This window comes from Aegilops tauschii, chromosome 2, assembly GCF_002575655.3.
Source record: "Aegilops tauschii subsp. strangulata cultivar AL8/78 chromosome 2, Aet v6.0, whole genome shotgun sequence".
Taxonomy (NCBI): domain Eukaryota; kingdom Viridiplantae; phylum Streptophyta; class Magnoliopsida; order Poales; family Poaceae; genus Aegilops; species Aegilops tauschii.
In genome coordinates, this window is record NC_053036.3 from 654,069,494 (window position 1) to 654,141,582 (window position 72,089).

The following is a 72,089-nucleotide window of genomic DNA, read 5'->3' on the forward strand; positions in this document are numbered from 1 at the left end:
TCCTAGATAAATAAAATCTATGTCACGTTGGTCGGTACATTTGTCATAAACAATAAATGAACCAAATAGTTATAAAAAGATAATATATACCACATCCGAATCATAGACAGGACGAGGGCCGACGGGGGCGGATACCAAAACCATCGCACTATGTAATAAGAAGGAATAATAAAAGTAACAAAATTAGACAAGTAACTATCTAAAGTAAGTATTTTTTCCTTTCAGAAAGAAGATAAGAACAAGAGGCTCACCACGGTGGTGCTGGCGACGAGATCGGCGCGGGCGATCGACGGCGGTGAAGACGGGGACGGGACGTGACGGACCGCTAAACCTAGACAAATCTCGGGGAAAATGGATCTCGGAGGTCGAGTTTCGAGAGGACAAAGATTAACTAGTGTGGCTCAGACATTTCATCGAACACCTCATGTGCATAGGAGGTGAGCTAGAGCACCCAAATGCCCTCCCCTCGCCGGCCAGAAAAAACAGAGCACTCTGGAGTGCTCTGCTGTGGCGATGGGGTATATATAGGGAACTCATTGGTCCCGGTTGGTGGCACCAACCGGGACTAAAGGCCTTTGGTCCCGGTTGGTGCCACGAACCGGGACCAATGCCCCCTTTAGTCCCGGTTGGTGGCACCAACCAGGACCAAAGGCCTTGTGCTGGAACTAGTGCGGTGCGATGGGATGTTTAGTCCCACCTCGCTAGCCGAGAGGCTTCGACAGTGGTTTATAAGCGCAGCTGCGCCGACCACTTCGAGCTCCTCTCAAATGCAGGCTTACGGGCCTATTCTGTCACTATTTTCCTATGGGCCTACTGGGCCTTCTGCGGGCCTGAATCCTGGCCCATGGATGGGTTTCTAGTCGTATTCAGGCCGTGGTGGCCCAGTAGGTGGCATAATTTTTTTCCTCTGTTTTTTTCTCTTTTGCTTTATTTGTTTTGTTTTGTTTCTACTAACAACAAAAAAACTTATTTATTTATTTTACTTTAACTATTTTATTTTTATTTATTTTACTGCTGCTATTTTTATTTATTTTACTGCTGCTATTTTTACTTAATTTATTAAGGTATATTTATTGTAGTTACTATAGTTTATTTTATTTTATTTTATTAAGGTTTACGAGCTGTGGGAGGGACGAGGGGTGGCGACGTGCTGTGGGACACGATGCAGGGGCCGAGGAGGGAATTTAGGGTTAAGTTTTTATACGGGAACGGTTAGACGGGCTTTAGCGGGCTTTCACCGGGGTTGTGGGGTTTTACCAGGTCATCGATGAGAGTTTCCAAAAATGTCATTAGAAATCCGTCATGGATTAACAGGTTTCTTGTAGTGATATGTCGAGCACAATGAGTGGTGATCCTCCGGCCTCCCACTCGCACGCAGCCGCCGCCACCCTCCCGCTCGCTCGCCGCCGCCGTCGTCACCGGTCCCGGCCATGGCGCCGCCGCTGCCGTCGTGCCCCTGAAGACCTATTCATCTTGCCTGAAGGTGATCCTGTGTTAGATCCTCCACTTAACCCGCGTGGACCGGCTCGTGGGTCACTGACAGTGGGTCCCTTGGGCCCAGTGGTCAGGTTTGACCAGTCGCCCCCGCCTCCTTCCTCCTCTGGCCGAACAGAGGCGGGGCTCCGGCGATCAACGCCGGCGAACGGCGGCTCCTCGCGGGGTCCTGAGGGCGGGGATGGATCCGCCAGGCCGGGGCGGTCCTCCCGGTGGTCGAGGAGGGGGCGGGGATGGAGGGAGTCACTGGCGGCGAGCTCCACGGCGGACGGCAGCTTCGGGAGGTTTGGGGCTTTGGCCTACGGTGGTTCCCCGACGCAGCTGAGGGTTTGGGCGGCTCCGCACGGTCGAGGGGAGGAGGATGGTGGTGTTATACGGACGGGGGGCTCTGGTTGCGACTGAATGGACCAGAGGGCGGCGGCGGCTGTACTGGCCGGAGATGGGGAAGAAGACCCTCCCTAGTCGATTACCTGCTATGGGGGTGCTAGGTGGGCTGGCTTGAGGTCGCCTGAGGGACTGGACGGACTCGGGGGCTCCTTATATAGGCGGCCAGAGTCGGTTCCAACGGCGGCCGTGGATAAGAACGGCGAACCGCGGTTCTCTAGCCTGCAGGACGTCGTGACGGCGACGGGCACTAGTGGACGAGCTCGCGGATAAGCTTGGACTGCTCCAGAGGCGAGCTGGTGAGCGGCTGTGGCTCGAGCGGCGCCGTCCATGGCAGGGGCCTGCTGTGGCCGGCCGTCGTGCCCCTGAAGACCTATTCATCTTGCCTGAAGGTGATCATGTGTCAGATCCTGCACGATACCTCATCACTACAACACGTCGGCGGCGGTGTATGAGGCGTCAATGGCCCTGGTGGCGCCTTCAAGGGAGGACGCATGATCTTCAAGGGAGGACAGGCCATCAGATTCATCCACTTGGTAGCGTCTTTGTTCATCCAGGTTTGACAATTCATCTTTTCATTATCTAGTCTCTCAGGGATGTCAAACGTACCATCAACAACTAACGTCAGCATTTATTTTGTTCTGTAGTGAACCCCCTCGATGAATGCATGTCTGTTGCCGTGGCTAGAGAAAATTCTACATATCCACATCCTGATAACCAACAAGATAAGTAGCAGCTTTGATATGGAGGTATTTTCCTTCACTGCGTGCTTTTTCTTTGTGCCCTTTACTATACTGTAGTAGCATTTGCTAAATTGCATTGAGAGAATAGGACGGCACAACAAGCTAGGGCTTCAAGAAAACCAACCAAATTCCTTTTTTTTGGATCAACCAACCAAATTGCTGTAATAGCACGATCCGCAAGACCTAGAAGGGATCTACACATGACATCGGTGGCTTCTCCTCTGCCTGCTATTTGCCGCTTTGACACTGTTGACAGATCCGAGTTCCACCTGCTAGGCTCGAATGGTAGATGTTACGGGCAACTGTATGTGAATCCCACTCCAAGGGATCGCCCTTCTCTATCCCAAATATGGCGGTTATGGAGTTGATGGCTCGTGTTTTTTTTCTCTTTTGCTTTATTTGTTTTGTTTTGTTTCTACTTACAACAAAAAACTTATTTATTTTATTTCTAATTACTTATGTATTTTACTTTAATTATTTTATTTTTATTTATTTTACTGCTGCTATTTTTACTTAATTTATTAAGGTTTATTTATTGTAGTTACTATAGTTTATTTTATTAAGGTTTATTTAGTTTTATTTATTTTATTAAGGTTTATTTATTTTATAAATATAAAAAAATGAACATAGATGCGCTTATAGAGAAAATTAAACCTAAATTCACAGTAAATTTCAATTTACTGTGAATTTAGGTGAAATTCCCTGTATAAGGGCATCTATTTTCACTTTAAGAGAAGCTCAACAAGGCATAGAGGGACGGGCTTATAAACTGGTGTGAGCGCCCTTCGGTTGGCGAGGTGGGACTAAACACTGGCCGCAACTAGGACCAGCCCTTTAGTCCCGGTTTGTGGTATGAACCGGGACTAAAGGGTGGTGGTCAGGAGCGTGGCCCATTGGTCCCGATTTGTCCCACCAACCGGGACCAAAGTGTCCGGACGAACCGGGACCAATGCCCCCACGAGGCCTGGCAGGCTCCTGGCCGCACGAACCGGGACCAATGCTCACATTAGTCCCGGTTCGTGACTGAACCGGGGCTAATGTGAAAACTACCCTGTGACCTAAGCCCTGTTTTCTACTAGTGCTCTCCTTCCCCGAGAGCTCCCTCGTCTCACCTCTCCCGAGCAGAAGCACCAGCGCTGCAGCCGCGCGACGCCCCATCGCCCGTCGCCCACGAGCAGCCGCACGACGCCGACCCCGTCTCCCGCGCCCTCGGAGCAGCCGCACGCTGCCGGCCCCATTTCCCTCGCCCCCGGAGCAGCCGCACGATGCTGGCCTCGTCCCCCATCACCGGCCTCATCTCCCTCACCCCCGGAGCAGCCGCACGGTTCCGGCCTCGTCCCCCATCGCCGGCCCCATCTCCCTCGCCCCCGGAGCAGCCGCACGGTGCCGGCCTCGTCCCACATCGCCAGCCCTGTCTCCCTCGTCCCTGGAGCAGCCGCACGGTGCCGGCCTCGTCCCCCATCGTCGGCCCCGTCTCCCTCGCCCCCGGAGCAGCCACTAGAGCAGGAGGCCACCGCGGCATCCTCCTCCTCCTCACCGCGGGGTCCTCCTCTTCCTCCGTGCCCGTGACCCCACGCCTCCTCCCCATCCCGATCTCCTCTACTCGTCAACCGCCGCTTCCCTTCGATCTGCCCGTGCTGAAAGAGCTCACCGCCGCGCGAGCAGGAGGCCGTCGCGGGATCCTCCTTCTCCTCCATGCCACGGGATCCTCCTCCCTGACCGTGACCCCGTGCTTCCTCCTGATCTCGAGCTCCCCTGCTCGTCAATCATCGCCGCCCTTCAACCTGTCCGTGCCACAGCTTCGTCAAGAGCTCGTCGGAGCTACCCTGCAGCACCCCTTTCTCTTTCCGTCTCCCTCGCCCTCCATCTGCCCCTCTGCCATGATAAAATCTGCCCAAGACCACTGTCCGCCGCCTCGAGCTCGATGCTCACGCTCGGATGTAACCGCTAGCAAGGGCCAGTGTGTCCTTTTTTGTGAAATATTGTAGTTTTTACGTCTGCTGATTCGTTCATTTGTTCGTCATGTAAATGGGAAACTTCATATTGTAAATAGTGCATTTCTGTGTAAATATTGTGATGATGGATATATTGTGCAAATAGAGTATTCGTGTCTTGTAAAATCCGTTCTGTTGTCATACATTCTTGAACTGAAGATGGTGAAATCGCTGTGATTTTTTGTCTACGCCATCGAGCAACTACAACCTCTGCACCTCGACTGGTGGTTCATATTTTTAAAATGAAATAATCTTCTTTGCCGTCTGGGGTGTATGAGGCAGACGGCAAAGACAGAGTCTGACTGACGGCAAAGCTGTCTTTCTTTGCCGTATGCTATTATTTGGTTGATGGCACAGATGAAGTTTGCTGACGGTAAAGATTTTGCCGTCTTCCCAATGAAATGCTGACGGCAAAGAACTCTTTGCCGACTTATCTTTGCCATCTGACTTTGCCGTCTGCTGACTGACGGCAAAATCTTTGCCATCTGTTTTTAGGCCTTTGCCGTCTGTAATCCACAGACGGCAAATTACATGATTCTTGTAGTGTTTAACTCTAGACATATAATCACTCAAGTGTTCAATCATATAAGCATTGCGTTTTAATTCTCTACCAAAATAAGCATTGAAGTTTTCTTGTTTGACAATAAAATTATCAAACTCATCTAAGCATTGGCTAGCAAACTTAGTAGGAGGGATTTCAGCTTTATCATATCTATAGAGAGAATTTACCTTTACTACCTGTGTCTGGTTATCAAGACCATGTGTTTCTTCAATAGATGATGAATTAAGACCATATATTTCTTCAACATGCGGTAAATTAAGACCATGTGTCTCTTCAATAGGAGGTAAATTCTTAACATCTTCAGCTTTAATACCCTTTTCTTTCATAGATTTATTTGCCTCTTGCATATCTTCAGGACTGAGAAATAGAACACCCCTTTTCTTCGGAGTTGGCTTAGGAGTTGGTTCAGGAAGTGTCCAATTATTTTCATTTGTCAACATATTATTCAATAGAATTTCAGCTTGATCCACAGTTCTTTCCCTGAAAACACAACCAGCACAACTATCCATGTGGTCTCTGGAAGCATCGGTTAGTCCATTATAAAAGATATCAAGTATTTCATTTTTCTTGAGAGGATGATCAGGCAAAGCATTAAGTAATTGGAGAAGCCTCCCCCACTACTAGGAAAAGGGCTATAGCTAATATGGACATTAATGGCGCACCACATATGTGGTGCACCACTGCTATATAGCAGTGGCGCACCATGTGTAGGTACGCCATTAGTGTCCATATCACTAATGGCGCACCACACCCACGGTGCGCCACTACTAACAATTTTTTTCCAAAACTAGTAATGGCGCACCAGGGCATAGTGCGCCATTACTAGTTTTAACTAGTAATGGCGCACCACACACTGTGCGCCACTACTAACAATTTTTTTTTACTTTTTTTTTCAAAACTAGTCATGACGCACCAGGGTATAGTGCGCCATTACTAGTTCAAACTAGTAATGGCGCACCACAACCACGGTGCGCCACTACTAACAATTTTTTTTATTTTTTTTGCAAAACTAGTAATGGCGCACCATGTAACAGGTGTGCCATTAGTAACCAGGGTTACTAATGGCACATTGTTAGGTGGTGCGCCATTGGTAACCTGAGAGCAGCTAGATATTTTGGACAGCCACCTACCACACTCACTTTCCCCACTTCATTCTCTCCACCTCCTCCTCCAAGCTTGTCTCGGCTGCCTCCTCCTCCTCACCTCATTTGCACCATAGATTCACCCAAATTAAGTGGTTAAATTTCCTTTTTTTTGATAGGTAAGTAAGGGGAAAGCTTTCTTTATGTTGTAGATCTACTTTTTTCTCCCTCCAACAACGTGCACATGCACTTTTTATGGCCTAGATCTACGTATGTTTGTGGTGTTGCATATGTTTGTGGCGTTGCATATGTTTGTGGTGTTGCATATGTTTGTGTTTGCAGGTACCGGTATTTGAAATGCGATAGTTGCCAATATTTTGCCGGAATGTTGATTCATTTCCGTTTCGGCGAGAATTTGGCACTATGCATTCTTTTTGGTCCTATTTTTAGGCAAAGTCATGCCAAATTTTTTTTGGTTCTAAAATATCGTTTTGCTCTACCCCGAAGGCAACCATGGTCCGCACGATGACCGAAGGCATCATGAATAGGTTTTTGAGCTCCGCGAAGGCCGAGATGCTTCAAAAGAACGAGACAGAGACAAGATGTCCGTGTCGAAGATGCAAGCTGCAGAGCCTTATGGACCCGGATTCCGTACAGGTGCGGGACCACCTGCTCTTGCGTGGTTTCATGGATGGCTATCGGTGGCAAGGTGATGAAGATGATTATGAAGTCGTCCATGGCGGTCGGGCAATAAATGAGGAAGGGCAGCAAGACAACCGCGGCGAGGGCGGGCGAGAAGATGAAGAATCTCCAGGACATGATCACGAAGTAGATGCAGTACACAGTCATCATGTAGAAGATGCCGGACATGATGATGAGGAAGATGCCGGACATGATGATGAGGAAGATGCCGGAGCAGACGAAGGGCATGATCATGAAGATGAAGATGCCGGAGCAGACGGCGATGGACCATCGATGGGCTGGGTGCAGGACCCTCATATTCAAGAGCTGCTTCTCAAGCAGACGGATAACGCAAGAGCTGCCGCCCGAGAGAAAGCCAAGCTGGATCAACTGGAGATAGACGTGGTTACTCCATTGTATGAAGGATGCAGGCCCGAGGATACCCGCCTGAAAGTAACGCTCATCGCTCTGGAGATGAAGGTAAAACACAAAATGACCGACGCATGCTTCGACGAGAACATGTCATTCTGGCACGAACGTCTTCCCAAGGGGAACAAGTGCCCGACCAGTTTCGAGGAGGCAAAGAAAATCGTGTGTCCTCTGGATTTACCGCACGTGAAATACCATGTGTGCATGAACAATTGCATCATTTTTCGGGACGAGCACGCGGAGTCTACCATATGTCCGGTGTGCGGCGTCACTCGATACAAGAAGAGGAAGAAAGCTCCTCAAAAAGTGGTGTGGTACTTTCCGATCACTCCTCGTCTGCAACGGTATTTCGCGGACCCTAAGCTAGCAAAGCTCCTGCGTTGGCACGCGGATAGGGAGGAGAAGATGACGGAAATGATCCGGAGATAAATAAAAAAGACAAGATGCTGAGTCACCCTAAGGATGCGAGCCAGTTGCAAGCGTTGAACTTTGAACACCCAGAATTTGGAGACGATCCAAAGAACATCATGCTGGGCGTGAGCACCGATGGAGTCAATCCGTTTGGCAGCCAGAGAAGCACACATAGCACCTGGCCTGTGTTTGGGTGGATGTACAACCTTCCCCCTGGTAGTGCATGAAGAGGAAGTACATTCACATGAGTATCCTAATTGAAGGGCCAAAACAACCAGGGAACGACATCAATCTGTATCTGGGGCTGCTGAAAGAGGAGCTAGACACGCTGTGGAAAACGCCAGCCAATACATGGGACGCCGCAGAGAAAGAATATTTCCCTATGAGAGCCCCACTGCTCACGACGGTGCACGACTATCTCGGTTATGGATATGTCACGGGGCAGGTGGTCCATGGATTTTCTGGATGCGTCAGGTGCATGGATGACACAACGTATCGCCAGCTCGATAGAGATCCCGGGTATTTGAAAACCGTGTTCATGGGACATCGAAGGTAGCTTCGCGACGATGACTCATTGAGAAAACGCAAGGATCTGTTCGATGGTGAAACCGAACCTCGAAGACGCCCGCGTACGAGGAGCGGCGAGGAAATAGACGAGCTGTTGAAAAATTGGAAAGATTGCCCACTGCCGGGAAAGATGCAAAAGGCGCCAGAGCCAGGAAAGAAGCGAAAGGCGCCAGAGCCGCTGCTGAAGGTATGGAAAACAAGGTCTGTTTTCTAGCACTTGTCGTACTGGAAGATCCTCCGTGTGCCTCATTGATGTCATGCATATCATGAAGAACGTGTGTGAGAGTCTGCTTGGTACCCTGCTCAACATGCTAGAGAGGACCAAAGATGGGCCGAAAGCAAGGGCAGACTTGAAATCAATGGGCATCAGGGAGGAGCTTCACGCTAATGATTATGATGATGATGAGGCGAAGCAAGACACGGAAAGTCGTCTCAACGGCAAAAAGGCCAAGAAGATCGGAAATGACTACCCTCCCGCGTGCTTCACTCTAAGTCAGGAGGAGATCGAGCAGTTTTCACCTGACTCGTAGGAGTAAAACTTCCTTACGCTTACGCGGGGAAGATAAGCAGATACCTAGACTCAGTGAAGCAGAAGTTCAGCGGGATGAAGTCTCACGACTGTCACGTGCTGATAACGCAGATACTTCCAGTTGCAATCCGTGGGATCATGGACGCGCACGTCCGTGAAACGCTATTTGGACTATGCAACTTTGCGGCGTCATCTCTCGGAAGTCGGTTGGCGTGAGGCAACTCAGAAGGCTACAGGAAGAGATCGTGGTGATACTATGCGAGCTTGAGATGTACTTCCCGCCCGCATTCTTCGATGTTATGGTGCATCTGCTGGTCCATATCGTGGAGGATATCATCCAACTCGGGCCGACGTTCCTGCACAGCATGATGCCGTTCGAAAGGATGAATGGTGTCATCAAAGGATACGTTCGCAACATGTCACGTCCAGAGGGAAGCATAGCCAGGGGCTTTCTGACCGAAGAGTGCATCTCCTACTGCACGAATTATCTAGGCATCGAGAACCCCGTTGGTCTGCCCGTCAACAGGCACCTCGGCAGGCTCGCTAGATGGGGTCACCACGATGGTCGCCGCGAAATGCATGTCGACTTCGAGGGTCGACTCGCCGACTTTGAAAGAGCAAACCTAGTCGCGCTACAACACATAGACATGGTCGATCCTTGGGTGGTAGAGCACAAAACCTTTATTGAGAAGACGTACAATGACCGAGGCCAACAGAGGACGGACGGAGATATAATCAAAGAGAACAACTCATGTTTCACGCGTTGGTTCAAGGAGAAGCTTCTGTCGTACCCTTTACATGAGGATTCTTCCGCGGAAGAAAAACTCATATTCGCCTTGTCACAGGGCGCCGAGCACAACCTGATGACCTATGAGGCGTACGATATCAACGGCTACACATTCTACACCGAGGACAAGGACATGAAGAGCGATGGTTGTCAGAACTCCGGGGTAATGATGGAATCCTACACCGATAACGACAAGGACAGATACCACGAAAGGATCGAGGAGATCTGGGAGCTGAGCTACGCTCGAGAGAAGGTCCCGATGTTCCGTGTCCGATGGGCCAAGAGCATCCTAAAAGAAGACCGGTATTTCACCACCATGGTTATACCCGAAGCCAAATCCAAGACCACGGGCGCAAACGTCACCTCAAAAAATGAGCCATGGGTACTGGCTTCCCAAGTGGACCAATGCTTCTTCATTACCGACCCGTCAAAGCCTCGTCGTGTTGTCGTGAGGAGAGGCAAAAGGAAGATCATCGGAATGGATGGAGTCGCCAATGAGCAAGACTTCGACAAGTACGGCGACCCGAAGATGGAACATGACGACGACGATTAAGTGACATACACCACAAGAAGAAGCAGGAGCACCCTACCTAAAGGACGTCCGTTCAACAGAAGAACTCCATTTGCGAAAAAGAAGGGCAAGAAGATTGTGAAAAGGTATCTAACTAAGATCGATTGTATTTAAATTGTAGTCTTCATTTCTCGATTGTATTTCGACATATTGAAATGTTATTTCTTCTGTACTAGTCCTCATGAATATTTATTTATGTTTATTCTGGTATACCAATTTTTATTTATGTTTATTCTGGTATTGAATTTCTAACTCACAAAAAGTATTGAATTTGTTAATATTTTTTTGAACTCATGAATTTTTTTAAATTTCATGGGCACGTTTTGAATTCATGAATATTTTTTCAAATTTGATGATATTTTTCATATTCATAAATGTTTTACCAATTCACAAATGAATGCAATTAAAAATCCAAAAAAACAAATTTGATGATATTTTCAAATAACAAATTTGATGATATTTTCAAATAACAAATTTGATGATATTTTCAAATAACAAATTTGCTGATATTTTTTCATATTCATAAATATTTTAAAATAACAAATTTGATGATATTTTTTCACATTCATAAATGTTTTCAAATTTGATCGTCATTTTCTAAAAAATTATTAGATTTAACAAAAAATCCAAAAAAAAAGTTACTAATGGCGCACCAGGAGAAGATGCGCCATTGCTATCAAGGTACTTATGGCGCACCCCTAGGAGGTGCGCCATTGGTATACCAATTTTTATGATATTTTTTCAAATATTTTCAAATAAAAAATTTGATGATATTTGCAAATAACAAATTTGATGATATTTTTTCATATTCATAAATATTTTCAAATAAAAAATTTGATGATATTTTTTCATATTCATAAATGTTTTCAAATTTGATCGTCATTTTCTAAAAAATTATTAGATGCAACGAAAAATAATAATAAAAAAGTTAGTAATGGCGCACCAGGAGAAGGTGCGCCATTGCTATCAAGGTACTTATGGCACACCCCCTATACCAATTTTTATGATATTTTTTCAAATATTTTCAACTAACAAATTTGATGATATTTTCAAATAACAAATTTGATGATATTTTTTCATATTCATAAATATTTTCAAATAACAAATTTGATGATATTTTTTCACATTCATAAATGTTTTCAAATTTGATCGTCATTTTCTAAAAAAATATTAGATGCAACTAAAAAAAATTAGTAATGGCGCACTAGGGGAAGGTGCGCCATTGCTATCACTGAGTTTATGGCGCACCCCTAGATGGTGCGCCATTGCTAACCTTCCCCCTCTATGTAGGTGTGTTCTGTCCATCTCGTTGTCCCTCCCTCGCCAGATCCCCCTCGCCCCCCGCGCCCGCTCCACCGCCGACGACGACCCCCCGCACCCGGCGACCCCCGCGCTCGCTCCGCCGCCGGAGCACTAGGAGGAGGAGGCCCGCGTCCACCAGGAGAGGAGGCCTGAGCACCTCGCGACCTCACCGCCATCTATTCCCGCCTCCCCCAAGCTCGACGTCTCCGCCCTCCGTCGTCTCCGCTCCGTCCACCACCTCATCGTGGTCAGGTAATCTTCATTGCCCTCCTCCCTCTGCCCCTCTTCTCCTCTCTTCCTCCTCTCCTCCCTCCTAGCCATGCCCTCTTCTTCTCTCTTTTTTCTAGGTTTGGGTCAAATCCCTCTCAAATTTAGGTCAAATTAGGTTCAAAAAATTGCTAATTTTGGTCAAATTAGCAAGTGTCCATCTTCTTGCTCTGTAGCAAGTGTCCATCTTCCTGTGTAGGCATGGCGATGATTTTTTCAGAATGGGGATTAATTTAGGAACCAAACATTGGTCAGATGGGCCTCCTAATCATGTTAAATCCAAAGTTGCTAAATACAATCTTTACGTTGAATTGGTGTCATGTAGGAGCAAATACCTGCGGTTTTAGACTTTTTTTAGGCAACACAGTGGGTGATCTTCCAACTGCATTTTTTCAAAGATAAAAACTGTACCATCTACTTATCTACTTATGAGATCAGTAAAACCAGTGCTAGAAATCAATTAGAAATTGCTTGGCTCCTCTTCTTTCTGCTCCTTACCTAGACATAAACTTGGCAAGTTTTAGAAACAAGAATACAAATGATAGTCACTGCAGCTGCACATGATCTCTGCTAGTTATAGAAATTCATTGCTTGTCCTATGTTTTCTGTCAGGGTATTGTTCAGGAAGCTTGCTTGAGTTTGTGTCCTTTAATGTGTAAATCTGCAGTTCTAGCCACTGTTTGCAGTTCTAGCCACTCCTTGCTGCTAGTTCCTCAAGGAGTTCTGCTCAAAATTAGCTCAACAACTTGCATCTGGCTTTTACAAAGTTGTTTTGGCTTAAGAGGATAAGTTGTTGTATATACTTTCATAAAATTTGCTTCATATGCTTGTATCTGGGTGCTAAAATCACTTTTGTTAGAGCTTTATTATTTCAGCAAAACTGATAGATTTAATTCATTGATATGCTTCCTCTGATCTCCTTTGGCAAGAGGTCGCGAGGTGGTAGCAGATAGATTTAGTTCATTGGTACAGATAAATTTTGTTAATATTCTTCAGGAAGCTTGCTTGAGCTGTTTATATACTTGCTTGCTAGCAAAAACAGTAGCTTTGTTTACGGTGTTAACTAATTCATACCACCAAATGGTAGAGACAGAGACCAGGTCTCTTCTAGTTTCCCATGAATTAATAAACCATGCATGGTATCAAGTGAGCCATGCACAGCCATGAAAACAGCTTGCTTGCTACTGTTTTAAATAGTTAGTCAAATGAATTGCTTGTTTGGTACTGTTTTTAGCTATTGTTTTTATTCAAAAATTATTGGAGTTTATATCATATATATTGCTGGCATGTATTTCATATGTTCTGTAGCATTAAGGCTACATAGCATGCCATTTTTGTGCCTTGTATTAATTGCTTTCCCTACATGTTTGCAGGTTTAAGTGAAAAAAGAGGAAGAAAGGAGAATCAGGGTAGGGTTTCATGGCTAGAGATATATTACTGGGTTTTGTCTCCGACCATCGTGTCGTGATGATATTGGGGGGTTTTGTCTCCGACCATCGTGTCGTGATGATATTGTGGGGTGTTGTGGGGTTGCAGCGGGGCGGGGGTGGGATAATGATTTTGCAGGTACCCCAAGAGGCCCTTGAGTTTGCCGGAATATCGATTAACTTCTGTTCCGGCAAATTCAGGTACTCCATATTTCCTATTTTCAGCAAAGGTCATGCTGAAATTTTTCGTGAATTTTAGCATGACTTTGCTAAAAATAGGACATATGGGGTACTTGCGACTAATGCATGGGCCGGGGTATCTTAGTACTTAATTAAGTAGGATCAACTGTTTTTTTGTCCATCACTCGATAAACTACATGTATGTGTATTTAGCATGACTTTTTTTAGGCAACACAGTGGGTGATCTTCCAACTGCATTTTTTCAAAGAAGATGCAAATGAATGAAATTGGCTCACCGTGCCTAGGGAAATCAGGTTCAATGTAGGAAAGATGCAGTTGATTTGTTGTTCTTATGGAATAAATAATAGATGTTTAACCGAAACCATTTACTGTAGGACTTGCAAGCAGCTGTGCTTGCAAGCAGTAGCCCTTCTCTCTTCTTCTCATTTCTCTCATCTCAAGCAGTTAAAAACTTTATTTAATTAAAACTACTCCACACAAAATTAAATGAAACTTTTCAAACAAAAATTATCATATATATGGAGTAAAGTTTCAGTATAGTTCCAAGCACAGTAAAGTTTCAGTAATGTTATGGAGTACTGAATTTTGCAATTTTGGTTCTCTGTAATTTTGCAATATTGCTTGCAGTCAGTATTGCTTTAATCTGTGAAAATTGGAGTAGCATTATTGCTTGCTCTGTAGTGCATTTTTGCTAGGGACCTGATACTCCATAGTGGTGCATTTTTACTGCAACCTAAACTGGAGTAAACTAGAGTAGGACCTGATACATTTAAGCCATTTGCTAGCATTTCTTGACTAAGACAATTCCTAACAATTTCTGTAGATTTCCAAAATTTAGTTTTGTACCGCACACTGAAGCCCCAAGAAAGAAAACTGCAATCTGAAATAGATGATCAATTTTCAGCCCTTGGATTAGTTTAGTATTTTTTTCACACACTCAGACACCCTTGCTTGCCATGTGTGTGAGAGAGATAGTGAGAGGAGACAAGAAGAAGGGGGTTAGGAAGGGACTTGGACCTTAGCAACAACACACTAACAGGTTCCATCCCAAAACACCTAGGCAATATGACAAACATCTCTCAATTGTTCCTTGACAATAACCAACTTTTTGGCGACATTCCTCGAGAATTATGTTATTTGGTCAACTTAGAGATCTTGTTCCTTGACAATAACCAACTTTTTGACCAAACTTTTTTCCTATTTAGAGCGAAACATGGCCCACAACGATGAGGCTGGCGGTTCGGGCAAGGCATTCTGGGAGCTGTCCCAGGAGATGGAGGAAGAACCTCACCGCTATGAGGACGCCGCAGAAGACACCGATCCTGACTACACAACCCCTAGTGGCGTCGGGGATGACACCACTGATGGTGCCGCCGAGGATGCCACCACTGATGATGGCAGCGCACGCACAGATGGCAGCCAACCGAAGAGGCAACGGAAGGACCAGCGCCCGAACATGCTCGGCACCGTCAAGGAGGAATTTACTGAAGTGTCCTTCGGTGGGCATCCAACGGCGCCCAAAGAATTAGTCAAGGGGTACGCGGGACAGCTCGGGTGCATTCTTCGGAGCACCGTCTCGATCAACACCGAGAACCTAAGGCATCGTGACCGAGGGAATTTGCACAACCTCCTCTTCACGAAGCTGCACGAACAATACAAGTTCCCCGGTGACTTCGCAAACACACGCCTCTCAGGGAATAAAGTGAACAGTGCCGCCCTCACAAAGATGAGCACGGCCCTGGCTACTTGGAGAGCCGCGGTGAAGAGAAGGATTGAAAAAGGTGATAGTTATGAGAAGATCAAGGAGACAAATCCTTCGATCAGCAAAGCTGACTACCTGGAGTTCAAGATCAAGTGCGAGAGCAACGCAACCGTGGAATCAAGTCAGTGGGGGAAAGATATGCGGGACTTGAACTTAGGGGTCCACAAACGCGGTCCCGGCGGTTACAGAGTGGCGGAACCTATATGGGACAAGGAGGACGCGGAGCGTGCCGAGCAAGGCCTACCGCCCCTCTTCGATAAACACCGTGACAAGCAGACAAGGAACTATGTCAGGGCCCGGTACAAGATTAACCCGGTAACAAAGGAGCTTACCACGGATCCGAAGACCAAGGCGCTTGAGCTTGTTTCCATATGGTTGCATTCTAATTAATGAAACCAAATTTCTAAATGGTTCACGTTCCTTCCACAGGACACTGAAAGCAGTAGCGCAGGGTCGTCTAAGAGCTCCCCTTGGGACACCACTTTAAATAGGGCGTTGAACGTAATGAAAAACAAGGATAAGCTCAGTAAGCCGTCATCAGCTGGTCGTGTGGCCAGCAAAGGCTTGTCCACGAAATGGTCGGAATACTATACCGCTGGGCGAAAGGAGAGAAAGACCAGCTCGGAAAGCCCGGAGCGTGAGGTTCAAGAACTCAAGGCAAAAGTGGTGCGGATTCCGGAGATAGTCGAAGAGCAAGTGCGAGACCAACTAGGAGCGACGATCAGCGCCATTGTGCCTACCTTGATTGAGGGGCTGCAGGCGTGGATTGCGGGCGGCCAACAGGGGCCGCCCCCGATTCCCAGCTTCACGGGCAGCAACTCGCACAACGCGCCGGCGACGCCATTGGTGTCTCCGGCGTCGGCGCCGGCATTAGAGCTTAATGCACCCGGGTGTGGGAAGAATACGCTGGCCGGCACCTCGGCAGCAACTGGCCCCTCCGTCACTTGCACGCCCGCCGTTGGCGGTGCCTCGACATTAGCCGAGCTCGACGCCATCACGGTAACTAAGCCTCTCGGCCGATGACTTCATCTCCTTGCCTTTGACTGGGCATCCCTGACGCCCTACATGTTTTCGCAGGGCGTCGCCGACGTTCCATGCACTCTCCTGCACTTCGTGGACGGCGATTTGATCGATGTCTCCAAGGCCAGAATCGTTCAACCGAGTAGCCGTGTGTTCCACGGTAATCCGATGCCACCCACCGTGTATAGGGTTCAACTGGTTCGGGTGCTGCGGGGCTTCGATGACTTGTTACCTCCGTATCGACCCCCTGGGGCCGACGAAGATGATGTGATGACCCTCAGCGCCTGCATAAGCTGGCCCATGCATTGGCCGAAGAGCCAGATTCGTTTGGGGGCGGGGGACACCACCCCACAAACAACACCGCCAGTCGTGCCGGCGCCAAGCCATAGCAAGACCGCCACAACGCTACCGCCGTCAGCTGATCCGGACATGCATATGGCACAGGATCCGGACGACAACGACGGTACATTTACCAACATCGATAAGTACTTCAACGAACATGGGTACGATGACGAATTCTTGGGGCCTCCTTCTCAAGAACCCAACCCTGCAAAAGACGATCGCGATCTAGCTGGTACCGCAGAGAAACCCAATTGCAACAGGTGTCGTCTGGCGTTCAGTTCTCAGCCTCCAGCTGCCGCCTTCACCGAGCCTCAGATAGCCGAGGTGCGAAATATTATCATCCCCAACACACTCAAGAAGGTGGTCTCTGAGAAGAACTCGATCCCATTACAGCAGAAGAAGCAGAAGGGACAAAAAAGAAAGAATAACAAGGGTGCGAGCCAGCCGGCACCGAGTACAATCCGTGCTTAGGACGGGCCACCTTCACCTAAGGATATCTCGAGGAGGGTGCATGTGGCGGGTAGGCCAATGCTACCGACTAATCTGCTCAATGCTGCAACCGGTGCTATGCGGAGTCTGCATGACAGTGTTCTTTCTTTGGAGAAGCGGCGTCTCCCCGAGAATGATGTGGCATACCTGGTTTTTATGGCCAAGGTGCCAGAGGGCAAGGGCTTTGTGGATAGCGCCATCGGGGGTATGATCGTCCTGTGGTTTAATGACATCTTCGCTATGTTTAACCTTCATCAGCTGCACTACACCTTTGTTCGGCTATTTTCGCTGAGTATGGAGATGCGGATCATTAGAGACAAGACCCCGGACATCGTGATAGTCGACCCCTTCTACATGCGTGCCAAGATCTTGGGCAGCGCTGGGGGCCGGCAAGTCGCGAGTTCATACCTCGAAGGCGTCATTCTGGCGAACCCAGATAAGGATAACTTCCTCGTGCCTTACTTTCCCGAGTAAGTCATCCCCTCACCGCCTCGTAACATATGATTTCTTAGATTTTGATCGTTCTTTTTTTCTAGCATTCCGTGTTTTGTGCAGTGACACACATTGCACACTCATCCTCTTAAGCCCGAACTATTCCATGGCCACGTATTTTGACTCGGACCGTCAGTCGAAGAAAGACTACACAAATATCAAGAAAGTTCTTGATGATGTTCTCCCCGGCTACGCCAAATCTGGAGGCACCTTCAGGAGGCCAATTTTTAGGTACGGCAAGCACGTGTTCACCCACGTAACGATGTTCCCCTGCGTCAAGCAGCCGCCTGGCTGTCAGAAGGATGCCTACTATGCCCTCCATCACATGCGGGTGATCGTACGGGACCATAATTACCTTCTGCTACCAAATAGTCTCAAAGATTGGGTCGCACGCTTGTCGGAAATTCAGGACGCGGACCTCAGACAAGAATTCTTTCGCATCCAGTCGGAGTTTGCGGAAATCATCCATCAAGATGTCCTTCGTACCTCGAGGCAGTTCTACCTCAAATATCAACCGTCCAACAGTGAAATAGAAACAACGCTACAAATGCAGGCTGACAACAACCGCACATTTATGACCATCACGAAAGACGGTGGCTTCATTGTAGCGACCAGACCTCAAATGGTCTGTGCTGCTGTGCACCAGTGTCATCCCTGGATCAGTAATGCTGACACGCACAGTACAAATGGAGGATTTATAACAGAGTAGCAATCACACACTTATTACATTGAATATCTCCAAAGAGATAAAGTATGATAAACATGGCTTAAGGCCATCTAAAAACGATAACAGCGGAAGACTTGGAAGATAAGTGAGTCCATCAACTCCAGCGGCATCACTGAGTATAAGACCACGACCTAAGGCACCTTACTCGTCGTCTCAAAAGTCTGCAACATGAAACGTTGCAGCCCGAAAACGGGTCAGCACATAGAATATGCTGGCAAAGTAGCACATAGAGAGTAATGAACAATAATAATGCTATACTACATGCATATATGGCTGGTGGAAAGCTCTATGGTTACAGTTTTGCGAAAAGCCAATTTTATCCTACTGCAAAGGAACAAATTTTATTTAACTATCATGGTGGTTGTTAAACATTGAGAAGGTACCTCCAACTCAATCCCAATTAAGTGTCATCATTAACCCAACAAAATTAATTAAAGGTAACATGGTGATGAGATTCAAATGATAATCCAGGTACTAGATACTCAAGTTGTCCATAACCGGGGACACGGCTAACCATGATTAGTTTGTACACTCTGCAGAGGTTTGCGCACTTTTCCCCACAAGACTCGATCGCCTCCGCTTGATTCTTGCACTACATGATGTTTGAGAAACGGATGACCGAGACACAGTCTTTCAGAAACAATCACTCTTTACTCTGGATGGACCGGTACACCTACTTTCCCCTACATCTGCTAGTCCACCTCTTCAAGAGATCTTGTAACCTACTCAACTATGCTAGAGCCCATAATAGCTTGTGGCTGCACACGGAAGTTTCTAGCATGAATAATCTTATGATCCCTTTGAGCCTGGGTGGCGGTCCTTATACAAACAGACAACACTGGGTTCTCCAGGTGCCTCAATCCACCCAGATGTGATTTTTAGTTGGCACCTTAAGTTGAACCATTAATAAACATCTCACATCTGTCATGAATATCTCTCAAACCCAAATCCACGTCTACGGGCATAGCATGGCAATATAATAGCAACGTAGAAGTAACTCCCAAGGGTTTGAATAGAAAACAGGTAATAGGTACTACCTCAACTACTTCCCAGTTCCCACAATTTAATCAGATCCTAATCATGCAATTGTTTGAGGAATAGATCTAATGCAATAAAACGGGGTATGAAAGGTATGATCAAAGTGTTACTTGCCTTGCTGATGATCCGCAAAACCTAACGAGTCGAAGTAACAAGCGGCACACTCCGGGTACTCTATCGCAAACAAACAAGCATACAGTCAGTACTCATCTAATGCACAGGTAAAACTCGAATGAAAGATCCAACCAGAAAGTTCAACTTAAGAACTCCGGTTTGCAAAAAGAATCAACTCGAAAGAAACAACGAAAGTCAAACTGCGAAAGAAAGAAGCTTCGTTTACTAATCTGGATCTAGGTCAAATTTTACTGTAGCAAAAACTTGTTTGAGTAGGTTAAACGGAAAGAGAATTTCGAGACGAAACTCTAGGCGCTTGAATCGCCTGATTCCGATAAACGAGCGAGAAGTTAAACAAAATCGAAGATTCGATCAGAAATCGAATCTGAGATAATCGCAGAAAAATCCGACGAAAAAGAAAAAACGGACGAACGGTTAAAGAACGGCCGTTCGTTAACTGAGAAAAACCGACGAACGCGTTCGTTAAAACGAACGGTTCGGTGAACGCTCGCAAAATAATAAAACCAAAAAAACCGATCTAGGGTTTTTTTAACAAAAACCGGCAACGACGAACGGGGCAGCGAGGCAGTACCTCGTCGGGGCAGTGCTCCGGTGGGGCTCCGGCGGGGCGCGGGGTGCGGGCGAGGGCGAGGGGCGGCGACTCCCGGCGGCGGCGGCGGCTCCCGTGCGGCGGCGGCGGCGGCTCAGCAAGGCGGGCGGCGGCGAGTGCGGCGGCGGCGGCGGCGGGATGAGAGGAGAGAGAGGGGGGTATTTGTAGAAGGGGGGTCCGGTTGCTTGGGGGAGGGGGCGGCCGGGGAGGCGTGCGGCGGCGGCGTCGTGCTCCCCTCGGTCTCCAGGGAGGAGACGGGCGCGGGGTGGGCCGGCGGCCTGGGCTCGGCCCAGCGCGGGCGCGCGCGCTATTTTTTTTTTAATGTTCCGCGGAAAATAATTCGTAAAAAAATAAATAAAAAGCAGAAAAATATAAAATAAGTTTTCCCCGTCTAGTTAGAAAATCTAGAATAGGGGGAACATTTTTTAAATCAAAATAAGTATTTTGAAAACATGCAATATTTTTAATGCAATAAAATTGCAAATAAAAATCCAAATAAATTCCAATAAATGATTTTAACATTTTTCCTCCAGTATTTCAATTGTTTTGGAGAAGTCATATTTTCTCCTCTCATTTATTTTTAAAATTGAAATATTTTTCCGGAAAAAAAATAATTAAAATAAAATCCTCGTCTTGTTATTTGATGAAAATCAAATATGAAAATTTTAGAAAATCCCCAACTCTCTCCGAGGGTCCTTGAGTTGCTTAGGATTTATCGAGGATTTGTCAAAATGCAATAAAACATGATATGCAATGATGATCTATGTATAACATACCAAATTGAAAATTTGGGATGTTACAAACCTACCCCCCTTAAGATGAATTTCGCCCTCGAGATTCGGGTTGGCTAGAAAACAGGTGGGAGTGGTCTTTTCGTAGATCTTCCTCTCGCTCCCAGGTGGCTTCATCTTCCGTGTGGTGACTCCACTGCACTTTGCAAAACTTGATAACCTTGCTGCGGGTAACTCGGCTGGCATACTCAAGAATCTTAACTGGTTTCTCCTCATAGGTCAAATCACTTTCCAGCTGAATCGCTTCCAGTGGCACAGTATCTCTCAGCGGTATCTCAGCCATTTCTGCGTGGCACTTCTTCAACTGGGAAACGTGAAATACATCATGTACTCCAGACAATCCTTCGGGCAATTCCAGCTTGTAAGCAACCTCTCCCATACGTTCCAACACTCTGTATGGTCCGATAAAACGGGGCGCTAACTTTCCCTTAACTCCAAAGCGCTTCACTCCTCGAAGTGGTGATACTCGAAGATACACTCTGTCTCTGACTTCATGAACTGTCTCCTTTCGTTTAGAATCAGCATAACTCTTCTGCCTGGACTGGGCTACCTTGAGCCTATAGCGAATCAACCTCACTTTCTGTTCAGACTCCTTAATCAAATCTGGTCCAAACAACTGATGGTCTCCAACTTCGTCCCATAACAACGGTGTTCTACACCTCCTTCCGTACAAAGCTTCGAAAGGGGCCATCTTCAAACTGGTTTGATAACTATTGTTGTACGAAAACTCCGCATATGGCAAATTGTCGTCCCAACTAGATCCATAATCTAGTGCACATGCTCTCAACATGTCCTCCAAAATCTGGTTGACTCTCTCGGTCTGTCCATCTGTCTGTGGGTGAAATGTTGTACTAAATTCCAGCCTGGTTCCCAATGTTTCATGTAACTGCTTCCAAAACTTCGAGGTAAATTGGGTTCCTCTGTCTGATACAATGGTCCTCGGAACTCCATGCAAACATACGATCCTGGTCATGTATATCTTTGCCAGCTTAGCACTGGTATAAGTGGTCTTCACTGGAATGAAATGAGCCACTTTTGTCAAACAGTCGACTACAACCCATATCGAGTCATAGCCTGAACGAGTCCTGGGTAATCCTGTGATAAAATCCATGCCTATTTTATCCCACTTCCATTCGGGTATCGGCAATGGTTGTAGAAATCCTGCTGGCTTCTGATGCTCTGCCTTCACTCTCTGACACACATCACAAACTGCCACATATTCTGCAATATCCTTCTTCATTCCGGTCCACCAGAAAGTATTCTTAAGATCCAAATACATCTTGGTATTCCCTAGGTGAATCGAGTACGGTGAATCATGGGCTTCTTGCAAAATCAACTTCCTGATCTCCGGATCATTTGGCACATATACGCGGTCCTCAAACCCTAAGGTATCGTGCTCATCCTCACGAAATCCCTTGGCTTTTCCTTTGCTCATCTTCTCCTTTATCTCTTCAATCTCCTTGTCTGTCTTCTGAGCTTCTCTGATCCTTTCCATCAAGGTAGACTGAATCTCCAATGTCGCTAAATAGCCTCTTGGGACTATCTCCAAACATAGCTCGCGAAGGTCCTCGGCTAACTCCTGAGGTAACTCTCCTGTCATGAGGGTGTTGATATGACTCTTGCGGCTCAACGCGTCTGCTACTACGTTAGCCTTTCCAGGGTGATAATGCAATCTCATATCATAATCTTTAATGAGCTCCAACCATCTCCTCTGTTTGAGATTTAACTCCTTCTGCATGAAAATGTACTTCAAACTCTTGTGATCCGTGTACACCTCACAATGGTTTCCGATGAGAAAATGTCTCCATGTCTTCAATGCATGCACCACGGCTCCTAATTCCAATTCATGCGTAGCATAATTCTTCTCATGGGGTTTAAGTTGTCGTGAAGAATATGACACAACTCTTCCTTCCTGCATAAGCACTGCTCCAAGTCCTCGACGAGAAGCGTTGCAATAAACTTCATAGTCCTTGCGTTGATCTGGCAGAATCAACACTGGTGATGTAACCAATCGTTTCTTCAACTCTTGGAAACTAGCTTCACATTCCTCAGTCCAATTGAATTTGGTGTCCTTCTTCAATAGCTCAGTCATGGGCTTAGCAATCTTCGAGAAATTCTCGATGAATCTCCGGTAGTATCCTGCCAGCCCAAGAAAACTCCGGATTTCTCCAACTGTCGTGGGTGATTCCCAACTTGTCACTGTGTCGACCTTGGCAGGGTCTACTGCTATTCCTTCTCCAGAAATAACATGTCCAAGGAATCCAACTTCCTTCAGCCAAAACTCACATTTGCTGAACTTGGCGTATAATTGATGTTCTCTGAGCTTCTCAAGTACCAATCGTAAATGCTCCTCATGCTCTTCTTCATCCTTGGAAAAGATTAAAATATCCTCAATGAACACCACGACGAACTTATCCAGAAACTCCATAAACACTTTGTTCATCAGGTTCATGAAATAGGCAGGTGCGTTAGTCAGTCCAAATGACATAACGGTATACTCATACAATCCATATCTGGTGGTAAAAGCCGTCTTGGGTATATCCTGCTCTCGAATCTTTAACTGATGGTATCCTGATCGTAGATCGATCTTGGAAATTACTTTAGCTCCTTGTAGGCGGTCAAACAAATCATTGATCATCGGCAGTGGGTACTTGTTTTTGATGGTCACTTCATTCAATCCTCGGTAATCAACAACCATCCTCAGCGATCCATCTTTCTTCTCCACTAGAAGTACTGGTGATCCCCAAGGTGACGAACTTGGGCGAATATAGCCTTTATCCAGTAACTCCTTGATCTGCTTCTTATTTTCCTCCAAATCTTTTGCGGGCATCCTGTATGGTCTCTTAGATATTGGCCCTGTGCCTGGCAAAAGTTCAATCAAGAACTCAATGTCTCTATCTGGTGGCATGCCTGGCAACTCTTCTGGAAATACATCCGGATAATCCTTCACCACTGGTACTTCCTCCTGTACAACTCCTGATAAGGAATTTACTTGAGTCCTCTTCAGCATATGCCGGGATACATACTTGATCCTTTTTCCTTCCGGGGTGGTAAGCAAAATCGTCTTGCTGGCACAATCGATGTTTCCTCCATACAACGATAGCCAATCCATTCCCAAAATCACATCCAAACCTCGCGATTCCAAAACAATGAGGTCTGAGGGGAAAACATGCCTCCCAATGGCCAATGGTATCTGAAAACATCCTTGGGTTGCCATATACTCTGCTCCTGGCGAGGTTACTAACATAGGGGTTTTGAGAACTTGGGTGGACATCTTAAACTTATTCACGAATCCCCTTGATATGTATGAATGCGATGCACCAGTATCGAAAAGAACGGTTGCAGTAAATGACTTAACCAAAAACTTACCTATTACTGCATCAGGCTGAGCTTCAACCTCCTCCACGCTCACGTGGTTCACATGTCCTTTGTTGAACGGGTTCGGCTTCTTCCCAGAGCTTCCATTGCCATTTCTGTTTTGGGCTTCAGGACAATCAGTTGCATAATGTCCCGTCTTCTGGCACTTGAAACAAGTAATGTGACTTAGATCCCTCTTGGTTGGGGTAGATGGGTTGGTGCGGTTCTGTCCGTTGTTTCCTCCATTCCCATTACCATTCTTGGAGCCATTATGGTTGTGCGAACTACCTCCTCCATGGGTATGCTGAAACTATCCTCCCGGCTTCGGGGTAAATCGTGGCTTCTGCTGGGCTCCAGAATTGTACTTCCCTTGTCCATACTTCCTCTTGCGGTTTTCAATCTGCTGTTGCTTCCCTTCAATCATGAGAGCTCTATCTACCAGCTCCTGGTAGTTGTTGAAGGTTTCTACCATCAACTGCATACTCAGCTCATCATTTAGTCCTTCCAAAAACTTCTCCTGCTTGGCTGCATCTGTAGCAACGTCATCTGGTGCATAACGTGCTAACTTACTGAAATCCTCCACATACTGGCCTACGGTGCGTCCTCCTTGGCGTAAGTTACGAAACTCACGCTTCTTCATAGCCATAGCTCCTGCTGAAACATGAGCTATACGGAAAGCTTGCTGAAACTGGTCCCATGTGACAGTGTCAATAGGGTGCGTGGCTGTATAATTCTCCCACCATGATGCTGCGGGTCCATCAAGCTGATGTGCGGCAAAACGCACTCTTTCCGCATCTGTGCATCCTACAGTGGTCAACTCCCTTCCAACTTTGCGGAGCCAATCATCTGCAACAATCGGCTCGGTGCTACTGGAAAACACCGGCGGGTTTAGCCTTAAGAAACGGGCTAAGTGATCAACAGGTGGTGGTGGCGGTGGGTTGTTGTTGTTGTTGCCTTGGTTCTGCACTAACACTTGCATCAGGGCATTCTGTTGCTGAATCAACTGGGTGATCTCTGGCGGGAAAACAAATCCGGTGTCGCGTCTCGGAGGCATCTGATAGGTTTAGAAAAGATGAGAGTTAAGAATAGAATGAGGTCTAGAGGGAAAACACTACCCATATGCTCATGAGACAAATACAATCAATATCACTCAATCAATTCAAACAAGGCAAAACAATCGATCTAACTAGCGTTACAAAGTGCTTGAACTATACTATTAAATGGGGGAAAACTACTACTGATATGGTGGTCTACTAGAAATTCTGATCCGTTGAAGACTCCATGATGTCTGCTCCAGCTTCATCAACAAAGTCATCTTCACTTGGTTCCGAGTCGGTGTCCTCGATGATGATGTAGTTATCCGGGCAAGTGCATTCGTCGACTTCTGCTTTTGGCACTGGGTTTCCCATGAATACTCCAATCTTCTTCTCCAGGTCGTCATTCTTGCCTACTAGTGCGTTGATTTCCTCCAAATAATCTTCGCGTGTAGCCTTGAGTTCTTCTTGGAGCTCCTTGATCTTCGTTAATGCCTTCTTCAGTTCTTCCTTGTCCGTGCACATCTGGTTCTCCGGGCGACGAATGTGTTGGTTCTGCTCCTGGATGAAAGCTGCAATTGATCCATCCTTCTTGGTCCTGATCATCTCCCATTGCGCGTCTCGGCGTCCACAAATTTGGTAAATTGTATCCTTAAGCTCCTGGTGGTAGACTTCTCCAATGCGTCCCATGGCGATGTGTGCGGCCATGCTCTTCCCTAAACTCCAGGTTGGTGCTTCAAAAACCAATCTTATGGGTTCAGTAACTGGCACAAACGTCCTTCCTGGAATGATAACTTGAATTTTCCAGCTCTCCTCTTCGGGTAATGTGGCGTTGTAGGTTCCGGTGATGCTTGGTATTCCTATGTTCAAGTACTTGGTGACTTCCTTCAAGTGTCGACCAAACGGCGTGTCTTCATCTGGTTGCATGAACTTGCTCCTTGCATTCGCCATTCCTAAAAGAGTAGAAAGTGGAGAGGGGTCAGAAATGAGAAGAGAGAAGCTTTCTAGGGCTTAAGCTTAGTGGTCGTGTCCTACAGTCAGCGTGTGCTCTGATACCAACTTTGTAGCGACCAGACCTCAAATGGTCTGTGCTGCTGTGCACCAGTGTCATCCCTGGATCAGTAATGCTGACACGCACAGTACAAATGGAGGATTTATAACAGAGTAGCAATCACACACTTATTACATCGAATATCTCCAAAGAGATAAAGTATGATAAACATGGCTTAAGGCCATCTAAAAACGATAACAGCGGAAGACTTGGAAGATAAGTGAGTCCATCAACTCCAACGGCATCACTGAGTATAAGACCACGACCTAAGGCACCTTACTCGTCGTCTGAAAAGTCTGCAACATGAAACGTTGCAGCCCGAAAACGGGTCAGCACATAGAATATGCTGGCAAAGTAGCACATAGAGAGTAATGAACAATAATAATGCTATACTACATGCATATATGGCTGGTGGAAAGCTCTATGGTTACAGTTTTGCGAAAAGCCAATTTTATCCTACTGCAAAGGAATAAATTTTATTTAACTATCATGGTGGTTGTTAAACATTGAGAAGGTACCTCCAAATCAATCCCAATTAAGTGTCATCATTAACCCAACAAAATTAATTAAAGGTAACATGGTGATGAGATTCAAATGATAATCCAGGTACTAGATACTCAAGTTGTCCATAACCGGGGACACGGCTAACCATGATTAGTTTGTACACTCTGCAGAGGTTTGCGCACTTTTCCCCACAAGACTCGATCGCCTCCGCTTGATTCTCGCACTACATGATGTTTGAGAAACGGATGACCGAGACACAGTCTTTCAGAAACAATCACTCTTTACTCTGGATGGACCGGTACACCTACTTTCCCCTACATCTGCTAGTCCACCTCTTCAAGAGATCTTGTAACCTACTCAACTATGCTAGAGCCCATAATAGCTTGTGGCTGCACACGGAAGTTTCTAGCATGAATAATCTTATGATCCCTTTGAGCCTGGGTGGCGGTCCTTATACAAACAGACAACATTGGGTTCTCCAGGTGCCTCAATCCACCCAGATGTGAGTTTTAGTTGCCACCTTAAGTTGAACCATTAATAAACATCTCACATCTGTCATGAATATCTCTCAAACCCAAATCCACGTCTACGGGCATAGCATGGCAATATAATAGCAACGTAGAAGTAACTCCCAAGGGTTTGAATAGAAAACAGGTAATAGGTACTACCTCAACTACTTCCCAGTTCCCACAATTTAATCAGATCCTAATCATGCAATTGTTTGAGGAATAGATCTAATGCAATAAAACTGGGTATGAAAGGTATGATCAAAGTGTTACTTGCCTTGCTGATGATCCGCAAAACCTAACGAGTCGAAGTAACAAGCGGCACACTCCGGGTACTCTATCGCAAACAAACAAGCATACAGTCAGTACTCATCTAATGCACAGGTAAAACTCGAATGAAAGATCCAACTAGAAAGTTCAACTTAAGAACTCCGGTTTGCAAAAAGAATCAACTCGAAAGAAACAACGAAAGTCAAACTGCGAAAGAAAGAAGCTTCGTTTACTAATCTGGATCTAGGTCAAATTTTACTGTAGCAAAAACTTGTTTGAGTAGGTTAAACGGAAAGAGAATTTCGAGACGAAACTCTAGGCGCTTGAATCGCCTGATTCCGATAAACGAGCGAGAAGTTAAACAGAATCGAAGATTCGATCAGAAATCGAATCTGAGATAATCGCAGAAAAATCCGACGAAAAAGAAAAATGGACGAACGGTTAAAGAACGGACGTTCGTTAACTGAGAAAAACCGACGAACGCGTTCGTTAAAACGAACGGTTCGGTGAACGCTCGCAAAATAATAAAACAAAAAAATCCGATCTAGGGTTTTTTTTAAACGAAGGGTTTTTTTAACAAAAACCGGCAACGACGAACGGGGCAGCGAGGCAGTACCTTGTCGGGGCAGTGCTCCGGCGGGGCGCGGGGTGCGGGCGAGGGCGAGGGGCGGCGACTCCCGGCGGCGGCGGCGGCTCCCGTGCGGCGGCGGCGGCGGGCAAGTGCGGCGGCGGCGGCTCGGCAAGGCGGGCGGTGGCGAGTGCGGCGGCGGCGGCGGCGGGATGAGAGGAGAGAGAGAGGGGGGTATTTATAGAAGGGGGGGTCCGGTTGCTTGGGGAAGGGGGCGGCCGGGAAGGCGTGCGGCGGCAGGACTCGGCGCGGCGGCGGCGTCGTGCTCCCCTCGGTCTCCATGGAGGAGACGGGCGCTGGGTGGGCCGGCGGCCTCGGCTCGGCCCAGCGCGGGCGCGCGCGCATTTTTTTAAACGTTCCGTGGAAAATAATTCGTAGAAAAATAAATAAAAATCAGAAAAATATAAAATAAGTTTTCCCCGTCTAGTTAGAAAATCTAGAATAGGGTGAACATTTTTTTAAATCAAAATAAGTATTTTGGAGACATGCAATATTTTTAATGCAATAAAATTGCAAATAAAAATCCAAATAAATTCCAATAAATGATTTTAACATTTTTTCTCCAGTATTTCAATTGTTTTGGAGAAGTCATATTTTCTCCTCTCATTTATTTTTAAAATTGAAATATTTTTCGGAGAAAAAATAATTAAAATAAAATCCTCGTCTTGTTATTTGATGAAAATCAAATATGAAAATTTTAGAAAATCCCCAACTCTCTCCGAGGGTCCTTGAGTTGCTTAGGATTTATCGAGGATTTGTCAAAATGCAATAAAACATGATATGCAATGATGATCTATGTATAAGTAGTGATGCTATGTAGTTCTGAAATATCGATTAGCTCATGTTGTAATTAAACTTTAATGAACTTGTATGTCTCTTTGGTTTGGACAGTCGTTCAACTTATATGTAATCGATGCTATTTATTAGTAGGACCATGAATCGTGCTATTAATGTGTTACTTTTCTCTTCCGATCCTTTTGTTGCATACTTATATATTGCTTATGTATTGTCTGTGAATTGCTACTAACGTTTTGTTTGTCTAGTGCATAGAGATGCCGTCGTATGTCGTGTACAAGGGTAAGGTTCCCGAAGTCTACGACGACTGGGAGGAGTGTCGGAGACAGGTTCACCGTTTCAGCAGTAACAGTTACAAAGGGTACACCACTAGGGCGGAGGCGGGAGCTAGATACACGCGCTATCTAGCAGGAGAGAGGAGGGAGCGTTGGAGGAACCGGATGAAGACCAGTTTCATCGCGATGATGCTCATCGTGATGACCGCAGCTCTCTTCTATGTGATGGTAGTTTAGAAGATCGATATCGACTAGTAATGTGAAGACAAACTCGCTACTTGCGGTCTCGAGACTTGTAATGTTCTAATTTTGTTCGGTATTTTGAATTCGGAGACTAATATGATGAATTGTATTCGGAGACTAATCTTCTATTGTATTCGATGAATCTGCTGTTTATTTGTTGTGCTGTCTATATTCTGTGCAGTAATGTATTCTGTAACCTGTGCAAATATCAGAAAAGAAAAAAATTCCTAATATTCATACTAGTGGTGCACCATACTGCACTTTAGTGGCGCACTGCAATAAACACACTAGTGGCACATTATCTAGAAGTGCGCCATTAGTAACCCAGAGAACAAGGTAAATATGGCCCCCTGGGAGGCATAGTAATGGCACACTGGTGGACATAGTAATGGCGCACGGTGTGGTGCGCCACTATTATCTGGGGATACTAGTGGCGCACCAGAGGTGCGCCATTACTATTTGTTACTAGTCGTGTGTTAATAGTGGCGCACCTGTAGTACGTCATTAATAGCAAAAACTGGTGCGCCACTAACAGCCCTTTTTCTAGTAGTGCCCCAAGCTTGTGGGAGACTCTCTTCTTCAATTTGAATAAAATTATATATTTCCCTTAAAGAAGCCTGTTTCTTATAAGCAAGGAAATATTTAGCAGAGAAGTAATAAATCATATCCTGGGGACTACGCACACAACCAGGATCAAGAGAATTAAACCATGTTTTAGCATCACCCTTTAATGAGAACGGAAATATTTGAAGGATATAATAGTAGCGAGTTTTCTCATCATTAGTGAACAGGGTAGCTATATCATTTAATTTAGTAAGATGTGCCACAACAGTTTCAGATTCATAGCCATAAAAAGGATCAGATTCAACCAAAGTAATTATATCAGGATCAATAGAGAGAATTCATAATCCTTATCAGTAACAAAGATAGGTGAAGTAGCATAAGCAGGATCATATTTCATTCTAGCATTCAGAGTTTTCTCTTTAAGCTTAGCTAATAATTTCTTAAGATCACTTCTATCATTGCAAGCAAGAAAGTCTCTAGCAGTTTCTTCACCCATAACATAGCCCTCATGCACAATAGGCAATTCATATTTAGGGGGAGAATCTTCATCATCACTTTCATCAATATTATCAGTTTCAATAATTTCATTCTCTCTAGCCCTAGCAAGTTGTTCATCAAGAAATTCACCAAGTGGCACAGTAGTATCAAGCATAGAAGTAGTTTCATCATAAGTATCATGCATAGCAGAAGTGGCATCATCAATAACATGCGACATATCAGAATTAATAGCAGAAGCAGGTTTAGGTGTCGCAAGCTTACTCAAAACAGAAGGTGAATCAAGTGCAGAGCTAGATGGCAGGCCCTTACCTCCCCTCGTAGTTGAGGGATACATTTTTGTTTTCTCGTCTTTCAAGTTCTTCATAGTGACCAGCAGATATAAATCCCAAGTGACTCAAAGAATAGAGCTATGCTCCCCGGCAACGGTGCCAGAAAATAGTCTTGATAACCCACAAGTATAGGGGATCGCAACAGTTTTCGAGGGTAGAGTATTCAACCGAAATTTATTGATTCGACACAAGGGGAGCCAAAGAATATTCTCAAGTATTAGCAGTTGAGTTGTAAATTCAACCACACCTGGATAACTTAATATCTGCAGCAAAGTATTTAGTAGTAAAGCAATATGATAGTAGTGGTAACGGTAGCAAAAGTAATATTTTTGGGTTTTGTAGTGATTGTAACAGTAACAATGGAAAAGTAAATAAGCGAAGAACAATATGTGAAAAGCTCGTAGGCATTGGATCGGTGACGGAGAATTATGCCGGATGCGGTTCATCATGTAACAATCATAACATAGGATGACACAGAACTAGCTTCAATTCATCAATGTAATGTAGGCATGTATTCTCAATATAGTCATACGTGCTTATGGAAAAGAACTTGCATGACATCTTTTGTCCTACCCTCCCGTGGCAGCGGGGTCCTAATGGAAACTAAGGGATATTAAGGCCTCCTTTTAATAGAGTACAGGACCAAAGCATTAACACATAGTGAATACATGAACTCCTCAAACTACGGTCATCACCGGGAGTGGTCCCGATTATTGTCACTTCGGGGTTGCCGGATCATAACACATAGTAGGTGACTATAGACTTGCAAGATAGGATGAAGAACTCACATATATTCATGAAAACATAATAGGTTCAGATCTGAAATCATGGCACTCGGGCCCTAGTGACAAGCATTAAGCATAGCAAAGTCATAGCAACATCAATATCAGAACATAGTGGATACTAGGGATCAAACCCTAACAAATCTAACTCGATTACATGATAAATCTCATCCAACCCATCACCGTCCAGCAAGCCTACAATGGAATTACTCACGCACGGCGGTGAGCATCATGAAATTGATGATGACGATGGCGACGGATTCCCCTCTCCGGAGCCCCGAACGGACTCCAGATCAGCCCTCCCGAGAGAGTTTAGGGCTTGGCGGCGGCTCCGTATCGTAAAACGCGATGAATCCTTCTCTCTGATTTTTTTCTCCCCGAACACGAATATATAAAGTTGGAGTTGAGGTCGGTGGACCTCCAGGGGGCCCACGAGGCAGGGGGCGCGCCTCCCACCCTCGTGGACAGGGTGTGGGCCCCTGGCCTTGATTCTTTCGCCAGTATTTTTTATATTTTCCAAAAATAATCTCCGTGAAGTTTCAGGTCATTCCGAGAACTTTTGTTTCTGCACAAAGATAACACCATGGCAATTCTGCTGAAAACAGCGTCAGTCCAAGTTAGTTCCATTCAAATCATGCAAGTTAGAGTCCAAAACAAGGGCAAAAGTGTTTGGAAAAGTAGATACGACGGAGACGTATCATAACTCTATCTAGATTATTCGCAACATCCCCCAATTCCACATGAATCCCTTTAGTCCAGCAGGACTTAACTTGATCATCCAACACCACTCCCAGTATGATTCATACCTCAAGTGCTTTGTAATTTTACCAACTTTGGGATCTCCCAGCAGATGAATAATAATAGGACAATGGTCTGATCTTGAGCTCAGAATGTGCGATACCTTACAACGAGGGAATAACAAAGACCATTGAGGGCAAGCCACCGCGCGATCAAGACGCACCTTGACATTTCTGTCGCCTTCTTGCTTATTATTATAAGTCCATGGGACGCCTTGGAAACCCAAATCAAATAAATTACATTCCAAAAGGACTTCACGAAAATTTTCCATGAGTCTATTTGACCTCTTATGACGAGAAAAGTGCTCATTTTGCCACATAGCCTCGTTAAAGTCACCCACCATAAACCAAGGACCCGTGCCAAGAGGTTTTATCCGCCTCAAAAGATCCCACATAACGTACCTTTGGCTCGCCTTTGGTTCCCCGTAAACGAAGGTACATCTCCATTTAGATCCATCTCCATTGCTGATGTACATGTCAATAAAATGATCACCAAACTTATTTAGTTCAAGAGAATAATTCTCATCCCAAAAAACTGCCAGGCCCCCACCTTTTCCTTGTACAGAAACAATATAAACATATTTCAAGCCCAATCGATAACGCAAACTCTCAACATACTTTTTATTTTGTCTAGTTTCGGAAAGAAAGATAACATTGGGTCGATGCATCTTTGAGAGACACACAAGTTCTTGGACTGTCCAAGGCTGACCCAAGCCTCGACAGTTCCAACTCATCATTTTCATGTCTCCTGACGGGCGTCATCAAACGCACCCGTCAGTTGACCGGCAGCCCCAAGGCCGGTAGCTTCCTTAGTTGGGTCACCCACCTCTTTTTCCTCTCCTGCAGATTCCCTCCTCCTATCCGGTAGCACCTCTCCCCCCCCCCCCCCCCCCCCCCCCCCCATCCACTACCTCAGTAACATGACAGATAGAACCATCTACGCCCAGCACTGCCTCAACCCTCTGACCACAAACTCTCTTACAAGAAACACTACTATTACCAGCACTCCTAAGGTCTACACTCTCAGAACTATTACTATTCATATTAAAAACAAGATCCTGATGTTCAGAGAAGCTTCTCTTGGAACCTGCAGTGTTCTGTAACATTGCGGCGAAGGCTAACTTGCGCCCGGTCAGCTCGCTGCCACTGTTGGGTGGAGTAGGAACCCCAAACTTGACATGCTTCACTCCAGCGAACTGCACCACCGAACGTTCTTCTTGCTCCTCTCGGTGGTAGCGTTTCCAGCGGCCCAACGCGGTTTCATTTTCCACAGCAGAGAAGCCAATGTAAAGCTTCTATTATTGTCTATCATATGTACGTCTCTCAACATCGGCAAAAAGAATAAAAATAAAACATACTCTAGAAAGAAATCCTCTACCCTAATTAGACCCTGCTTCTTTCAGCTTTGGTTGGATTCAAATTGTCTGTGAATTTGCTTCATTGGCAAAGTGCGCTCTGCGGTCCTGTTTGGTTCAGATTTGGTATTATTCGAGTCAATTGTAGATTCGCTTCGCTAGCAAAGCTGAGTTGAAATAGTTGTTTGTTTGAACTTGTATATTCAATTTTTCACTTGTAAAGTTGAATCTAGTTCCTGGATCTCAAATGAATTAGTTGTTTGTTTCATATTTCCTGATTCAGCTTCATCGGCAAAGCTGAAGCGGGTCCATGAAGATGAAGCTCAAAAGAGCCGGACAGCTACTACCTCTAAATTAAATCTCTTCAAGACAGAGCACAAAATTTCTGAAAATTTATTCGAAAATTTGACCCCACATACATACATGCATGCATATAAATGAAATAAAATAATCTAAAAGATGATAGAATAAAGTAGATCAAGCCGGAGAACAACAAGCACGACCAATTCAAGTTGAATTCGACCGGTACACGATAGATGGAGAAGAGGATGGCTCAGCCGGTGCCGCCGAAGAGAGCCTTGAGCTTCCTGACCTGCAAGTCGTCGAGGAGGGTGACCTTGGTGAGCACCTCCGACGGGAGGTTGTTGGCGAAGAGCGCAAAGTCGAGGGTCTGGACGCCGGGGTTGGGGCTGCTGTAGGTGGAGAGCGCCACGGCGGTGGTGTTGCCGAGGTTGTACTGGAAGTGCGGCTGGCCCTGCGGGAGCACCATGATGTCGCCCTTGTACAGGGTGTTGGTGTAGACCCTGTTGTTGGAGGTGGCGCTGATGAAGCCGCACGACAGGGTGCCCTCCACCACGAAGATGAGCTCCGTGGCCGCCGGGTGCCAGTGCAGCGGCACCACGCCTCCCACCGCGAAGTCGACGCGCGCGGCGGAGATGCCCAGCCCGTTCACGCCGGGGAAGCTGGTGACGAAGGCCGAGGACAAGCTGATCTTGAACGGGTTGACGGTCGGGCCTGTGGTGCCCAGGCCGCGGTAGTAGAAGTCGTCGGCGGTGACGGCGGCCTGGGGCTTGCACGGGTAGCCGGCCGGCGTGTCGCTGCTGGCCAGGTCGGCCACGCAGAACTCCTTGGCCAGCTGGGCCTGGGCGACACACCAAAAGAGCAAGGGCAGCAGCAGGGAGAGCAAGGGCAGGACGAGGAGCACAATCTTTGCCATGGTGTTTATAACTTGAAATGTGTGTGATCGATTCTTGAGGCCGTACGGTACTTGTTTATATCATATACTCCTCATGTATATATATATATATATATATAGGAGAAGTATAGAGGAGGAGCGGTGGTGCAAACTTGAGAGTTTGATCCAGTCAGTCAGTACATAACCAATCCAACTTGAAATTGATCAACCATATATATATATGCAACTTGAAATTCATCAACCACATATATATAAGCAACTTAGAGTCAAGTCAAGGATGAGGCAGGCCGGTTGCGTGTGGTTAACCGGACGGTGTGTCAGACCGCCGCCGGCTAACCGCACGTGTTCACTTCAGAAACTATTGAAAACATTCTTTGGGTGGTAGCAGTACGTATGTCACGGGGATTAAATTAAGTAATTAGGTCCATGACACACCGCAATGACTTGTGAAAACAAGCAATCCGGCTAGTGGATTAGCAAACAATCTTTGGGCTCTGGAATTCCACGGGATAGAGATGAGATTCGTGCATTTGGTTGTGCTACCTATAATTTAATCTAAATGAGTTGTGCATGCAACCTAAATAATTCAAGCTTCCAACCTTAATATAGTGGATCGCCCATGTGCTCAAATTCTAAAACCTTGGCGAATCATGCAACATCTTCTAGAAATTATTGAAAACATAGTCATACGTTAGGGGGATTATTAAAATAATTTAACAACACTAACTAAACTCAAAGGGCTTGTTCAGACAGATATAAATAGTTTGGGGGCTAAAATCGGCACACACGCGCCGCAATGACTTGTGAAAACAAGCGAGCCCATCTCTCGATCTGTCGCATACGGCTAGTGGCAGCAAACAATCTTTGACTCTGGAATTCCATGGGATAGAGATGAAATTGCCTATAGTTTATCCTAAACGAGCTCTCGATATATTTGTATGCTTATCATACAATTGGAGTGCATGCGCTTAAGCAATGTCCTAAATCCAAACAAGAGGTATGTAATACTCAAAATTATGCACTACATTAATGTTGCAAACTTCAATTACTTAGGAGAATTCCAATGATGTGTGCCAAAACGCACATACCAAACAACAACAGATAAGGGGCGACCATCCAACCCGACGCACTAGATGCTCGTCCTTTGTTTTTGTATATCCGGAGCACTCAAAATAATTAAAGATAAATATCATTCTTCATCCATAATCATGTTGTGCAAATATTCCAATGCAACAATAATTCAAATATTACAATTTACACACAAAGTTTTCGATAAAATAGTTCAAGTTTGAATTCAACCTATTCTAACACATTTTTTAGTTCTCCCCTCGAAGCACCCACAAATGCTCTAGCAGATCATCTGAAGTTGCTAATGAGTTGCTCGATGATGAATCTTTTGATGCATTTGGATAAAAACCTCGAATGACATCGAATTCTGCTCTGAAGTTGGATAGGATCACCCATTGCTCAAATTCCAGATCGTGGCGAACTCTGTCACTTTATTCCTCCAAAATCATGTTGTGCGTGGTCACACAAGTTGTCATCATCTCCCACAACGTCTCTCCATCCCATAGTTTTGCCAGCCCTCGAACAATCGCAAATGGGCTTCGAGCACTCCAAATTGCCTATTGACATCCTTTCTAGCTCCTTCTTATCTTTGTGCAAAGTTAGATCTTTTCTCACCCCTTGGATCAGAGATGACCTTGACTAAGGTAGTCGACATAGAATAGATACCATCAGAAATATAATAGCCCATGTCGTAGTCATGATCACTGATGGTATAATTGCACGGAGGAGCTTCTCCTGCACACAAACTTCCAAACAATGAAGGCTGGTGTAGTACGTTGATGTCGTTGTGAGACCAGGGCATCCCAAAGAAAGAGTGCCAAATCTAGAGGTCTTGAGATGCTACTGCTTCAAGAATAATGCATGGTGGACTATACAATGGCCCTGATATTGTCAATGTACATCATTTGCACAATTCATTCATTGCGAGTGCATGCAGTCCAAGGCTCCGAGCAAACCTAGTCATCTCTTGACTGCCGTGAGCCTTGCATTGTTTTTGATAGTTGGTTCTCTCAAGTACTTTTTTCCAAACACCTTGACCACCGCAGTCGCAAACCTGACCATGGCTTCAGGACACGTGCTTTCGCACATCCGGAGGTACTCGTCCCAGGAATCTGCAACCTTGTCATAGGCAAGTATCCTAAATGTAGTTGTGCACTTATGGTAACCAGATATAATCCAATTTTCCAATGGCATCCTTCTTCAAGATGAAGTAGTCATCGTAGGCCCGGACACAATTGTCGAGGTGATCGAACACAATTTGACGCACCCAGAATCGATGGTGAAAATAGGTCTCGAATAGTGCATTGGCGACAAAGTAGTATTCCATCAGCATTATATGTCGTCACTCGTTGTCCCTTGATTGATCCCTTGAAATTGAGAACATGCTCATCGACACGTTCGGCATCATCAATAACCACCTGCATCATCGTCGTTTCATCCTCACCTGACAAGGACGTATCATTGAACTAGGCATAGAAGTACTCCTCGTCTGAACACTTTCCAGGAGTGGTGTCCACCATGGACTACAATGTGTAGGGGTGAAGGGTGTCGGTGTCAACACCGGCGGATATCGGGTAGGGGGTCCCGAACTGTGCGTCTAGGATCGATGGTAATAGGAGACGAGGGACACAATGTTTTAACCAGGTTTGAGCCCTCTCTATGGAGGTAATACCCTACTTCCTGCTTGATTGATCTTGATGAATATGAGAATTACAAGAGTTGATCTACCATGAGATCGTAATGGCTAAACCCTAGAAGCCTAGCCTATATGACTATGGTAATGAATATCTCCTTTCCGGACTAACCCCTCCGGTTTATATAGACACCGGGGGGGAATCTAGGGCTACATAGAGTCGGTTACATAAGAAGTAATCTTCATAGTCGGTCGCCAAGCTTGCCCTTCACGCCAAGTAGAGTCCAATCTGGACACTGGTATGGTCTTCGGCCTTCATGTCTTCATAGCCCATCAGTCCGGCCCAATGGATAACAGGTCGGATGCCCGAGGACCCCTTAGTCCAGGACTCCCTCAGTAGCCCCTGAACCTGGCTTCAATGACGAGGAGTCCGGCGCGCAGATTGTCTTCGGCATTGCAAGGCGGGTTCCCTTCTATCCGAACTTCAAGGTAGTCTTCGGATGCGATGATAGTATCCGGACCTGTCACACACACCATACACAACCGCAGAGAGAATATATTTTGACACGAGTTCCATCCGCTGACAGCTTTTTACAACGTGACATCAGGTCTGTCCGGTCATAATTACAAACCATTTTTCGTCTGCCGCTCCGCGTTTCGAGATGCGGTTGCCATTGCCATGTCTTGTCGAAGCAGAGATCGTGTCCCCTTATTGCGGGATTTTCATAAATGCGGGCGTGGGTGACCCAACCGTGCTGTTTGCACGGCCCTTGGGAATAGGCGAGTGGGGAGGCGTTTGATATTCATGGCCTTTATAAGGGGATAAGGATTCCCTTTCCTCACCCACACACCTCGGTTCCTCCTCAGCCCTTCCGTCTCTGAGCTCCAGCGCCCAAGCTTTAGCCCTTCCCTCGTCCGAGAAAGCACTCCAAAGATGTCCGGATCCGGAGCTGGAGGCAAGTGGCAGGCCTCCTCCGTCAAGAAGAGGGATATCAAGGAACTCCGGGAGGCCGGATATCTAGCCAAGGAGATCGCTCACAGACTCCCTGCCAAGGGACAGATCATCCCTACTCCAGAGCCCCACGAGAGGGTTGTGTTTCTCACACATTTCGTCCGCGGGCTGGGCTTCCCTCTTCATCCCTTCGTCCGTGGACTGATGTTTTACTATGGGCTAGACTTCCATGACCTAGCCCCCAACTTCATTCTCAACATCACGGCATTCATTGTAGTGTGCGAGGCCTTTCTCTGCATCCCACCTCATTTCGGCCTATGGCTGAAGACCTTCAATGTGAAGCCGAAGGTGGTGAGCGGCCAACAAGCAGAGTGCAGAGGCGCCATGGTGGGCAAGATGCCCAACATTACCTGGCCCGAAGGCTCATTCACGGAGACAGTGAAGGGGTGGCAATCGGGGTGGTTCTATATCACCGAGCCACACGACGCCAACTGGGCGGCGGCCCCCGAATTCCGATCCGGAATCCTGATGCGGCTCACCTCCTGGCAGGAGAGGGGCCTAACCTGGGGTCCCTCGGACGAGCTGACTGGGCTCCAAACGTGCGTCCAGAACATGATAGACAGGAAGATCAAGCTTGTCAACGTGGTCCAGGTCATGCTCATTCGTCGGGTCCTTCCAAGCCAACGTCGGACTTGCTATCTGTGGGAGTACGATCCGGCCAAGCACCAGACGCTACTAGAGCTCTTCGGCACGACGCACGAAGAAATCTGGAAAGTGCTCTTAAAGGCCGGCGAGACGCCACCGCCCACGACCGAAGATCGCGGGCTTAGCTTAAAACGCCAGGCTAACCCGGTAAGCTCTTTTAATGCTTTCAAGGTGTACCATTTACTAGCATATTTTGGGAAAAAGCCTAAGCTTTCCTACCCATGTTTTCAGGCCTGGATCAAGGTAGCAGAGGGGATTAACTGTCCGGCTCCAATGCCCGAAGACCAAGATTTCCCATTACTGACGAGAATGCTTTTTCCAGCACCTTATGAGGTGCCAGAGAAGATGGCCAAGAAGGCGACCAAAGGGGCCAAGAGGGGCCCTCGCCGAAAAGGCACTCCGGGCGTGACATCCGAAGACGAGACGTCCTCTTCATCCGCTGACGACGACGACGAAGAGGAAGAAGAAGACGACTCCCCACCTGAAGTGGGGAGGAAGAAGAGAGCGGCCCCCACGAATCCGGAGGCGAAAGCACCTAAGAGGGTTAAAGGCTCCCTCGCAGACAACTCCGTGTGGGATGTTGATAGCAGTCCGGAGCGACCTCGCCGGACCAAGCCTCGAGCCGCCTCGTAAGTACCAGAATCCGAAAATGTCTGGCCTTCCCGGTTTGTAATATTGATATACCTTAAAACTTGTCATTGCAGTCCGGCACGCGATGGCTCCCCGTGATCCTCGATAGAGGGATCGCTAGACTCAAAGGAGATGGCTAGCATGTCTCCGCCACCTGCTCATTCCGTCTCTCCCAAGGGTGACGACGAGGTGGTGTCGCAAAAGACCTTCCCCGGCCGGGGGGAGCTTTCGGTGATCGTCGGGGTGGCGCCCCAGGACGATTCCTCAGTCGCCGGACATATGGGGGAAAATCCCCTATGGGGACTGGTGACGGGAGCCGAGTTCCCTTTGGACCTGAGCCGGATACCATTCCGGAGATCTACGCGGCTCCGGAGTCTAGTGAACGGCATTCCCCAAAGGAGGGAATGTGCCTTTTCCGCCGGTGACCTCTGTCCAACCAGGGGCACCGGATAATCTACTGGAGACGCTACGAGGCGCCTCTATTGTGGATGAACACCATGCCCTTATGGGCACGATAATAGAGAAGGTTCAGTTCGTCAAAAGTGGACAGACTGAAGCCTGGACTAGCCTTCTATCGGGCTTTGAGGTAAGTAATGTGGTTGTAGGAAGAATATCACAGTATAGACAGTAGCCCCTGATGCTCTGTTTGGTGTTCGGGAAGAAAAATCCGAACAGAGGATCAAGAAGAAATATCGCAGGAGTCTAACATAAGTTGTCTATGTGAATAAGCAGGTATCGCTGCAGGCTGCCACCGCTCATGCTGCGGAGGTCTCCGGACTGAAGCGGAAACTGGAGCAGGCCAAGGAGGAGCTCGGCCTCGTGAAAAAGCAGTTGGAGGATAGCCAAGGTATGCAGTAACCTGCGGGTATATTTTAAGAAAAAATGAATAGTCCGTCCGGACTAAAGTGTCATCAACTTTATTAGTGGCCACGACCGAGGTGGCAGCCCTCAAGAAGGCATTTGCCGAGGCCGAGGACAAAGCGGCCAAGGAACGCGCCGCGCGCGAGAAGCACGAGGCCCGGGTTGGCGAGGCGCAGCAACAGCTCCAGGGTGCGATCGAGAGATTTGAGTCCTTGGAGCGCGACTGTAAGGCGCAAGAGTCCGAACTGGCGAATGCCCGCCAGAGCGCACAGGATGCACAAGCCGAAGCCCAGAACGACCTCCAGGAAATTCAGGCGGCCAAGAAGATTGCGGTGGGTAAGTCTTTCACCATGCAAAGCAAGTATGTAAAAGAAACGTTCCTTGTACTTATCCGAATTTGGGTTTTCCAGGGGCGTTTATGGATCTGTCGCGCAGTATAGCAAATGTTGCCGAGCATTATAGAGCCGAAGAAGGGATGTCTACGGAGAAGCTATTCTGGTCCCAATGTCTTGGAACCGAACATCCGGTGCCCTTCAGCGACCAGCTAAAGCAGTTGGTCGAGCTGCACAGGTCGGCAGAGCTAGCCATGAAGGACCTGATAGTCCGGTTGTGGCCTGCCGAGCCTATACCTAGCAGCTACTTCGAACTTGTTAAGCAGCTTGTAAGTGCCTGTCCGCGGCTCGAAACCATGAAGCGGTCGGTCTGTATTGAAGGTGCGCGTATGGCATTTGCCCGCGTCAAGACACATTGGGCAAAGCTGGATGCCAAGAAGCTGATGACCGAGGGGCCGCCGGAGGGCAAGGAGCATCGTCGACCTGAGCTCTATTTTGATGGTGTCCTGGAGGGGTCCTGCCTTGTGGCGGAGCAATGTTCGAAAGATGTTATATTCCCATGAGAACATTTGTATTATTTTGTCCTGTAATGTGGAACAATGATGTTATGTATTATAATGCTTGCGATTTATATTTTGCCTCATGTGTGGCCGTTTATGAAATCTGAGGGTTGACCAGTCGTCGGCTTCTGCCCCCACGTAGATAGTACGGGGGTGTTCGGGATAAATCTAAACACTCTTTACTCCACATTCTGGTCCTTAAAGGAGGTGTTCAGCGCAACAAACAAGGCAATCAGACTATGCGGCCTTTACCGCCCTCACTAAGCCATAGGAGTTTGACAATTAAGAAAGTTGGTGAAGCCCCTGGTATTCGGAAGGCCAAACTAGGGGCGTTGTACACGCCTAATCGCAGGAACCGATTCTTCGCAAGAAGCGGAAAAAATCTCTAACGATTTGAAACCTCTCGAACAGCTGACCAGCTCTCGCCGCATCATGACAGTCAGTTTTCGGCTTTCTCTACTGAGTTGCTCGTCCGGAAGAACTGGGACACAATTGCAGTAGTTCTCCCTTTACTACCCTAGCCAATATAGCGGAACGTAAGGTAGTAAGCACAGGAGCCGGGCAACCCAACTATTGACCAAAGACATGATTCGGAGCTGATGCATATAATGCTATAAGTTCGGGGTGCCGAACTATACTGTAAAAGTGTTCGGACTTTTATTGCCGTAATGCGGGGTGTAATGAAGCCCCTGGCGTAGTAATACGTACCATGGTGTACGTGTGCAATGAGTAATAAATACAAAGGTGAGGAAACGGGAAAATGAAGTAATAAGATGATGCCATCATTCATTCGCCATTGTGATGTAATTAGTACGTCGAGGCGTACTTTGTACAAGTAATGCGATAAGCAAGTAAGGCTATTTAACATGCCGCAACCAAGGGCGAGCTGCATGCGGGTATGTAAAACAAGTATGGCAATCGTTTAGTAGAGACCACCTGGGGATTCCCTTGTGTGCCCGAGCTCCTTGCCTCCTTGGTGTGTTCTGCAAGCGGGTCGTTCGCATAGACCTCGAAAAGAGAAAAAAACGTAATAAAAAGAAAACGTAAAGGCGTGCGAATCCCAGGGTCAGTCAAGCCGTATTGTGGGTCGCGAGCGAGTTATGCCTCCGTCAGTACCCATGGGGTTTTGAGTGCGTAGTTATGTACGCGCGGTACTAATGCCATTTCCTCATCGGGGCTGGGACGAAGGCCGAATTTACTAATTCAGCTCTTGACGAACCGGGCTGCCCTGTTGCAGGGTAGTCCGGACCTTCTTAACGATGTCCAGGGGCTCGGCGGCCGGATTATGGTGCCGCTTGAGAAGACCGCTCTGTACTTCTGCTGCTAGGGTTGCGGTGTGCTCCTCTGTACGAAGGGAACGTTCCGTGTTTCCATTTACTGTAATAACACCGTGTGGACCGGGCATCTTGAGCTTGAGATAAGCATAATGTGGCACCGTGTTGAATCTAGCAAACGTGGTTCGTCTGAGCAGTGCGTGGTAGCCGCTACGGAAGGGGGCGATATCGAAGATTAGCTCCTTGCTTCGGAAGTTATTTGGGGAACCGAAGACCACCTCCAGCGTGATTGAGCCCGTGCAACGGGCCTCTACGCCTGGTATGACTCCTTTAAAGGTAATTATCGTGGGCTTGATTCATGAGGGATTAATGCCCATTTTGCGTATTGTATCCTGATAGAGCAGGTTGAGGCTGCTACCACCGTCCATTAGGACTCGTGTCATGTGAAATCCGTCGATGATTGGGTCGAGTACCAATGCGGCCGAACCGCCATGACGGATGCTAGTTGGATGATCTCGACGATCAAAGGTGATCGGGAATGACGACCATGGGTTGAATTTTGGGGCGACTGGCTCTGCCGCATAGACGTCCCTGAGTGTGCGCTTGCGCTCCCTTTTGGGGATGTGTGTAGCATATATCATGTTCACCGTTTTGACTTGAGGCGGGAATTTCTTCTGCCCCCCAATGTTCGGCTGCCGGTGCTCCTCTTCATCGTCCTCGCTCTGCGATTCCCCTTCCTTGTTTCCGCTATTTACCTTGATGGCTTTCTTAAATACCCGGCAATCTCTGTTAGTATGGTTGGCCGGTTTGTCCGGGGTGCCATGTATCTGGCACGGACGATCGAGTATGCGGTCCAAGCTGGATGGTCCTCCGCCGTTCCTTTTATAGGGCTTCTTTCGCTGGCCGGACCTAGAGCCACTGAATCCGGCGTGAGTTGTAGTGTCATCGGTGTTATCGCCATTGCTTCGACGTTTGTGTCTGTTGCGCCGGAGCTTGTCGGTGCTGTTTTTGGCCTCGGAGGGGCCTGCTTCGTTGGCTGTGTTTGTACTGCGAGCCAGCCAACTATCCTCTCCCACGCAAAAGCGGGTCATAAGTGTCGTGAGGGCTGCCATGGACCTCGGCTTTTCTTGGTCGAGGTTGCAGGTGAGCCATTCGTCACGGATGCTATGTTTAAAGGCCGCTAGGGCTTCGGCATCCGGACAGTCGACGATCTGGTTCTTTTTTGTTAGGAACCTAGTCCAGAATTTTCTGGCGGACTCTCCAGGTTGCTGAACTATGTGACCTAAGTCATCAGCGTCAAGTGGCCGGACATAAGTGCCTTGGAAGTTGTCAAGGAAAGCTTCTTCAAGGTCCTTCCAGCTGCCGATGGAATTTTCAGGCAGGCCATTTAGCCAGTGTCGAGCTGGTCCTTTGAGCTTTAGTGGGAGGTATTTGATGGCGTGGAGGTCGTCTCCGCGGGCCATATGGATATGGAGAATAAAGTCCTCAATCCATACTGCGGGGTTAGTTGTTCCGTCGTATGATTCCATATTGATGGGCTTGAACCCCTCGGGGAATTCGTGATCCAGTACTTTATCTGTGAAGCATAGAGGGTGTGCGGCGCCTCTATATCGGGCCGCGTCACGGCGCACCTTCGATGAAGTCCGTCTGCGGTTATCGGCCCAGGTGTGACTAGGTTTGTCACGTCCGAATAGGTAGCCATTATCCCGAGTCGGGAGGCGTCCTCGCGATCCGTAGAATTATCTGGTATGTCCTGCTCTGCTGTCCAGATCCTGCCGAAGGTCGTATGCATGGTCCCGAGTTGTTTTGTCCCTGTTTTTACGAGGCGGTGGGGCGGGCTGTTGTTCGGCCTGAGTTGCCGTTTTATCCCGACCGCGGGGTGGTCGGTCCGCCGCACTATCCCGGCCACGTGGTGGTCGGTCCTCATTGCGCGAGGGAGGTATGGGATCTGGTGCCTCCTCATCAAACTGAGGTAGCAGTCTGCGCTTTGGGTAACTCTTGGCTGGGCGCTTGAGGCCGTATTCTTCGGCTGCGAGGACATCGGTCCATCTGTTGATGAGTAGGTCTTGATCGGCTTGGAGCTGCTGCTGCTTTTTCTTTAGGCTTCTGGCAGTAGCGATTAGCTGGCGCTTGAAGCGCTCCTGCTCTAGGGGTGCCTCAGGCACGATGAAATCCTCGCTGCCGAGGCTCTCCTCATCTTCGGAGACTGGACGATAACTATCATCATCCGGGTCATTGGGCATGGCCTGTTTATCAGGGTCATCTTGCCCGTTGTCTTGATCCTCCTGTTCGGATGCAGCTCCAACAGGGTCTTCATTGTTTTCGGCTTCGCCCGGAGTACTATTTTCTCCGGTGCCAGTGTTGCCATCTTTTGAGCGACGAGGCTTAGAGCAGCGTTTAGGGCGCCGACGCTTGGACTGTGTCTCAGGAGGTTTATTCGCAACTGGATCCCCTTTGTCATCGTCGCTAGCTTTTTTAGGTGTGTCGACCATGTACACATCGTACGAAGAGGTGCCCGTCCAACGTCCAGTAAATGGCGGGTCCTGGCCTTGCTCCTTGTTGGCATCGTCGTCCATACCGTCGATGTCTTCGGAGCCGTAATCAAGCACGTCGGTTAAGTCATCGACGGTGGCTATGAAGTGGGTGGCGGGTGGGAAGAAAAATTCCCCGTCATCAGCCTCTAGCTCGAACCGAACATAGTCCGGCTGTGAGTCCTTCTCCAAGGACAAATTCTTAAAGAGTTTAACACATCGCTCAAAGGTGAGCGCTGAAAGATATCTGCGGTGCTAAACTCGAAGATTGACAACCGATACAACTCAGTGTTGGGGGCGTGCGAAGTTCGGAACTTATAGCCGGAGACGAGTCCGGAATTCCGGTGATGCTGATATTGCCTGGTATTGAGTCTGTGTGCAGTTCCAACGCCGCGGACTCTGTGGCTTCGGATGGTGTAGACTGCTTTGGATCTAAGGTCGTAGCAGTTACAGGAACCGTTTCCAGAATCTGGTCCGATGACAGATTTAAGTCGTGTTCATCGGGCGAGGGGGAGCGATCGCCGCGGTCTCAAATCCATTGAAGATCAAGTCTCCACGGATATCCGTGACATAGTTCAAGCTTCCAAATCTGACCTGGTGGCCAGGGGCGTAGCTATCGAACTGCTCCAGATGGCCAAGCGAGTTGGCCCGCAATACGAAGCCGCCGAATACGAAAATCTGTCCGGGGAGGAAGGTTTCTCCTTGGACAGCGTCACTATCGACGATTGAAGGGGCCATCGAACCTTTCGTCGACGGCACAGTGGAACTCTTAATGAAAGCACCAATGTCGGTGTCAAAACCGGCGGATCTCGGGTAGGGGGTCTCGAACTGTGCGTCTAGGATCGATGGTAACAGGAGACGGGGGACACGATGTTTTACCCAGGTCCGGGCCCTCTCTATGGAGATAATACCCTACTTCCTGCTTGATTGATCTTGATGAATATGAGTATTACAAGAGTTGATCTACCACGAGATCGTAATGGCTAAACCCTAGAAGCCTAGCCTATATGACTATGGTAATGAATATATCCTTTCCGGACTAACCCCTCCGGTTTATATAGACACCGAGGGAATCTAGGGCTACATAGAGTCAGTTACATAAGAAGGAATCTTCATAGTCGGTCGCCAAGCTTGCCCTCCACGCCAAGTAGAGTTCAATCCGGACACGGGTACGGTCTCCGGCCTTCATGTCTTCACAGCCCATCAGTCCGGCCCAATGGATAACAAGCCGGACGCCCAAGGATCCCTTAGTCCAGGACTCCCTCAAAGGGTACCTGAGCTGCCGCTATCGGCAGTTTTTGCTCGTACTTTCTTTTTATTTATTTTATTTTTCCGTTTTTATCAGGTTTGTGAAGTTTTCCCAATTTTGCGAACATTTTTCATTTTTTTGTGAACTTTTCCATTTCAAATCCATAACTTTTTCTGAAATTCATGAACTTTTTCCAAATTTCCTGAACTTTTTTCAAGTTAAGATTTTTTTTTCAAATATTTTGTGGACCTTTTCCAAATTTGTGAAACTTCTTTTCATTTTTTCAAACCTTTTCCAAAGCACGAACTTTCCCAATCTTGAACACCTTTTCATATTTGCAGATTTGTTTGCAAATTTTATGAACTTATTCCAAAAATTTTGAACTTTTATTTTTAAAATTGGAACTTTTTTTGTAAAGTCAATTGTCAACTCTCTGTGGTCAACGGTCACTAGTGGACAGGCCCACCAGTTAATCAATCTATTAAAAAAACTCAACTGGGCCAGCCCATACACTCTCGTGTGTGAGCACCAGTTTAAAGGCGCCAATTAGGACCTCTCCCTATGTCTAGCATATTGCTAGGCCAACTCCTATTTGGCGCTTTCCTTCCTTGTTCGTACACAGAGCTCATGCGCCTACCCTGTTGTGTCTATCCATATAACCTTCTCTAGATTCGGATTTGGGAAGCTACTACAAGTTTCTGCTTTGTTTTTTTTCCTATGTTTTCTTGTTGCGATTTCCCTATCGGTTTCTGTTTGTTCTTTTTATTGTTTTTCCTTCTCTGCTTCCCTTTTTATTTATTTTTTCATTATTTTTTAATTTATTTTAAATCTTGTAAATATTTTTAAAACACGTGAACATTTTCAAATCAATAAAAAAATTAAATAAACAAATATTGTCAAATCCATGGATATTATTTCCAAAAATTCATGTACTTTTTTAAAATTTGCAAATATTTTTTCAAATATGAATTTTCTAAATGATGATTTTTTTTTCAAATTCATATTATGGTTTAGGGCATTGTAGGAATTTATACGTAAGAAAACAGAAAAACAAAAAGGCTCGGACTAGTAAAAAAGGGAAAACAAAAGCTTGTAGTGGGTCGGCCCACTAGGGTCTGTGCTCGAGGCGAGTGGTTCATCCGTCTTGCACGAGGCACATGGACGTGCCGGGGTGATTCGGCCTGTCCGGATGTCCATCAGTCCATGGGCTCCAAGAATTCTAGCGACAACTAGTGAAAAATAGTGGCGACTGCTTAAAAAGACTCACTCAACTAAAAAAAGATTTAAAAACTCACATTTCTTCATCAACATAGCATGAACTAAATTAGCCCCGAAAATGTCCTCAACTTGCCCACCAAAAATAGTCTAAAATTGAGCTCATGAAACTTGGCTCTGAGAAAAATCAATGTGACACCCCTATGTCTTCTCTCATGCTTCCCGGTTAAGTTTCAGACTTGCTCCTGTCGGCTATCATCGGCTCCTGCTTGTACACGGCTCGGCCTCGTGATGGCCGGTCGGCGCTCCTTAGGCCATCCCGTCCCTACTTTCGTCATTGCAAAAAGTGTCTGACGCTACACAAAGAATTCAGGCACATGATGTTTAGCAAAATCGATTAAGAGAGCAATCAAAACTAAAGCAAGTAGAGCAAAAAAGTCCACCCGCCCCCCGCGTCGCCTCCAGGGGCGACACGTGTGGAGCCCTAGATTGAGCCGCCGCGGGCCTGCCCTGTCTCCTACCTCTCCCCCCCCCCCCCCACCCCACCCCGGTTGCCGGATGAGGTCGTCGTGGCGGACGGCGACGGCGGGGCTTTCCCCTTTGATCTACGGCTGGTAAATCGACGGGTGGAGGAAGGCTCAGCCCTCTTCTGCGGGGCACCGCGGCGGCTTCGATGGCTGGGTTCTCCAAGGTTGCGTCTCCGACGGGTGGCAGCCACGGTGACGGTGCCATCGGGCTCCTGGGCTGCGGCCCGGTGCTCCTGCCGGTGAGTTGGGGTGGGGTGGCGCTCCCTCTTCCGGCCTTTTGGTGGCTCCTCCGCTTGCGGGCCTGCTGCTCGCCGGTCTTTGGTGGCCTCTGCGATGTTGCTGCAGCTGGGGGCTCGCCAGATCTGGTCATCTTGGCCGGGTACGGCTCGTCGACCCCTGCTGGCGGCAAGGTGGATGGATCCGGCGTGGTGGTGGCGCTACCACGACGCCAGAGGTGTGCGGGCCAGTGGGTGTGTGGATTAGCTGCAGGTCGTCCCTGCCATGGCTGGTTGCGTGGGGGTCTGGAGGCCAGTTTCTCCGGGTGATAGCTTGCATGGCTTTTGCCGGTGCCGACGATGCGGCGCCCGTGGGCGTCGTTCTTCCTTGCCGAAGGGTCGTCGTGGAGCTCTCTAGCCTTGTCCACCTCCAGGGTTCGTCTTCGGGTGAAAGCCTATGGCCCTGTCGCAGGGTCGGGCGACGACGTTGTTTCAGCGTCGCTTCCCTCATTGGGGCATCATCTTGAAGACTCGTTCCCCTCTGCGCTTTCCCTGGGCTGGACGTGCATGACATCACGGTTGGATGCTGCCCAACCAGTGATGCGAGTGGTTGGCGTTGCGACTTGTGCGGCAACTACGATGGTGGCGTGCGGAGTTGGGTCGCGGCTGGTCCTTCTGATGTCGGTGGTTTGATGCGCCAATGGGTGCGCCTCTGTTTGTTTCTCGTTGAGACAGAGAAGTCGGAGCTGCACGTGGCGGGGCCCCTGGGGCAACGATGACTTCATGAGGGCGGTTTTAGCGGACGGTGTTCTCCGGAGATGCAATGGACTAGGTCGGTGTGAGGGTTGCAACTTTCTCCTGCGAAGCGCATCAACAAAATCAGAGCTGCCGGTCCTCGACATCTCGGCCGATTGTTTGGCTGTGGCCGACGAGGTCCTCGCGTGCCACTCGTTCGGAAGGGTCTTGATGGGAAGTCGGTAGCGAAGTCAGAGTTGGCTGCTCGGGGAGAGGTGATGACGATGACATTGCAGGCCACCTCGACGGTGTCCTCTCCTCGACGGCGTGTGGATCTTGTGGGTGCCAGGTTTGCCGGAGTGCCCTATTATGTGGGCATGTTGTAACGGTTTTCGCCCGAGGTTCCGTTAATTAACCGGACAATTGTCTTTTTCTTAATCAAGCAATGAAAATGGCAAATCTTTTGCCTCGTTTAAAAAAACTAAAGCAAGTGGAGCATGCATGTGTCATGTGGAACAGTGGAGGTGTGTAGGGGCAGGGGCAGGGTAGGGGTGGCAGGGAGTGAAGTGCGGCAACGAGCGCGCGGCGTCCTCAAGTCTTGCTGCATGCCATGGCATGCATCATCGTCTTGCGTGGTCTGGTGGCCACCCCAAGGAAGGGAAGCTCACGTACGTAGTATAGCGTGCATGCCATCCATTCTTCCACTCGGTTTGATGATCCTTCGATCCCACAGCCACACCCTACCATCGACGACCATCTAGCTCTCTCTCTCGATCGATCGCTGCGGTGCGGTGCGGCCTCACCTCACCTCCGGCCATCCATCCACCCATCTCCCCGGCCGATCGACGAGCGAGCAAACAGTCTGCATCTGCATGCATGCACTCATCCAGGCCGGCGATCGATCCATCGATCCCCAGCCTCTGCCTCTGCCTCTGCGTCGCTGCATGCAGGGAGAGATCCGACTTGTCTAATTGATTCCTGCATGCGGGCGTTGATCGATCATCAATTGATCGCCCGCCGGCGGCCATACGCATACGTGTGGTGTGGGAGGAGGAGGAGGAATTGAAGGCGGTGGCGCAGCCGGGAATAATATATATTGTAATCGATAGACCGATCGATCGATGAAGCAGCTCAAGCCTCGGCGAGTGGGCGCCGGGGACGAGGAGGCGGCGGCGGGGGTGGTGGTGCCGCCGGCGCCGCGCAAGGACTACTGCTGCTGGTCGTCGTGGTGCCTTTTGAAGGCCTTGACCCTGCTGCTGGTGCTCCTCACGGGCGTGCTCATCGGCTTCGGCGCCAGCGCCAACATCTCCCGCTACTACTACTACACCTTGTTAACGGGCACGAGCACGTCGTCTAGCTCGCCGCCGTCGCTGATCTCGAGCAACAGCCCGACGCCGCCGTCGACGCTGGCCATGTCGTCGGAGCAGCACATCAGCCAGCCGTTCATGTCGTTCGTGCACCCGGGGTCGCCGGAGGGGCACTCGATGACGGACGCGGAGCTCTTCTGGCGCGCCTCCATGGTGCCGCGGGTGGAGGAGTACCCGTACCAGCGGGTGCCCAAGGTGGCGTTCCTGTTCCTGACGCGCGGGCCGCTGCCGTTCGCCCGGCTGTGGGAGCGCTTCTTCCGGGGGCACGAGGGGCTCTACTCGGTGTACGTGCACGCGCTGCCGGAGTACGTGCTCAACGTGTCGGCGACGTCGCCCTTCTACGGCAGGCAGATCCCCAGCCGGGACGTGTCGTGGGGGTCCATCACCCTCGTCGACGCCGAGAAGCGGCTGCTCGCCAACGCTCTCCTCGACCACTCCAACCAGCGGTTCGTGCTGGTGTCGGAGAGCTGCGTGCCGGTGTTCAACTTCCCGACGGTGTACGAGTACCTCATCAACTCGGCGCACAGCTACGTGGAGTCGTACAACATCGACGTGCCGCAGTGCGCGGGGCGGTACAACCCGCGGATGGCCCCCGACGTGACGGAGCAGCAGTGGCGCAAGGGGTCGGAGTGGTTCGAGCTCAGCCGCGAGCTGGCGGTGGACATCGTGGCGGACCGGCGCTACTACCACGTCTTCCGCATGCACTGCACCCCCTCCTGCTACCCCGACGAGCACTACATCCCGACCTACCTCCACCTCGTGCACGGGCCGCGCAACGCCAACCGGACCATCACATGGGTCGACTGGTCACGCGGCGGCCCGCACCCGGCCCGCTACGGCAAGGCCTCCGTCACAAAGGAGTTCATACAGGCCATACGCAACAACGGCACCCAGTGCCTCTACAACGGACGGCCCACCACCGTGTGCTACCTCTTCGCAAGAAAGTTCGCGCCCAGCGCGCTCGGCACGCTCATCAACCTCACCACCACCCTACTCGACTTCTGATTAATTCTTCTTCTTCTTCTTCTTCTTCTTCTTCTTCTTCTTCTTCTTCTTCTTCTTAGCTGATTAAGCTGATTGATTGATTAATTACATGGACCATGCTTGCTAATTACTTACATATACTTAACTATCTACATATGTATGTATGTATATGTATACAGACAGCTTGTGTTTTACAATGAATGAACGAATGACAAACAACTTAATTGTGTATCACTTCAAATTAGTTACTACAACTATGCTCTCTCTTAATTTGGACGTACTAGATCATGATGGTGATATAGAGAGAGTGTCCGCTTGCGGGGACGCACGGCACGGCTGCGTCCCCTTTACTTCAGGCGCTATGGCCCCAGATGTCTGCCTCTTGGTGGCCGCGCAGCTCGCCCTCCAGGGCAGGCAATTGGCAGATGTCCCCTTCAGACGCGCATGTCTTTTGACCGTGGACGTGGGATGGATGAGGGGTGTACTGCTGCTCATGTACTCGCCCTCACTCTTACCCAGGTACGTTGGTGGCCCCTACATAGAATTGGCCCCACCTGATAGTGTGTTGGGTGTGTGGAATGAGCGCGCTTGGTTGTATTGCCTGCCGGGTACTGCGCGAGGCAACGCGGGGTGGGTGAATGGTATATTCCTGCTCTTCTACTTACCTGGTTGTACCCGGTGGGGTCTACCCGGCTCTGTTGCACTAGTAGAAAACAGGGCTTTGGTCACAGGGCAGTTTTCACATTAGTCCCGGTTCAGTCACGAACCGGGACTAATGTGAGCATTTATCCCGGTTCGTGCGGCTAAGGCATTAGTTCCGGTTCACCTGGGCCCTTTAGTCCCGGTTCGTGCCACGAACCGGGACTAAAGGGTGCGATGCCCATTAGTCCCGGTTGGTGGCACCAACCGGGACTAAAGGTTAGACCCGGTTGGTGCCACCAACCAGTACTAATGGGCTTTGAGGCATTAGTACCGGTTCATGGCACGAACCGGTACTAAAGGTCCCATTTTCAAACTCTCCCCACCACCCCCCCCCCCCCCCCGGACCGCCAAAAGAAAATGATGGAAATGTCAAAAAAATAAAATAAAATAAGTTTCCCATGTGATATGTGGTCTAGTTGTTGGGAAATTTACAAATATGAATTTCGACTTTATTTACAAAATCTCTCTGGAATTTGTAAAATGGGCATAACTTTTGCATACGAACTCGGATTAAAAAGTTTTTTATATGAAAAATCATCTACTCGAGAAGTTATATAAGAATTTAACCAGGGGAACCCCGTTAAACATTTTCAAAATCCTCAAAAACCTAACAGAAAAAAAGTGATGGGGCTTTTAAGATCTAGAGTGGAAAAAATCGAAAAAATTTCAAACTTACTAGTGGCGCACCATTTGCTAGGTGTGCCACTAGTAACAGAAAAAAATATAGTTTCAATTTTTTTTTGGAAAAAAGTGGTCAAATCTGGTCAAACTGTGGTCAAACAATGGTCAAACTAATTATTCTAGAATATTAGTGTTACTAAATAATTATTTCAGTTATTTTGAATTTTGGTCAAATCTGGTCAAATTGTGGTCAAACAATGGTCAAACTAATTATTCAAGAAATATTAGTGTTACTAAATAATTATTGTTTTTTAAAACAATAGTTTCAAACTCAAACAGTGAAATGTGTCACTTCATGCTCAAGCAAAATTCCTGAAGGTTAATAGGATTGACATCTTACTATTGTCAGGAAAACAACAAGTGCAGACTTGGAAACGAGGGAGAATAGAACCCGGAAGTTAAGCGTGCTCAGGCTGGGGGAGTGGGAGGATGGGTGACCGTTCGGGAAGTTAGATGATTTGGAATGATAAGGGGTGATTAGAGGATAAATTGAGCAGTGACGAGGGGTGGTGATTAGAGACTAGAGGTTAAAATAATTCAGAAATTTGAAAATAAAAAATTTCAAAAAAAATTTCAAAAAAAAATCATAAAATTTCCTTTAGTCCCGGTTGGTGTTACAAACCGGGACTAAAGGTGGAGCTCCACGTGGCCGCGCCCTTTAGTCCTGGTTCGTGTAAGAACCGGGAATAAAGGGGAGAGGCATTAGTAACGACCCTTTAGTCCCGGTTCGAAAACCGGGACTAAAGGGCCTTACCAACCGGGACAAAAGCCCCTTTTTCTACTAGTGTTGGTGGCCCCTGCTGCTGGAATTTTGTCTATTTTGGGCCTAGCCCAATAGCAGTTTCAAAAATTCCTAATAAATCCTAGAGGCCCACGCAGCCCATTCGTGCAAGGCAAGAGGTGGAACTAAAGTTTAGTCCCACATTGCTAGTTTAGAGGGAGTTAGAACTCTTTATAAGGGAGGCTCTTTCTCCACATGTATGAGGATGAGAACAAGAGGGACATCCACATGCGCTCCTCCTCCACCACCCGCCTCGCCTCGCCACGCCATGCCTCATCACGATGCGCCGCGCCGCGGGTTGCGCAACGACATGGGTGGAGAGGATGTCGACCCCAAGTCCAGTGCTTCTGCTGCTGCTGTCCCGTACGTGTTCCTGCTCTTTCTGTTAGAAGTCCTGCCACAGTTCTTTGCTCTAGTCTCTGCCCTACATATGTTAGAATCTACTTCATATACGCAACTTCATCTAGTGTTTGTTCTAGATGTGTTTAGTTCAAGTTCATATATGCAGATGCTATTTACCTTTCTCTGTCAGATTGCATGAATTGCTTTATCTCTGCTATATTAGTCATGCTTTATTTAGTATTTCCGTTAATAAAATCATTCGGTAAATTGCTCATATTTCCAACAATCCAAAAACCTTATTATAGGCAATTTACCTCGAGTGGCTTTGCTGCTTCCATGAGACCACCTATGTTTGAGGGTATCCACAAAAAGAGTTGGCGCGTGAGAGCAGTCTTATGGTTTCAAACCATGAGTTGCTATGACGTCACTCTTGGCAAACCTGAAGGAGAGCTTGATGCTCAACAGGCACAAGCTTTTCAGAAAATGGATACTCTGTTTAAGGCTGCTCTCTTGAGTGTTCTTGGTGAGAACATAGTTGATGCTTATGCGTCAATTGAAAATGGAAAAGATATGTGGGATGCACTTGAGGCCAAGTTTGGGGTCTCGGATGCTGGCACTGAGCTGTACATCATGGAGCAATTCTATGATTACAGAATGACTTAAGAGCGCTTCGTGGTTGAGCATGCTCATGAGATACAGTCATTTGCTAGAGAACTTGAGCACTTCAGTTGTATGCTACCGGACAAGTTTGTTGCCGGAGGTATCATCACTAAGCTTCCTCCTTCGTGGAGGAACTTTGCTACCTTACTGAAGCATAAGAGACAGGAGTTTTCCGTCCCGGATCTCATTGGCACTCTTGATGTGGAAGAAAAGGCGAGAGCAAAGGATACACGTGCTCGAGGTATTGAGGGAGGATCTAGTGCCAATCTGGTACAGAAGAAGAACTTCCAGCCCCACAAGTTCAAGAACAAGGGCAAGTTTGATGGTAAAGCAAAGTTTGATGGGAAAAACAAGGCTGTGCAACACACGAACTTCAAGAAGAAGAATGACAAGAAGAAAGGTGTTTGTCATGTGTGTGGGGATCCTGATATTGGGCTCCTAGTTGCCCTAATCGCTATGACAAGCGTCATCCTGGGAAAGGCGGCAAGGCCGCTAACGTTGTCATTGGAGACACTGACATGAAGGATGCTAGGTATGGTATATTTCCCACTATTCTTTCAATATGTCATTCTCCTGATTGGTTGATTGACACGGGTGCTAATGTGCATATATGCGGTGATATTTTCATGTTTTCGTCTTATCAGACCGCAGGGACTTCAACCGTGCTGATGGGCAACGGTTCAAGTGCTTCTGTTCGTGGTGTTGGCACGGTCGATCTGAAGTTTACTTCGGGGAAGATCGTGCGGCTGAAGAACGTGCATTATGTCCCCTCCGTCAATAAAAATCTTGTTAGCGAATCTCTTCTGTGTAGAGATGGCTACAAGCTTGTCTTTGAGTCGAATAAATTTGTAATATCCAAGTATGGAACCTTTGTTGGTAAAGGCTATGAGTCAGGAGGCCTATTTCGTTTATCCTTGTCAGACGTTTGCAATAAAGTTGTTAATCATGTTTGCAACAATAATGAATCAAATGTGTGGCATTCACGTCTTTGTCATGTTAACTTTGGTTGCATGTCGCGACTAGCGAAGTTGAACTTAATCCCTAGTTTCACCACTGTCAAAGGATCCAAGTGTCAAGTGTGTGTGCAAGCTAAGCAACCTCGTAAGTCTCATGTGACTGCGGAAACGAGAAATCTTGCACCACTGAACTCATACATTCAGATCTATGTGAAATGAATGGGGTTTTGACAAAAGGTGGAAAGAAATATTTCATGACGTTAATTGATGACTCTACTAGATACTGACGTGTGTATCTTCTGAAATCTAAGGATGAGGCTTTGAACTTTTTCAAGATCTATAAAGCTGAAGTGGAAAACCAAGTTGATCGGAAAATCAAGAGGCTTAGGTCCGACCGTGGTGGAGAGTATTTTTCCAATGAATTTGATGCTTTTTGTGCGAAACATGGTATAATCCATGAGAGGACGCCTCCCTATTCACCTCAGTCAAATGGGGTGGCCGAAAGAAAGAACCGTACTCTAACAGATTTGGTTAACGCCATGTTAGACACATCGGGTCTCTCCAAGGCATGGTGGGGGGAGGCGATATTGAGTACATGTCATGTCCTAAACCGTGTTCCAACAAAGAACAAAGAGATAACTCCATTCGAAAAATGGGAGAAGAAAAGATTAAAACTCTCTTATCTACGAACCTGGGGTTGTTTGGCGAAAGTCAATGTGCCAATTCCAAAGAAGCGCAAGCTTGGACCAAAGACAGTGGATTGTGTTTTCCTGGGATATGCTTTTCATAGCATTGGTTATCGATTCTTGGTTGTAAAATTTGAGGTACCTGACATGTATGTCGGTACGATCATGGAGTCGAATGATGCGACTTTCTTTGAAGATATCTTTCCAATGAAGGATATGGCTACCTCATCTAATCAGGAGATGCCTAGTTCATCAAATCAGGAACCAGTTACAATTACCGAACCTGCCATTTCGATGGAACACTTTGAAAGTCCTGTGGAGGAGAACAATGAAGTTCCTACTAGGAGCAAGAGACAGAGGACTGCAAAGTCCTTTGGTGATGATTTTCTTGTGTATCTCATAGATGACACTCCCAGTTCTATTTCAGAGGCCTATGCATCTGAAGATGTTGACTACTGGAAGGAAGCGGTTGGTAGCGAGATTGATTCCATCTTGGCGAATGAAACTTGGGAGATAACTGATCGTCCTTATGGGTGCAAACCTATAGGATGCAAATGGGTATTCAAGAAGAAGCTTAGGCCTGATGGTACTATTGAAAAGTACAAGGCTCGGCTCATGGCTAAGGGTTATACCCAAAAGGAAGGTGAAGACTTCTTTGACACTTACTCACTTGTGGCTCGACTGACCACTATTCAAGTTCTACTTTCACTAGCTGCCTCACATGGTTTTGACGGTGTCCTGGACTAGGGGGTACTCACCACGTCGTCTCCCGACCAGCTGGATCGGGCAAAGGACCCCCATGGCGGTTCACTATTGCGCCAGTTCGGACAGCCCATGCCGCATACAAGGAGGATTCTACAAGACTTGGCGCCCAAGACAAGGACTCCTCTAAACCCTAGGCCTACGGTGCATATATAAACCGAGGCCAGGCTACTCAATAGACAATCTCATATTCATTACTACAATCTTGTGGTAGATACATGTACTCTGTACTACACCCATATGAATACAATCAAAAGCAGCATGTAGGGTATTATCTCATCAAGAGAGCCTGAAGCTGGGTAAAACCCCGTGTCCATGTTACCATCGCTCCAAGACGCCTAGCTTAGGACCCCTACTACAAGATACGCCATATATTGAACCAACATTGGTGCTTTCATTGAGAGCCTGCTGGCGGTCGCCATGGGGCGATGGGAATTCGGATCGTCTCCGGCGCAATCTACGCATCGGAGCCGAGCTTTATGGTCGATGTCGGCATTTTTTGTCGCTGGCTCGACTGGCCACCTTGGCTTAACCAAGTACTGTGCCCTACCTCCGATCATCATGTTCGGACGCGGACCTTCGTCAACATCAACTCCGATCTCTATCATGATCATGGAAGAATCATCTATGGAGCTCGGGGGCTCAACGTCAACATTGCCCTCGGGCGACCGTGCTATTTTTTTCGAAGAACAAACTTGTATCCGCTGCCACCACCTCCTCGAGCATCGCTTTGACGATTCCTTCGGTGTAATTGTGCGGAATTAAGTGTACAACAACCATGCCAAATTTCATCGAGTTCCGATGGAGGAATCTCTGGCAATCTACGATATACCGGAGCCCTGTCAAATCTGGACGGGATTCTGGACAAGTTTAGGGCGTGGTCTCCAGAGCCCAGCTCAGAGGTCCTTTGGAAGATCCAACCGTTCATCTGCTGCGGAATTCCCATATCTACCACCCCTCCAAATTTCAGCTCGATCCGACGGCTTAAACTCCGGGAACCTTCCAATGAGTGGACCAATTTTCGGATTTGTTTTCTGCGCGAATATGAATCCGGCCCAAGTTCATGTTTCTTCATGAACGGAATATTGGACAACCCTTTTGAAGGAATTTTTTTCTAGGGTATTGAGCGTTGTTTTTAAACACGTACCCATAAAATTTTAAGCCTCCTCTGAGGTAATCTTCACCATCACGCTGGTGTCAAACAAGTCCGGCAATATTGCTCCACGGCTGCCGACCTACGCTAGACACGTCGCCGCTTTGTTGAGCCGAGCTCAACTTCTTCGATCATCATCTCGGCAAGCCGAACAAGAGTTCGGCATCGCGAAGGATAAATCATCACCAACATCGCTGCCCCACGGATTACACGGAGCGTGCACACCGGCATCGCCGCATGGTCACTTCATCAAGCCGGCATTGACCGTGTCACAAGTCACGACCTGCGTCAGCATGGCCGCACTGTTGCTTCTTCAAGCCGATGTCCATCACGCCGACCTGCTTCAACACCTCGGCTGACATGGCAGCTGCAACATCTCCTCACCGACCTGCTCCGTCACCTCGGCTGGACCGGGGACTTGGCTATTTCTTCATCAACATACTCCGGTGACTTCGGCGTCACCAGCCGACCAGCTTCGTCACGTTAGCTGGACCGAGGGCTTTGTCTCGGCAAGCCAACCTTTGCCAGCATCGCCATGCCGTCGCTTTATCGCCCATCAGGAAATGAGTGTGTGGATCGAGTCCCAATTTTGGGAGTCACCTTTCTTCGGATTGCTACAACAAATAAACCAGGTGCTATTTATCCTAGTAATTTTTGCTTGTTTGGGTTTATTTTTTCCAAGGAATTATTACTCTGGTTTGTTCCATCATCTGTACGCAGGTCTATCAAATGGTGGCCTCATTAACGACGGTCACATGGTGGTTCGGTAATGGACTTCGACTACGTCACGTGATCTCTTCGGCAAGCCAACGCCGTCGTCCCAATCGGCGTAAATCGGCTCGCGTGATCACCTTGTTGGTCGTGTTGCCATACCGACATGTTCGGTTGCCTCGGGCACTTCGGCATCGTTGAGAGAGCTCTACCTCATCGAGTGTTCGGCACACAAGCCATATGTCTTTTATTACTCAATTTGCATAAATTATTAATTATGCAACATTTTTTAAAATTTATTATTATTCCTATTATCTCCGACTTGCACTATTTTTTGTGCACAGATAAAGGATCCGGATCGGGCAGTGCTGTCACCTCTGCGTACCGACGTACCACGTCACCTTGGCTGGACCGAGGGCTTCGTCATCACTTCATTAACCCACGCCGGGGACTTCGGCGTCACACTCCGGGCCTGCATTGGCCGTGCTATGTCGCCACTTTGGAGTGCCGAGCTCTTCGCTCCGCCACCTCGGGACCGGCTTGGGGGTTGGGACCTTGTCCTACCATATGCTCGGGATGTGCATCGACACCGAGCACATTAACCAGCCAAGTCGCTTTTATACTCAGAATTTTCAATTTTAAATTTTGTTCGGTTCGACCAAGCATTATACGTTTTTGGCAAAAAAGTTGTTTATGAAAAAATTCCTTGTCATAACCTTGTTTGTGACACACAAATTCAAATACCCCGTTTACTTGGGGGCGTCCTTTATGAAGCTTTTCCTCTTGCATATGATTACACTTGTATGGCTTCGTTCCTTGTTCGTGTATTACGCCACAATATGCACCATATTGACTTAAGTGTTCCGCAAGCTGGGTTGCCTTGCTCCTGTGTTTACCCCTACGTTCCCGATTGTTCGGCTAGGGAGTAAAGGGAGCACCTCTGCGATTGTCATGATCGGGTCATCCGAGCTCGGACCTCGGACTGGGTGAAGCCAAAAGCTAGCACTCTTATTGTTTTCAATCATGGTCGGCACACAACGGAACTCATGAATACAAAAAATCTATTGCATAAGTCTCGTAGTAACAATGAGCAACCAAAGAAAGGTATTAGTGGAGGTACTATTTTCTTCGAAGATGCTTCTTACACTTCGTCAGTAATATAGCATAAGTTCCCTGAGCGCGCTTTGTCTGTTACAGCCTTATGGCTTGATTGCCTAGTTATCGAAAACATCGTCGATATTATCGACAGGTGGAGTACATAACACTTTTTGGTCCTTGACCGAAGAGGGAGAAGCCGACAGTCGGTTAAGACGCGTTTAAAGTTCGGGTGAACACAGATATGATATAAGTACTTCCGTACACACAATCATTATACATAAAATTCTTTTGCCCAAGTCACTCGGGGGCTCTTAAATTAGTATGAGCCGTTTTATAGTAAATCTTTTTCTATCACTCCTTTTTTTCGACGCGAGTGTGTGGTCAATAGCCGGGGAGCCTGGTCTCTCTCTCAAAGCCGTTCGAGTTTAGTTCGCTAAACTGGCCTAACGAGCAGTACTCCGCCTTCGGGATAGGAGGTTACAGCCGTGGGCTGACCCGCTTGAGGTCTTGAGATCGGATGTGTCATATTAATGCACGATAGAAGCACCCTTTTTTCTAAGACCAATTTTCGGATTGGCACCGAACACTTGATCTAATTCGGACGTCAAGTTTTTACTAAATTGTTGGATTTTCCAAGCCTATGGCACTTTTAAACTATTTGTGTGTTTCCCGCATAAGTCTCGCAGTGCAACGCCGGACACCTTTAGAGATTCGGCGAAAACATTCTCGGATATTGCTATATATGCACCGGTTTCGAATTGTGTCTTCGATCAATAGTTGGGTTGCCCGGTTCCTGTGCTTGCCTCCTATGTTCCGCTTTGTTCGGCTAGGTGTGCAAAGGGAGAACCACTGTGATTGTGCTTCCAGCTCGCATGGTTAAGCACCTCAGTGGAGAAAGCCGAAAACTGACTGTCACAATAAGCGTAAACTGGTCAGCGATCTGATGACTATGTTAAATGACGGGCCATTCATAACATTGGTCGAAGTGTTTACGGCTTGACCTCGGCTGTCGCCGAACACTAACCGAGGGCTCGTAGCTAGCTTCCCCAGTTTAAAGCTCCTATGACTAAGTGAAAGTTATAAAGCCCGCATATCTGATTGCCTCGTTTTCGCTAACACAACCGCCTCCGGGCACCGAGACGTCGGCTAAGGGTTGTTTTGTTATTGCGAAAACACCCTGCGTGGCATCTACAAAGGGGCGGAAGCCGGCGATGGGCCACTTTCAACTGATAAACGGTCGCAACGGAGTCAAAATAGACATATCATCGGCGTTTGTATTTAATATACGAGGGCCGCCTTTCGTAATCATCGTTATAAAGCCATACATATGCATCAATTTAACTTAAGATTTTGGCCAAGCTGGGTTGCCTGGCTCCTGTGCTTACCCCTACGTTCCCGATTGTTCGGCTAGGTGGTAAAGGGAGCACCTCTATGATTGTTACTACCGGGTCATCCGAGTTAGTACCTCAGACTGGGTGAAGCCGAAAGCTAACAATCTTAAAGGATCACATTGGTCGGCAACGATGGAAGTAAAAAATTTGGTTCATTAATACCATAGAGTTCGGGAACTTTCGCTGAACTAAATCCTCAATATTTTCCTCCCACATTGATCGGAGGTGAGTTTTCATGATCATGATAACCATGACGACCCAAAGAAAGGAACCGATAGCGGGACTATTTTCTTTGGAAGATGTTTGTTACGTTAAAACGTAATATAACATATCTCTCCGTGTACCTTTGTTTATAAAACCGTATGACCGGATTACCTTGTTTGCCGTAAAACTTTGCCCTTATAACGGCTTTATAAAGTAGGACAAACACTCCCCAGCTACTGGCCGAGGAGGTTGAAGCCGATGGTCGGTCAACAAAGTTTTGTACAATGCGGATTTGAGCATTAATGATGAAAAGTACTTGGATACATAGAATCATTACACATAAAAATTGCGAGTAAAATCCATTTACTGCAATCCATCTTTTAAACCCCTTGGGGCCTACCTTGGTGAGCTTGGATTTTGACCAGCTCTAAACTCTTTTAAGAGATCTTTATTCTCTTTCTGAGAAGTTTGAGTTAAACACAACAAAATTTTCTGTCAAACGGATATCGATCTTTAATTAGGCCACCCGTGCCCATATTAAGGCTCGGGGGCTACTAGGCTTTGCGCTCATTATTTACAAATATTAAAGGGGCACATCGATCCCCTAATCTGGTGTTGCCACCCGACCAGTGTCTCGGGGGCTACTACATTGCCTATTCAATGCAGAAAATTCAAAGTGCTCAGTGTTCGGCATAACCGAACTATGACAAGTACGTCTTCGGACGACAATAAGTACCATATGGGATTTATCCGGCATCAAGCTGATATATCACGACGACTTCTCACGACCCTCTCTCAGGGGCCCGTCCGCCGATCACTATTACCTCTAATATATTACACTGCGTTTCTATTCCTATGTATGCTGCCGAGCTAGGAGTTGATCCTCAGGCTGATTTCACGACCTGAGTCTCAGAAGCTACTAGGATCAGCGGTTTTATATTTTCCTTCAGGTGCATCTCGGATTTTAGGCCAACGGACACCTTGAGGACTACCGGCAATACATGTTGACAGCATGCATTGGAAATAAAATCTGTAAACAATCAGCCCAAGCCCGAGGTGGTGCATCACTGATGTCTACTACGCAACCTTCTCCTTGTAGACGTTGTTGGGCCTCCAAGTGCAGAGGTTTGTAGGACAGTAGCAACTTTCCTTTAAGTGGATGACCTAAGGTTTATCAATCAGTGGGAGGCGTAGGTTGAAGATGGTCTCTCTCAAACAACCCTGCAACCAAATAACAAAGAGTCTCTTGTGTCCCCAACACACCCAATACAATGGTAAATTGTATAGGTGCACTAGTTCGGCGAAGAGATGGTGATACAAGTGCAGTATGGATGATAGATATAGGTTTTTGTAATCTGAAAATATAAAAAGAGCAAGGTAACTAATGATAAAAGTGAGCACAAACGGTATTGCGATGCTAGAAAACAAGGCCTAGGGTTCATACTTTCACTAGTGCAAGTTCTCTCAACAATAATAACATAATTGGACCATATAACTATCCCTCAACATGCAACAAAGAGTCACTCCAAAGTCACTAATAGCGGAGAACAAACGAAGAGATTATGGTATGGTACGAAACCACCTCAATGTTATTCTTTCGGATCAATCTATCATAGAGTTCGTACTAGAATAACACCTTAAGATACAAATCAACCAAAACCCTAATGTCACCTAGATACTCCAATGTCACCTCAAGTATCCGTGGGTATGATTATACGATATGCATCACACAATCTCAGATTCATCTATTCAACCAACACATAGAACCTCAAAGAGTGCCCCAAAGTTTCTAAAGGAGAGTCAAGAAGAAAACGTATGCCAACCCCTATGCATAGGTTCATGGGCGGAACCCGCAAGTTGATCACCAAAACATACATCAAGTGGATCACGTGATATCCCATTGTCACCACAGATAAGCACGGCAAGATATACATCAAGTGTTCTCAAATCCTTAAAGACTCAATCCGATAAGATAACTTCAAAGGGAAAACTCAATCCATTACAAGAGAGTAGAGGGGGAGAAACATCATAAGATCCAACTATAATAGCAAAGCTCGCGGTACATCAAGATCGTGCCACATCAAGAACACGAGAGAGAGAGAGAGAGATCAAACACATAGCTACTGGTACATACCCTCAGCCCCGAGGGTGAACTACTCCCTCCTTGTCATGGAGAGCGCCGGGATGATGAAGACGGCCACCGGTGAGGGATCCCCCCTCCGGCAGGGTGCCGGAACACGGTCCCGATTGGTTTTCGGTGGCTACAGAGGCTTGCGGCGGCGGAACTCCCGATCTATTCTGTTCCCCGATGGTTTTAGGGTATATGGATGTATAGAGGCGAAAGAAGTCGGCCAGGGGAGCCACGAGGGCCCCACGAGGGTGGAGGGCACGCCCAAGGGGGTGGGCGCGCCCCCTGCCTCGTGCCTTCCTCGTTGCTTCCCTTACGTACACTCCAAATCTTCTGGATTGCTTTAGTTCCAAAAATAACTCTCCCGAAGGTTTCATTGCGTTTGGACTCCGTTTGATATTCCTTTTCTGCGAAACATTGAAATAAGGGAAAAAACAGAAACTGGCACTGGGCTCTGGCTTAATAGGTTAGTCCCAAAAATAATATAAAAGTGCATAGTAAAGCCCATTAAACATCCAAGATGGATAATATAATAGCATGAATACTTCATAAATTATAGATACATTGGAGACGTATCAGCATCCCCAAGCTTAATTCCTGCTCGTCCTCGAGTAGGTAAATGATAAAAGAAAGAATTTATGAAGTGTGAATGCTAGCAGGTGCACAAGTTTGATCAATGATAATTTCAATCACCTTTTCTAGCATCATTATATGTCATAACAGTAGCTCATATCATAAAACTTTGCATGATCAAGTAACAAACTATTCACATGTTAAAGTATAGATCATGAACTTTCTTGAAAACTAACAAACCGTGTTATTAGTCATCAAACAATTACAATTCATCTTATTTTCAGGAAGAGTATATGTTAGAGCTTTGATTTAGCAAATCCCACATACTCAAATATCATATAGTCTTCCATGATTGCTACCACTCAAAGCATATTTTTAGAACAAATAGCATCCACCGAACACAGAGAAAGATAGGGGCTTAATGTTTCGCCTCCCAACTTATTTATCATATAGATAATTGTCAACAATAATAATTCATGATCAAATATATTTGAATGGCCATATATGCTTAGATCTTTCCATCACATGATGCTTGCCAACTAAAGAGTAGGTTGGAATGAGAAGGAATACTACTGACTCTTGCATAAAAGTAAAAGATAGGCCCTTCGCAGAGGGAAGCAGGGATTTGCAGAGGTGCCAGAGCTCGAAGCAAAAATAGAGATGAAAATAAATTTGAGAGGTATGCTTTCATTGTCAACATAACGACCAAGAGTTCCCAATATCTTCCATACTAGATACATTATAGGCGGTTCCCATGCAGAAAGGTAAAGTTTTTACTCCCCCTCCACCAACATTCACACTCCATGGCTTGTCCGAAACAACGGGTGCCGTCCAACTATCAACATTCCTGGGGGAGTTTTGTTTAAATTATTTGCGAATTTGTTTTTGATCTTTTGATCATAGGACTGGGCATCCCAGTTACCAGCCATTTTCTCGTGAATGATGAGCGGAGTCCACTCATCGTGAGAATAACCCACCTAGCATGGAAGATACTGATAGCCCCGAGTCGCTACATGAGCGATTCGGGCATGCAAAATAGATTATTATTTGAAGGTTTAGAGTTTGGCACATGCAAATTTACTTGGAACGGCAGGTAAATACCGCATATAGGTAGATATGGTGGACACTCATGGAAGGAACTTGGTTCAAGGATTTTGGATGCACAAGCACTATTCCCGCTTAGTACAGATATTTTGGCTAGCAAAGGATTCTAAATAGCAAGCACCACATGTTAGAGGATCCATAACAATATAACTTCTATACAAATATACCCAAGCATAACTCATTATGTTGTCTTCCTTGTCCAACTTCAACTAATTTGCTCAGGTTTGAAAATAATTAATGGAGCTCACAATCATAGAAGATGTCCAAGATAGTATATTTATATGTGAAATCTCTCTTCCTTCAATATTCTTTCATGAATTGTTCAAGTGACCAATACAATGCTTGCTAACCTTCAATAAATTTACCACCTCTACTTCTTATATGTGAAGTCATTAATCCCCAAGGGAAAGGCATATGGAACATATATAATTTCAGATTTATGACATTCAAATCATTCAACCATTTACTCATAGGATATAAGTGAAGCACATGAGTAAATGACAAACTACTCCAAAAAGATATAAGTGAAGATCAATGAGTAGTTAAATAATTATGTAGCTATGTAAAGACTCTCTCTCATTTAAGAATTTCAGATCTTGGTATTTTATTCAAACAGCAAGCAAAGCTAAAGAAAATAAAATGACGCTCCAAGCAAAACACATATCATGTGGTGAATAAAAATATAGCTCCAAGTAAAGTTACCGATGAACGAAGACGAAAGAGGGGATGCCATCCGGGGCATCCCCAAGCTTAGGCTCTTGGTTTGTCCTTGAAAATTACCTTGGGGTGCCTTGGGAATCCCCAATCTTAGGCTCTTGCCACTCCTTATTCCATAGTCCATCGAATCTTTACCCAAAACTTGAAAACTTCACAACACAAAACTTAACAGAAAACTCGTAAGCTCCGTTAGCGAAAGAAAACAAAACACCACTTCAAGGTACTGTAATGAACTCAATCTTTATTTTTATTGGTGTTAAATCTACTGTATTCCAACTTCTCTATGGTTTATAAACTATTTTACTAGCCATAGATTCATCAAAATAAGCAAACAACACACGAAAAACAGAATCTGTCAAAAACAGAACAGTCTGTAGTAATCTGTAACTAACGCAAACTTCTGGAACTCAAAAAATTCTACCAAAATAGGACGACCTATATAATTTCATTATTGATCTGCTGCAATTGGAATCAGTATTTTATCATGTTCTGGTGATTTCAAACAATTGTTTTCGTGAACAGTAAGTTTCTGGAATTTTCAGCAAGATCAAATAACTATCATCCAAGAAGATCCTATAGGTCTTACTTGGCACAAACACTAATTAAAACATAAAACTACATCTAACCAGAGGCTAGATGATTTATTTATTACTAAACAGGAACAAAAAGCAAAGAACAAAAATAAAATTGGGTTGCCTCCCAACAAGTGCTAACGTTTAACGCCCCTAGCTAGGCATGATGATTTCAATGATGCTCGCATAAAAGATAAGAATTGAAACATAAAGAGAGCATCACGAAACACATGGCAAGCACATTTAAGTCTAACCCACTTCCTATGCATAGGGATTTTGTGAGCAAACAACTTATGGGAACAATAATCAACTAGCATAGGAAGGCAAAACATGCATAACTTCAAAACTTTAAGCACATAGAGAGGAAACTTGGTATTATTGCAATTCCTAAAAGCATATGTTCCTCCCTCATAATAATTTTCAGTAGCATCATGAATGAATTCAACAATATAACCATCACATAAAGCATTCTTTTCATGATCAACAAGCATAGAATTTTTATTACTCTCTACATAAGCAAATCTATTCTCATCAATAGTAGTGGGAGCAAACTCAACAAAATAACTATCATGTGATTGAAAATTAAGATCGAGATGACAAGTTTCATGGTTATCATTATTATTTATAGCATACGTGTCATCACAATAATCATCATAGATAGGAGGCATGCTTTCATCATAGTAAATTTGCTCATCAAAGCTTGGGGGACTAAACATATCATCTTCATCAAACATAGCATCCCCAAGCTTGTGGAATTGCATATCATTAGCATCATGGGTATTCAAAGAATTCATACTAACAACATCGCAATCATGCTCATCATTCACATATTTTATGCCAAGCATTCTATGTAATTCTTCTTCTAGTACTTGAGCACAATTTTCCTTCCCATCATTTTCACGAAAGATATTAAAAAGATGAAGCATATGAGACACCCTTAATTCCTTTTTTTGTAGTTTTCTTTTATTAGCTAAACTAGTGATAAAACAAGAAACTAAAAGATTTGATTGCAAGATCTAAAGATATACCTTCAAGCACTCACCTCCTCGGCAAACGCGCCAGAAAAGAGCTTGATGTCTACTACGCAACCTTCCCTTGTAGACGTTGTTGGGCCTCCAAGTGCAGAGGTTTGTAGGACAGTAGCAACTTTCCCCCAAGTGGATGACCTAAGGTTTATCAATCCGTGGGAGGCGTAGGTTGAAGATGGTCTCTCTCAAACAACCCTGCAACCAAATAACAAAGAGTGTCTTGTGTCCCCAACACACCCAATACAATGGTAAATTGTATAGGTGCACTAGTTTGGTGAAGAGATGGTGATACAAGTGCAGTATGGATGATAGATATAGGTTTTTGCAATCTGAAAATATAAAAACAGCAAGGTAACTAATGATAAAAGTGAGCACAAACGGTATTGCAATGCTAGGAAACAAGGCCTAGGGTTCATACTTTCACTAGTGCAAGTTCTCTCAACAATAATAACATAATCGGATCATATAACTATCCCTCAACATGCAACAAAGAGTCACTCCAAAGTCACTAATAGCGAAGAACGAACGAAGAGATTATGGTAGGGTACGAAACCACCTCAAAGTTATTCTTTCAGATCAATCTATCATAGAGTTCATACTAGAATAACACCTTAAGATACAAATCAACCAAAACCCTAATGTCACCTAGATACTCCAATGTCACCTCAAGTATCCGTGGGTATAATTATACGATATGCATCACACAATCTCAGATTCATCTATTCAACCAACACATAGAACCTCAAAGAGTGCCCCAAAGTTTCTACCGGAGAGTCAAGACGAAAACGTGTGCCAACCCCTATGCATAGGTTCATGGGCGGAACCTGCAAGTTGATCACCAAAACATACATCAAGTGGATCACGTGATATCCCATTGTCACCACAGATAAGCACGGCAAGACATACATCAAGTGTTCTCAAATCCTTAAAGACTCAATCCGATAAGATAACTTCAAAGGGAAAACTCAATCCATTACAAGAGAGTAGAGGGGGAGAAACATCATAAGATCCAACTATAATAGCAAAGCTCGCGGTACATCAAGATCATGCCACATCAAGAACACGACAGAGAGAGAGAGAGAGAGAGAGAGAGAGAGATCAAACACATAGCTACTGGTACATACCCTCAGCCCCGAGGGTGAACTACTCCCTCCTCGTCATGGAGAGCGCCGGGATGATGAAGATGGCCACCGGTGAGGGATCCCCCCTCTGGCAGGGTGCCGGAACAGGGTCCCGATTGGTTTTTGGTGGCTACAGAGGCTTGCGCGGTGGAACTCCCGATCTATTCTGTTCCCTGATGGTTTTAGGGTATATGGATATATATAGGCAAAAGAAGTCGGTCAGGGGAGCCACTAGGCCCCATGAGGGTGGAGGGCGCGCCCAGGGGGATGGGCGCGCCCCCTGCCTCGTGCTTTCCTCGTTGCTTCCCTTACGTACACTCCAAGTCTTCTAGATTGCTTCCGTTCCAAAAATAACTCTACCGAAGGTTTCATTCCGTTTGGACTCCGTTTGATATTCCTGTTCTGCGAAACACTGAAACAAGGGAAAAAACAGAAACTGGCACTGGGCTCTGGGTTAATAGGTTAGTCCCAAAAATAATATAAAAGTGCATAGTAAAACCCATTAAACATCCAAGATGGATAATATAATAGCATGAATAATTCATAAATTATAGATACGTTGGAGACGTATCAATCACCTCAGAAGCAGTCCGGCATAAAGCTCGGATGCAAGTGGCTGGCTCTATAGAGGGCATTTCCGACATTAAGCTCGGCTAACTTCCTTTAAACTTTTTCAAGCCAAGGTGATCTATGACACCTCGTATACAGTCAGGCGTTGGAGCTCGGATACAGTCCGGCATTGGTGCTCGGCTACAAAAGATACCTCGAAATGCAGTCCGACGTTGGAGCTCGGATGCAAGAGGACACCGCCACCGGGGAACAACTTCGAACCTGAGGTGGGCGTAAAAATAACAAGGCATTGATAAAAGCCGATAACTTAAAGGGGCTCTTCGGATACCCGACATATAAACCCTTCGGATTTACTTTGGCGATCATCAAGATCGAAGATAAGGAGAGACCGACGAACGAAGATGAAGAACAGTTCGGAAGAATCGAGGAGCGTCCCCAACTTGAAGACTGGTTCAGGGGGCTACTGACGGTGTCCTGGACTAGGGGGTACTCACCACGTCGTCTCCCGACCAGCTGGATCGGGCCGAGGACCCCCATGGTGGTTCACTATTGGGCCAGCTCGGACAACCCATGCCGCATACAAGGAGGACTCTATAAGACTTGGTGCCCAAGACAAGGACTCCTCTAAACCCTAGGCCTGCGGTGCATATATAAACCAAGGCCAGGCTAGTCAATGGACAATCTCATATTCATTACTACAATCTCGTGGTAGATACATGTACTCTGTACTACACCCATATGAATACAATCAAAAGCAGCATGTAGGGTATTATCTCATCAAGAGAGCCCGAAGCTGGGTAAAACCCCGTGTCCATGTTACCATCGCTCCAAGACGCCTAGCTTAGGACCCCTACTACGAGATACGTCGGATATTGAACCGACAGTCTTTTTGTTCATCAAATAGATGTTAAGACTGCTTTCCTAAATGGAGAGTTGGACGAGGAAATTTATATGGAACAACCAGATGGGTTTGTACTAGATGGTCAGGAAGGAAAAGTGTGCAAGTTGCTGAAGTCTTTGTATGGACTCAAGCAAGCACCCAAACAGTGGCATGGGAAGTTTCAAAGAACTTTAACAGCTGTAGGCTTTGTTGTAAACGAAGCTGACAAATGTGTGTACTATCGCCATGGTGGGGGCGAGGGAGTTATTCTTTGCTTGTATGTTGATGACATACTGATTTTCGGAACAAATCTGAATGTTATTAAGGAGGTCAAGGGTTTCCTATCTAGCTGTTTTGAGATGAAGGATTTAGGAGTGGCTGATGTCATTCTGAACATCAAGTTGTTGAGAGACGATGACGGTGGGATTACATTGCTTCAATCTCACTATGTGGAAAAGATCTTGAGTCACTTTGGCTATAGTGACTGCAAGCCCTCTCCAACACCATATGATGCGAGTGTGTTACTTCGAAAGAATCGAAGAATTGCTAGAGATCAATTGAAGTATTCTCAGATTACTGGCTCACTTATGTACTTAGCCAGTGCTACAAGACCTGACATCTCTTTTGTTGTTAGCAAACTGAGTTGGTTTGTCTCAAAACCAGGAGATGTGCATTGGAAAGCTCTAGAGAGAGTTTTGCGTTATTTGAAAGGCACTGCAAATTATGGAATTCACTGCACTAGGCACCCAAAGGTGCTTGAAGGGTATAGTGACTCAAACTGGATCTCAGATGCTGATGAGATAAAGGCCACGAGCGGATATGTATTCACTCATGGAGGTAACGTTGTTTCTTGGAAGTCTTGCAAGCAGACCATCTTAACGAGGTCAACAATGGAAGCAGAACTCACATCACAAGATATAGCTGCAGTCGAAGCAGATTGGCTTTGCCGGCTCTTGAATGACTTGCCAGTTGTTGAGAAACCTGTACCGGGTATCCTTATGATCTGCGACAATCAAACCGTGATCACGAAAGTGAGCAGCTTAAAGGATAACATGAAGTCATCAAGACACGTTCAGAGAAGATTAAAGTCTGTCAGGAAAATGAGAAACTCCGGAGTTATTGCATTGGATTATATCCAAACGTCTAAAAATCTGGCAGATCCTTTTACTAAGGGTCTATCATGTAATGTGATAGATAATGCATCAAGGGAGATGGGTATGAGACCCACAATATGAGTTGTTCACAGTGGTAACCTATTCTTTGTGATCGGAGATCCCGTGAATTAGATGTGGAAGACAAGTTGTTGATCAACTGAGAGGAGAGTATCCTTACTATTAACAATACCACTCCATGAAGATGCAATACTCTCCTAATCTGCATGGCAGGTTTATGTATATATTAATGTGTTCTAAGTGGTCATTGAAGCAGAGAT

General features: G+C 46.6%; 2 protein-coding genes across 2 annotated transcripts; one reads left to right on the forward strand and one right to left on the reverse strand.

The window, feature by feature from the left end:
• Nucleotides 1-33,389: 33,389 nt before the first annotated feature.
• On the reverse strand, nt 33,390-35,187 carry LOC109745931 (germin-like protein 8-14). The gene has a single exon (XM_020305043.4). It carries the CDS (start codon nt 35,018-35,020, stop codon nt 34,358-34,360), a length of 663 nt encoding a protein of 220 aa, XP_020160632.1. The 5' UTR covers nt 35,021-35,187; the 3' UTR covers nt 33,390-34,357.
• A 15,420-nt stretch (nt 35,188-50,607) lies between these two features.
• On the forward strand, nt 50,608-51,858 carry LOC109745917 (glycosyltransferase BC10-like). Its single transcript, XM_020305030.1, has one exon. The coding sequence runs from the start codon at nt 50,608-50,610 to the stop codon at nt 51,856-51,858; it is 1,251 nt and encodes a 416-aa protein (XP_020160619.1).
• The last annotated feature ends 20,231 nt before the right edge of the window (nt 51,859-72,089 follow it).

Excerpts from the sequence above, each read along its gene's own strand:
- LOC109745931 (XM_020305043.4), bottom strand. The coding sequence starts at position 35,020 with ATGGCAAAGATTGTGCTCCTCGTCCTGCCCTTGCTCTCCCTGCTGCTG.
- LOC109745917 (XM_020305030.1), top strand. The coding sequence starts at position 50,608 with ATGAAGCAGCTCAAGCCTCGGCGAGTGGGCGCCGGGGACGAGGAGGCG.